Here is a 72,089-nt window from a genome sequence, read left to right on the forward strand (position 1 = left end):
GAATTTGTCGTGGAATGTTTTGGTAATCAATTTATATGTTCCGTGGCTTCCCCAGCCCCAGCACCATCCGGCACCATCTCCAGCCTCAACATTATTTCGAACTGAGCCCCGACTCCTGCTGCCATTAGTTTTGTGGTCCAACCACGGCGCCAGCGACTGGCAGCTGTCTATAGCCAAGTTAGCTGGCGAAATTCACCTGTAAAAGTTCTCAGCTCGTCTAGCTAACTGATATTCCGCTCTGTTATTTTCCGTTACAGTTGCCTGCAGGCCCCCTCAGCAGCTGCTGGAGCAGCAGTAGCAGCAGCAATTGCTCCAGATCCATCTTCCGCTGTTGATGCGGCTTCTGCTTCGGCTTCAGCTTTTTGTACGTGAAAATGAAGCGTTTTCCATTTGATTATAAGAAAACATGTTTGGCATATTGATGAATGCCTCCAGAGAATTGTTGTCTCCTGTTGGCGCACGGCCGGTGTTGGTACAGCACATCCACAACTTGTGGCAAGGATTGGAATTAGGTGGTGACGGCCACCGCGCTCGATTTTAATGATGTGACTGACGGGCGAAAGCGCTTACCAAAAATGTACTCTGCCTTCCCTTTTGTTTTGATATTTTTTCATATTTCCTTGACAGCCAACCAGCAGCACCCCCAGCACCCCAGCACCCACATCCACAGCTACCGCACACCCGATTGTCTGTTTATTTATGCGTGCGCCCGAGTTTGTTTGCTTTGTGAATACGTGATGCGCCCACGGGTAATGGCAGGCAGCATTGAAGATGATGTCGTGGCTGAGGACGATGGGGAGGGCGAGGCTGTGCTTTACACATTTGCTTATGCTAGCAAAATATTTGTAGTTGCCAGCCTTCGAAATAATAATAATAATAATAATAATTTCTCACTTCATTTGTTGCGCAAATCGAAAATGAGCTTCGTCTGTGGATCCGAAACTGGAGCAGGAGATGCCTGTGCGCCGCCTTGGCTTCTCGTCTGATGGCCGTTGATGGGTTTTCTCTGGGCTCTTCCAACTGTTTGAAGCGTTGAATTTCAATGAGCTGGCAACGCTGCGTATGCGCAATTTGTGCAGCCAACGATAATCAGCACGGATGCAGAATCTGAGTCAGAGTCAGTGGACTGCGGCAAGCGTGCAGCCCGAGAATTTACATACCCTAGCCGAGGGTATTTTATCATATCACCAAGACAGCTCTAGATATGTATATCTCTTATGAGCCAACTATATGTATATACGATTATGGCTATGCCAGAAGTAGACAAGCTTCTCAATAATTAGAATTTCAGTTAACTTTTTACAGCTATATTAATTCGTATTTTATAAAATATAGATATCTAGTATGAATATACTTACTTCATCTCATGCCAAATGTGTTAAGCTTTCAGCATGAGTGTTCCGTCGATATGCGAAAGAGTCACAAAAATCATTGTATTGAAGATTAAATTTAGTTATCAATATATAAAATATATGATATTTAAAAATTTTTATTTTTTTATTTTTATTTCTGAACAAAGTTGAACGCAGATATTCGAGAAAATTTTTATGCTACAAATCGTTAAAATTCAATTACAGCAAATTACAGAACGCAATAGTCGAGGTAAGGGCAAGAGCAGCAGCAGCAGGAGGAGGAGGCGACGGCACCAGCAGCAACGGCAGCAGCAGGAGGCGGCGCTGGCAGCAGCAGCAGGAGACGGCAGTAGAAGCAGCCACAATTTAAATTATCGAAAAGGTGTGTACGCTGTCTATGTGTGCGTGTGTGTGTGTGTGTGTGCGAGTATCTATTTAAGCGCTGCGCAGGAAGCCATAAAAATTGTTGCTAGCAGGAAGCAGAAGCGGCGCCAACTTTTGCACAAGATACGAACACGAGCCAGGCGAGAGTTTTTGCCAGCCATCACACTCTCCCTTTCCCTCTCTCTCTTTCTCTCTGTTTCGCTCTTGCCATCTCTTTCGGCTGCTGCTGTAACGCTGCATGCGCTAAAATCGTTTAAAGTCGGCGATGTATTAGCATTTCACTTGAGAAAAGTTTATCGAAAGGCAATCATAAGGCAATTTATAAACGGACATGCAAAACTTTTGTGGATCAAGTTAACTCAACAGGGAACAGCCGCAGCAGTCAGGAAAGCAGTTAACAAATTGGAAAGCCACTTAAACTCATCACTGATAGCGGCGCCGACCAGGTCGAAAGTGCAAGTTGAGATAAAGTTTTTAAGCCGATGCCAGCGACAAAAAATTTACCAAATTGAATTGAGCTCTGCAGCCGCCGGAGCCGGGCCATAAAAACAACAGAGCGCGTTCGATAAGCTAATCTGCAAATGAATGCAGCTGCCTGCGCCTGTGGCCAACAGCAGTGGCATTTACTTATTTCTGCTTCTGCTTCTTTCTCTTCTCCTGCAAATTGAACATCTTCTGCTTGGTCGTTTTCTTCTGCTATAATCATATTAAATTAGCTGCCAAGTTGTGAGCCAATTTCAATTTGTGTACGTGGGCAACATTTTTATTTTATATTTTTCCTATATTGATACTTTTCTGCTCTGGCAGCCTGAGAGTGAGAGAGACAAAGAGAGAGAGAGAGAGAGAGAGTATATTTGTGCTCGCATGTGTACTTCGCTAAAGGTGTCAGTGGAATACGCCAGATTCTGGGCTTTGCTTTAACTAATACCCAGGCACTTGAGGCTCTCTATTATTTCCAATTTATATTGTCGCTGGGCCAAAGAGAGAATTTTGCCGTTGAGGCGTTTGGTGTGCAGCGGCTTAGCTCACTTTTTATTCTGTTACCTCCTGCTAGAGGCTCAGCTCCTTCTGCGTGTCGTTGACATGTCGAGTGTGCCAGCGTGTGTATGTGTATGTGTGTGTGTGCCCTGCATGCCGTAGCATACTTTTCAGCGTTGCCATTCATTAATCAAGTTCAGGGCACTTTAAAGTGGAGATGGCTCTGACTCTGGCTCTGGCGCGACAATGTCAGCACCTCACACAGACACACCGATGCACACACACACATGCACACATGCCCACACATTTATAAGCATAATACATAACGCATGTTATAATGATGCAATAACAAAGCCGCAGCAGTTGGCAGCTGCCTCATAGTTAAGCAAATCCTGAGGGAGGCCTTGTTGCCACGTCTATGGCAGCCACGCCCCCTGCCCAGCACTCATTGGTTGGGCCATAAACGTTGATAAAGTCATAAAAAAACATAAAGGAACCAAACATACCCAAGAAAGAATATAATAATAACCCCCGCAGCAGCAGCCGCAGCAGCAGCAGCATCTTGACTGCCCGAACAAACAAAGGCTTAGCCAGGGGCCAGGGGACGGACCGAGCCATTCGGCATATGTTGCCTAACAGTAGCAGCAGATTCTATAGCTGTGGCAACTGTATCAGTGGCAGTAACAATAACACATTGCGGTTCTTATCAAGACTGGGCCAAAAAAAAATACTAACCAAGCCCCTCCCTGGTTTATCCCAGGGGCCTCGCTCATTGCCGTCCGGTCTGCGAGTTAAATTGAGTGAACGCATGCAACTTGGGGCCATATAAGATAATAAATATGTGGATAAAAATACAAGCACACGCACGCACACACATATTGTAAATATATAAATGTATAGCCATATATAAGTATTTGGCTAAGTAGCATACATAAAACGCACGTCCCAGGGGCGCAGTTGACACGCCAAGTTCTGGACGGAAGGTGAATGCAACATTGCACTATGGGGAATTTTGCCGTTTTTCGGGTATTTAGTCATTTTTGCGAAGTATGAAAATTTATAATTTTTTTATGTTAACATCTTAATAAAACTCCAAACTTTAAGGTACTGTACCCAAAATGTTGAATAACAGTCCACTGTTAAGCCTAACAGCTGTTAAAGTCAGCTGTTATCTTCGAAAAGCATTTGCCTTCAGCTTACAATTTGTGTTAGCCGATTTTCAAATCATCGTTATTCAATGACCAGACATTATTTTTGAGAAATTTAAAAAGGATATGAATTTTTAGGGCTTCTACTATGCGTTGGCTTAAAAACCAATTGATGTTTGAACTTATTTTAATCATTTATTGTATAATTAGCAAATGTTGTCAAATTTCATTTCTTGTAAATAAAATTAAACTTTGCAAAGACATATAAAACAGCCACCAGGGCGCACCAGTGTAATTCCAATTGCATGTTATAGAGTAATCAATTGGGATCTTAGTGCCTTTGTCTCAATGTGCACTTTTGCGCACAACCGGCGCAAATCAATTTTTAGCAGGTGACTATGAGCTGACCTGTGTGATATTTGGCTCAATGAAAAAGGCAACTCTAACCAAGAAATAGTAATTGTGATTTTGAAACTAAATAAGACTAATATTGATTCAACTTATAAATGATATTAAAAAAGCAAAAGCCGCTTTTTTTGCCAAAATATAAATTACAAATGGAAGAAATGCAGCAGGAACAAAAACTAGCTGACAACTATGAATGACTGCCTATGACAGCAAATGTTTATAAAAATAATTGTTCATTTGAGGCAGATTATGGAAAGTACTGTTCATCCTGTAGGCTTTTTTGGTAAAGGAAGCGTCTGATTTGCCCAACCAGGTCTATAAATCAGACTAATTTCATCATGCATGAGAGCATGAGAGCAGAATCCATAATTTCGCTGATGGTTTTTAACAATGGATACATCTGATCAGATTATTTCTTCGGCAAATCTTTAGAAAAGAGTTTGAAAGCATAAAGGTCGCTGTCTAATGAAGTTGTACGTATTGTATTATGTAAAGTTGAAGGCACAATTAAATCAGTTGAAGAACCCGAATTTTTTTAGCGGATCAATATTTCTGGCTGATTTGGAACTCGAAACTGAAGAAAACTAATTTCGATTTTATGAAAGTTCGATTGTTTTCAATTAAAATTATTATTTTAAAGTATGAACAAGCAAAATTCTTAAAAAAAAAAAAAATTTTTAATACAAAATTTTAATAAATTTTTTTTGGGTGGGCGGTGACACGCCCATTTTTCTAAAATATATTTCTGATGGTATACATATTAATAATACAAAAACCGGATCAAAAAATCTGGCTTAGTTTTTAAGTTATTAATTAATACCCGATAATTTGGATTTTTCCCCATAGTGCATTGCCACGTTGCCAAAATGAGCAGCAAAGTACTTGTGTGCGTATGTGTGTGTGTGTGTAACGTCTCATTACGGCGCCAGTCAATCAATCAATTGGACAGATCGCCAGCCAAAATGCAAAGGAACAACTTAATTTATGAGCAAATGTTTTCAAAGGGAATGATAAAGCAGCGCTTTAACAGCTCAATGGCCACACGTGTGTATGTGTGTGTGTGTTTGTAAACTTTCAAAGTCCCAATGACATCTAAACTCTGCACGTCTGTCCGCTATCATGCATGCAATCATCCTTCGACCAGACCTTTTGCTGCGATTTTCCAATCAACTTCCAAAGCTTCACAGCAGGCGACCAAAAAGCTAATCATCAGAAGAAGAATACCGAATAGCGCCAGTGTGGTTTTTCCATGAATAAATGGCCAATAGGTGTAGCAGACGCAATATAATTAGACTGCTACAGCAGACTGCGTGTGGACAATAATGAGAACATATAATACATACATATTTTTTTTTTTTTATTTTCCTTTTATTTGCAATTCATCTTACACCAAACAATAGATAAATTTATTAACAATAACTAAAAAAACGTTCAATCCATACATTTACTATTTAAATTAATAACTAAATCTACTCTCCATTTAGCAAGTCCGGAGTGAAATCCTTTTAAACGCCGTCGATTATAATTTTGATTCTCTTCTGGGAGTCGTCGCGCTGGTCATGTAGCCGATTTATATATCTGTCATAGATTTTCTCAATGACAAAAGGAAGTTTGAGATGAGTTTATGGATGTCAAAGTTTGACCTATGTAACCTCAAGTATTTAAATATTTAATTTGCTAGCTATATGAGAATGTAAAATCACCCCCAGCTAAAACATTTGCAGAACGAACAAAATCTAGGCCTAATAAAATATCAGAGCATTCCAGATGTCGACTAATTTGTTTCTGCCAATATCCACGAGAGTATGAATAAAAGAATCGAGCAGAGCTTGGAAATTATTCCATATGAATAACTTGATGAAGCCGATAGAAAATCTTTAATCAATGGGCTTATCCGAACTGAGAGCAATTCGCTAATGAAATTGAATTGCAAAATGACATTGTTCATTGGATTCAAGTGCTGTAAATCCTGATTAATTCAATGTCATTTCCAATTCCAATGATTTTTTGATAGAAGTGTCCCAGATACTTTTTAAACAGCTGGCCGCTGTTTATTATTTAAATGGCTTTTATAATTCGCATTGGATTTCGAATTCATTCCTTAGTAAAAAATCAAATAAAGCGATAAATCTTTAATATATAACAGCTTTTTATTTTGCGAATCCAATTTTTTTTAAATGGTTTTGTGTAAACTGTGTTAGTCAGCGTGTATCTCCATATCCATATGCATGTCCATCCAGGTAGCTGGCATACTCTTCATATCGGTTGTAACCGCTCATAAACTCGTCTTTATGAACAGTTGTGCGGCTTTAACATACTTATAATAGGTTAAGTACTACCGGTAACAGCTGGGCAGACTCTGTAATTGAGTTGATCAACCACCGAATCCAATTAATATTCACAATTTTCAAGTACGTAAATTTCCATGGTAGTTTTTGCGGCAAATTTAGTACATAATATATTATATTGTCTTTCACTCATGTCGCTAACTACCTCGTGACAAAGCTAGGCAATACCCGGTCCATAAGAAGACTTAGAAGACGTAAATATCATAACCTTCTCACTCTCGGTATCGGTATCTAACCTCAAATGTATGTTTGAACCAGCAACCAATATCACGTGGTTTCGTATCTAAGCCGAATCTGATCTTCACAAAAAAACCCAACTAGGACAGCAGAAAATAAACGACAAGTGAAAGAAAAATTACTGGACGATCAATTCATAAATACATATAAGCAGATACAGCTAAAGATTACTTGGACACCCCAACCTCCCATTAGAGGACTGCTCTTCACTTTTTATATTATAAAATGTAATATGGATGCTTTGCTAAAAAAAATTGCTAGTTTTATGTCTTTAGCGAAAATCTTCGAAACCAACAAATCGATTGTTGCGAATTATACATACAATAGTTTAAGCATTACCAGTAACAGCTCGGCAGACTTTGCAATAGAGTCGATCAAGAGCCGAATCCAATTAGTATTAAGGGAAATTGTCACACAGGCGTACGAATCTGTGAGCCGTTGGTGCTGTCTTTAGAGAAAACAAGCAAGTAGAGTTCTGATTTGATTAATGAACAGATTTGTAATTGTAGTTTGTCTGCAGCAAGCCTTCGAAACCCTCAACTAAATTTTGGATTTGATTAAAGCACAGAGAGGCATACATACAAGCAGATAATACTTAGATTGCTTGAACACCTCAGCTTTCCGCCTATAGTGATGCTTTTTTATTATTATTAACAGCGCTTCAAACTCCGGCCCTTCCCTTACCTGGCCGCTTTCGACGTTCCATCAGCCATACAGCCCTAGGTCGTATTATTAAGCGAGTGGAAAATAATTAATCCTTGCCAAAACAACTTGAAGAAAAGTAGAACCAATAATAGGATTGGTAAAAAAATAATTTTGAACTTGCATAAAACTTTATCAACTACCGTAGCTAAATAGTATGTCTCCTCGGCCGTATTATTAAACGTGTGGAAAATAATTAAATCGACGCCGAAAAACAACATGACGAAAAGTAGGACTAATATTTCTATGAGTAAAATTACGAGCCATGTGACAGCTAAAAGTCACACTTATTAGCGCCCCATGATAGCGCAGCGCAAAAAACTAAGGAGCCATTAGAAGAATACTCTACACACCACAGGTACAATTTCAGAAGAAGTTATTATCGTTATTATAATTATGAATAAAAAAATAGTAGAAGCTGCACCCAGAATAAGGTGGATAAACTTGGCCTAGGCAACCATTTCTCAACCATATCCATGGATATACAACAAGCAGAAAGAGGAACAAGCAGATCCCATACAATACGTCGAATTCACCCTGTGAACACGTTCATATGTCAGCAATTTCACAAAAAAAAAAAAAAAAAAAGAAAATTTCCCCTCCCAATGAACCCACACTATTAGATGGAGCGGCCTCGACACTTTGGTCGGGTATTTATATACTTGCTTATAAAAAAACAATCTGTCACAGTCGCAAGACTGTAAGAGACAGAGCTGGACTGTAAAGTCGAGCTATCATAATAACAAGATATAATTATTATATAAAGGCCGGCTTTTGAAAATCCATAGTGAACTGCGGTGTTTTGTGCGACGACTCTAGAAAAATGTAATATGTAATATGTCTGCACTTTATGAATAAAAAAAATTGCTGGTTTTATGTCTTTAGCGAAAATCTTCGAAACCATCAAATCGATTGTTACGAATTATACATACAATAGTTTAAGCATTACCAGTAACAGCTCGGCAGACTTTGTAATAGAGTCGATCAACAGCCGAATCCAATTAGTATTAAGGGAAATTGTCACACAGGCGTACGAATCTGTGAGCCGTTGGTGCTGTCTAAAGACAGAGAAAACAAGCAAGTAGAGTTCTGATTTGATTAATGAACAGATTTGTAATTGTAGTTTGTCTGCAGCAAGCCTTCGAAACCCTCAACTAAATTTTGGATTTGATTAAAGCACAGAGAGGCATACATACAAGCAGATAATACTTAGATTGCTTGAACACCTCAGCTTTCCGCCTATAGTGATGCTTTTTTATTATTATTAACAGCGCTTCAAACTCCGGCCCTTCCCTTACCTGGCCGCTTTCGACGTTCCATCAGCCATACAGCCCTAGGTCGTATTATTAAGCGAGTGGAAAATAATTAATCCTTGCCAAAACAACTTGAAGAAAAGTAGAACCAATAATAGGATTGGTAAAAAAATAATTTTGAACTTGCATAAAACTTTATCAACTACCGTAGCTAAATAGTATGTCTCGTCGGCCGTATTATTAAACGTGTGGAAAATAATTAAATCGACGCCGAAAAACAACATGATGAAAAGTAGGACTAATATTTCTATAAGTAAAATTACGAGTCATGTGACTGGCAAAGAGTCACACTTATTAGCGCCCCATGATAGCGCAGCGCAAAAAACTAAGGAGCCATTGGAAGAATACTCCACACACCACAGTTGCCTGTTTCATCAAACAGTCTGGGTACCGTGTACGAGGTACAATTTCAGAAGAAGTTATTATCGTTATTATAATTATGAATAAAAAAAAAAAGTAGTAGAAGCTGCACCCAGAATAAGGTGGTTAAACTTGGCCAAGGCAAAACTTAGCACAGATTTTAAATGTTCAACCATTTCTCAACCATATCCATGGATATACAACAAGCAGAAAGAGGAACAAGCAGATCCCATACAATAAGTCGAATTCACCCTGTGAACACGTTCATATGCCAGCAATTTCACGAAAAAAAAAAAAAAAAAAATTTCCTCTCCCAATGAACCCACACTATTAGATGGGGCGGCCTCGACACTTTGGTCGGGTATTATATATACTTGTTTATAAAAAAAAAAAAAAAAAAAACCAATCCGCCACAGTCGCAAGACTGTATGAGACGGAGCTGGACTGTAAAGTCGAGCTATAATAATAACAAGATTTATATAATTAGCCGCCCGAATAAGCAACATTTTAGCTGCCATGTCATCGTGTCTGAGCTATAACCAGTTGAGAATTTTAAGGCCGGCCCTTGAAAATCACGAGTGAGCTGCGCGTTGCCTACTTTTGTGCGACGACTCCAGAAAAATACAGACATGATTAAATAGCAGTGTTTTTCCTATTGTTGATATTATTGGTAAAAAATACTATAATAATATTAATATTTATATTAAAAATAATAATAATAATAATAATAAAAAATTAATTTTTGGTCTAAGGTAGGTAAAAATGCCTTAAAATGCTGACGGTTCAGTCAGGTCATCACTCTGGCTGGTGTGTCGGACTGCATGATTGCTTACCGACTGAACTACTAGTGATTTATAATCTGTTTTTACTAAAAACGCCTTCCATATTATATAGAGTTTTCAAATATTAATTTTAAAATTTAAATAATGAAGTTCAATATATATAAAAATAAATAATCTTAATAATAAAAATAATAATTTAAATAAAATTGTTTTTAAACGAAAAATTCCGTTTTTTTTTTGCAAAAAAAAAAAAAAACAAAATTGTTTAATTAAAAAAAAATGCATAAATAAATAGATAAATAATGTTTTTGGAAAAAAAAGTTACGTTTGGTGTCGGGAAAAATGTTATAAATTTTTGCCAATAAAGCAAAATCTTCTTTCCCAAATTTAAAATTATAATAAAACAATAAATTGTTGATCTTCTTATTACGAATATATTTTTATATTTTATTTTTGTTGTTGTTATTATTTATAATAATTAAATATATGTGTATATGCATATATGACAGAAAATAACAGAAAAAATGAAACAATAAAGCAAAGCAAAATCGTATGTATGAATATTGCATTTAAATAAAATAGAATAAATGAAATTTAAATCCATTAATAAATCACTGAATACATAAATAAAAAATAAATACAAATAAAAATGTAAATAATATTAAGAAAGAACAGTCACTTAGAAAAAACAAATATGTATTTATAGTTTTGTAAACACTAGCCTATAATAAACCAGATTATCAAGAGAAAAATAAAATAAATAAATATCAGAAAAAAATAAATAAATAAAAGAAAATACATAAAAACACAATTGAATAAAATAACAATAAAATAAATAAATATATATAAATTTGAGTAACAGGGTATAAACTATAAAAACTATAAACTCAGTGCAGTGACCTATATAAACGAAAATTCAACATATAAAACGTTAAATTAGGCTGCAGTGTAGAGAAAAAAATTATAATAATAAAACAGAACAAAAATTATAAAATCGAGGTTTCCTTCGACGGATATAAACAAACGAAATGAAAAACCCCAATTACATATATGTAAAAGTCAATAAAATACTGGAGGAAATTTGTTTTGAAAAAAAAAAAAAAGAATTAAATTAACAAACAGAATAGTTTTTCAATAAGAATAGAAAGAAATAATAAAGCAATTTGTGAATTGTCCGCCCCTTTGATTTTTGTTAATGAAGAGCCTCAACTCAAAAGTAGGCAACCAAGAAGACAGGTCTTTTGTCGATGGAACGGAAAAAAATCATGTAAGCGCTTGATACCCATGTGCTCCCCCTCCCCATATTTGAAAAATTCAAATATTCAATTTAAAATTTAGTTAATTAATTAATAAAGGTAAAATAAAAATAATAGTAATAATAATAATAATAATTTAAATAAAACTGTTTTTAAAAAAAGTAATCCGTTTTTCTATTTGAAAAAAAAAAAAAAAAAAAAAAAATAGTTTAATTAAAAACAAACATGCATAAAAAGATAAATTCTTAAAAAAAAAAAATAAATAAATAAGTTTGATGTCGGGAAAAATGTTATAAACTTTTGCCAATAAAGCAAAACCTTCTTTTCCAAATTTAAGATATAATATAATAAATTGTTGATCTTATTACGAATATACTTTTATATGGCTAAATATATATATTTTTTAAATCGAGACATAACATATTATAATTAAATATATGTGGATATGCATATATAACAGAAAATAACAGAAAAAAATGACACAATAAAGCAAAACAAAATCGTATATATAAATATTATATTTATATAAAATAGAATAAATGAAAGTAGTTCTTCTTCTTTATTCAATGATTTATTAATGGATTTATAATAAACCATTGAATAAAGAAATACATAAAAAATAAAAATAAAATTAAATTAAAATAAATACTAATTCAAATGTAAATAACTACTGTAAGCAACGGAACGCAACTATCATTAAAGACCAGACAATTAGAAAAAATCAAATATGTATTTATAATTTTGTAAACACTAGTCTACATTGCAAAAGCAAAACTTGCTGACCAAATAAAGAGTTATGATAATTGTACATTATTAAATGAGCTACTGTTATTAATTCGTGCCAATAAAAAAGATTGTCAAGAGAAAAATAAAATAAATAAATATATATATATAAAACAAAGTCGGTTTTGTTACAACACTTATAACTCGAGATCTGCTGGACCAATTTTCATGGTTTTTGATTTCTTGTGTTTGTCTCCGCTCCGAATAGCAGAATATATCTTAAAAATACTGAAAAATTGACGAATACTTGAAAAATGCGCTATTTTCGCTGAAAGTTCTTTAATTTCGGAGGTGTCAAATATTTTTTTTGTTAACAAAATCAATAAGTAATGGATAAAATAAATGAATGAATAAACTTTTGTGTAATTTTTTTTTAAAAAGATTGATTATTTTTACGCGTGCGTTCAGAAATGTATATTTATTATACTAAATCATTCAATAACTGCTCATTTGTTTATTTATTTTGTGCAAAATATCTCGAAAGTTCAGGTAGGTACTGTTATATTTGTTTGTTTTAGACATTAATTTGTGTAAATTACGTATTAAATTAAAGATTTCTTCTACAGGTTAACAAAAGTGTAAATGTCTTTTCTTAGGTTGTCTATGATTTTTCTTGATATGCTATTATCTATGTCTCGATTGTTTTATGTGGTTTTGTGCGAGTGCATATTCAGTATTACTATTAATAGTTTGCATTGGTCCAATGGACGTTGTTTGCCAGCATTGTGGCGCATTGAAGTTTGCTGGTGAAACGCCCGGTTTGTGCTGCCTTAGTGGTAAAGTGACATTGCCATTAGTGGTCCCGTTATCAGAGCCATTGCGTTCCCTGCCTTATGGCGAGACACTAGAATCGCGACAATTCTAGCGAACATTCAAAAATAAAATGCCTGTTTCCAAGTTACTTCATTTGGGCCGGAAATTATTGAAGAACACGTTAAAAATTCTATTTTCTATTCTATTTCTATTGTAAAAAAAAATTTGGAATGTAGTTTGTTAGATTTCTGTAAAAAGTGTTTGTAAATCTAACTATAATTATGGCTTTGAATGTACAGATTCAAGGCCAGATTTGCCGTCGCATTGGATCATTGCAACCTATTGAAGATGCACAGCACAAATTTTTGCAAATATACTTCATGGGCAATATGGAAGAACAACTTCACCGGCGTCAGGGGATCAACACAGCTACGAGAAGAGCAATTCTCCAAGATTTGCAGCAAAGGCTTCATGAACATCATGCATTGGTCAGGCTGTTCAAGACTGCTTTACAGCGCATGCCAAGTGATGACTATAAAGTTGTAATCAGAGCAGATAAAAGACCAGCTGGAACACATGAACGCACATTAAATGCTCCAACAATCGATGAAGTGGCAATCCTGATTGTTGGTGAAAGCTTGGAAGCACGTGATGTTGTGCTTACACGATGCATTACTGGGCAACTACAGTGAATATATGAAACGCACCGTTCATATGACGCGTTATAATACCCGCTGATGTTTTGGCAAGGAGACGATGGATATCACTTTAATATCAAAATGATTAATCCAATGAATGGTAAGATCAATATCATTGTTTTCATTTTAACTTGATATATATTTTATTTTGTTTGCTTTTGGTGCACAAAAAAAGTTATCACTCTTAATATTATTATTAATATTGTTTTGTATTATTGTATTACGTTCATCAAAGCCTTTGTGACCTGTGAATATATGTTGTGTTGTTAATTGTACTTTTAACCATCTGTCTCTCTAATACCCTATTGTTAACTAATGTCATCTTCTGTAGAATAAAAAATGTTGAGGTCCGTATTGGCCCGTACAAATTTTTTTTTTTTTTTTATTTTTTTTTATTTTGTAGTGTGGCATAATGAAAAATGCGCTTCAAATAAGTATTCCGCACTTGTCGACTACATTTTTTCTAATGTTATACAGAAATCGGACTGTAGTAAGCAGAACTATCATTCAATTATGGATAAACTTAAAATTTTTCACAAAAAATTGTCTGAAAAGTAGAAGAAAAGTAACAGAGATAAGAATCGATTGGAGAACAACAATGCAGCCTGGCTCAAGGACGAAATTATAGAATGTGTACCACTTCCGATAGGAAGAAGCTTTGGAAGTAAATAAAAAATTTGCGAATTTTCGGCTCAAGCATACACGAAAAAACTCGCGTATAAATACAATGGAGGATTTAATGAGTTCATTATTAGTTGCTTCAGACCTACTGATAAAAAGTTTGTGCAAAAGCAAAGGAAATAAAAATCTAGTTCGAAGCCTGCTATTGAATTATTCTTCGGATTCAAAAAATTCCGATTCGGATGACTGATATTATTTTTTTATTTATTTATAAGGGACACTTTATTTTTAATCAATTTACTGCATACAAAAGTGTTGTGTTTAACATTTTATTAATAATAACAGTAGTTAAAAGCTAAAAATGCAGAAAATAAAAATGTTAAAAACATGTGAAGAAAAAAAAAAAGCATAACAAAAATTTTTAAGGTGCAAAAAATTATTAAATATTGTGCATTGAAGGAAAATTACCATTTTTGCAAAATTGTTTTTATTATTTGAGTAATTAATTTCGTTACGCTAGATGAGCTAAATCGCCCACTGCGCGCAGCTCACTTTGCAATCCCCCAATCATCCCTCCAAAAACACTCGCAAAACGTTCTCTGGTGGAACGTTGAGAAAACTAAAACACAACCATAACACAAGCACAAACACCTTTACCGCACAAATCAATCCACAAACCTCATCACAAGAAAAATATGAACCAAAATTCGGCGCTTTTGTGGTCTCAATCCCTCCAAAAACATCCACTGCATCCTCAACCCAATCTCATCCCAACGCACCACCGGAAGATCGGAAATCGCAAACATTTTTTGCAAAAACTGGTCAGACGCAGCCAACGACAACAACTTCCCTACAGCCTGTTCTTCAGATAAACGCTCTACATTATCATTAAAACCCACACCCTCAATTAACAAAGAAGCATTAGCCATAGAAAATGATATTTCAATATTAGAATTCAATACAGCAATCAAATCACTAACAGGCAAAACACCTGGCCAAGACAGAATCAACTATGCTATGATAAAGAACATAGACAATAAAACAAAGACCCGCATAATTAATCTTCAAAATTTAATCCTTAAAAATTATATCCCCACAATCGTACAAGACTAGCATAATTATCCCAATACTTAAACCAACCTCACCAAAATCCGAATTAAACTCTACCTAAAGTTCTTGATAAAATTGTTTCAAAAGGACTGTGGTGGTTTGTCAACAACAGCAAACTTATACACAACAGACAAGTCGGCTTCTGAAAAGGCAAATCTACTATAGATAGTCTACTTTTTTTAGACCATCTTATATGTAGAACGCCCTCAAAAAGAAAACACGCATCAATCGTTTCCCTTGACTTCGCAAAAGCATTTGACAGAATAGGACTACACATGATACTCGACCAGCTCAAAACATGGAACCAATATATTCAGCTACGTAAAAAACTTTATGACAAACAGAAAAATCATAACAAAAATAGGAAATAACTATACAATAACACGCCCTTTATATAATGGTATCCCACAAGGCTCCCCCTCTCGATTATTCTCTTCCCCATCGCTTTCAACAAACTCAACTCAATCATATCCCATTACAAAAACATCCAAGAACGCGCATATGCTGACGACTTTAAAAATATGCAAACCCGTATTTACTGATGGCTCCCAAATAAACAAAATCACACCATACGCCATAACCAACGAACACAACATAATAAAATCAGGCTTAATACCATTTTACTCATCGCGATCACAGAAACCCTCAATATTTTGTATACCCTGAACCCATTGAAAATGGGAAATCAGGGTATAATGGTTTTGTGAAAAAGTATGTAACGGGCAGTAGGAGGCGTGGCAGACCCACAAAGTATATATATTCTTGATCAGCGCGACGAGCTGAGTCGATATAGCCCTGTCCGTCTGTCCGTCCGTATGAGTGCGTCGATCTCAGAAGTTATAAGAGCTAGAGAGCTGAAATTTAGCATGCATACTCGTGTGTGCCATACGCAGTACGAGTTTGATTTATTTTTTCGATAAATCATCCGATAACTTTTTTATCGAGAATAATTGAAAAAATGATTTTGTTTTTTTAGCCTAATTTGAACACTTTTAGACCTGGAGTCATTAAATTTGCGTTGTATATAAAGTTAATCGATACAAAGATTTTGTAATTTACAGATTTTTGATACCACGCCCCCTTCTCCCCCAATTTTCAAGTACTAGAGACTTGTGCACACATTTAACCATATGATTACGCTCTAAAAGTTTCATTAAGATCGTATGTCCACACTGCAGCGCAGCCCAAGCGCAGTCGCTGCTTACTGCGCAGTTAGCAGAGCGTGCATGTGGATGCATGTGTATGTATGTGTGCATAAAAATGCAGAATGATTAGAATATCAGCTTAGAGGGTTCAGGGTATCTCCTAGTCGAGCAGTCTCGACTGGAGCCTTCTTACTTGTTTAATACAAGCCCGGCAAATATGCCATATACACCGACTTCCTCTCAACCATAGACGCAATAGAAAACATCATCCGAACATCCTCGCCAAATACCAACCAAAATTTAAAATCATCCCTACAAACATCCTATAATAAAGTATTCAAAAATCTTGACCCCATTCAGCATCTAACATATCCAATACCAATACCTAACCCAAACAAAAATTGTCAATAAAATATAATCACAACAAGAGAGTCGAAGGCCCTAGCAGCCAGCACCAAAATCATTATTTAATTAATTTCATTTAATAATTTAAAAAAAAATTTAATTTAATAATTTATGTTAGCTATATAAGTTTACATTGTAAGTACATAAATAAATATAATACATAAATAAATATAATACATAAATAAATATAATAATTTGGGTCGTGTATATACAGTAGAGAGCTGCATGGCCGCACTCATAACCTAGCAAAATTTAGTCCACTTGAATTGAGACTGAGTGAGTGAGTGAGGGAATAAAACATGTTGATACTATGTCAGTTCGTATGGACTCAGTGCCTCATATCTCACTGCCTTGAGTAAAAAGGATGAGAATAAATAAGACCTAAATAGGAATACAAAATTGAGCCGAAGCATACAGGCGTCGAGGCACTTGAGTATTTGCATGCATATATCTTCGTGTCAACACTTCGTATTTGCTCGGCTCCGCTTGAGGCTTGAGCTTGATCTAATGACAAAATCAGTGCGCTGCGAACGATCAAGCAGAAAGTACGCATTTTATCACATATGTCTAGGTTTAAATATTCGAGCCAAAATAGTGGAAATACTAACCGAATTCGGATGCGATTTAGAATTGAATAATCCCGTAATTGTAACCGATCGTGGGTCAAATATGGTGAAAGCCTTTTGCGGCTTTGAAAAAATTAATTGCGCTAACCATCTACTTAACAATGCTGTAGGGAAAGCTATTGATGCTGTCCCCGCGGTAGGAAATATTGTCAGTATTTGTACGAAGCTTGTAAAATATTTTATGAAATCGGGTATGAAATTTTCATTAGGATTATCATTAAAAAGCTTTTGCCCTGCTCGCTGGAATACAGTCTATTACCTATTAAAATCAATAAAAGTTAACTGGATTGAAATAACAACCATATTAAGGGATAAAAATCAAATAGGCCGAATTGAAGGAATTAATATGAGGTAGTTTCCTAGAAGCTTTTGAAACTGTGTCAAAAAAAAAAAAATTGAAGCTTCTCAACGGCAAACCATACATTTAATTGTTCCAAATTTAAATAAATTAAACAAAATTTGTGAAATCGACTACACTGATATTGAAACTATTCAAGATCTTAAGCTAAAACTCTAATCGCAAATTTCAATTACCGTCCTTTCCAATTTATATAAATTTCACAACATAGCCTTGTTTCTCATCACCCTCACAAACAAATTAAAGCAGTTCATAGACACTGAAAAGGATACTATAATAAATGAATGCAAAAATATTATGAAACATTTTCTTACAGAAACTATTACTACTACTGACATGACAGAATGCTATTCAGGAGAAGATGAATTTGCTGAATATATTGAGCATCAGCAAGTTGATAGCACTACAGACATTATAGGATAAGAAATAGCCGGATACTCTAATCTAAATATTACATACAATTCAAACCTTGATGTCTTAGCTTGGTGGGATATGCACCAACATATTTTCCCATTAAGTGAAATGAAACACAAACAACTTATCAAGCATCTAAATTTATTAAATATTTATTTATTCGATGATATTTGTTGAATTTTTCTTCAAAAAACTCGTTCACAATGATCGCTTTGTGCGCTGGTGCATTATCGTGATGCAAAATCCAACTGTTGTTCCGCCACAAATCTGTTCTTTTGCGACGAATATTCATCCTCAAACGCCTCATAATGCCAAGATACCATTCTTTATTGACGGTTTGGCCCTCCGGTAAGAATTCCGAATTAACAACACCACGAATATCGAAGAAAACGATCAGCATCTATTTCCGGGAACTTAATTGTATACGTGAAGTAAATGGCCAACAGTATCCAACGCATAAAGATGCATGTCCTGCACTAGGCTTGCTAGAAGACGACAATCATTGGGACAACTACAAACTACAAATCGATTTCTGCACAATCAACTCGCAAGATGCTTTACCAGCTTTACCAGGCATGCCACCGCACCACTTACAATTGAAGCTCGGATCTCCAGTGATTTTGCTCCGTAACTTGAACTTGAATATACCACGCCTGAGCAATAGAACACGATTGGAACTTAAAAAATTAATGAAGAGTGTGATTGAGACCACCGATTTGAATGGCAAGTTTCAAGATGAAAGTGTATTAATGCCACGAATTCCTATGATCCCTACAGATGTGCCAATTGAATTCGAACGCATTCAATTCTCAATCAGATTGGCATACGCGATGACAATCAACAAGTCACAAGGCCAAATGTTGTCAGTATGTGGCTTAGATTTGGAAACACCATGCTTTTCCCACGGATAACTACGTATATGTGGCATGTTCTCGCATTGGGAAACCATCCAGTTTGTTTGTGTTGGCTAAAGATGGCCTAACAAAGAATATTGCGCATTCCATTGCCCTGACAGATTAATCTGTATTTTCTTTTAATTGTCACTAATATAGTAATAAATAAAGCATACTTCGGTTGAGTACAACGCTTTCGACTATAACTGCATCTCCACACACTAGTAAATTAGTTATTCTGTATTTAAGTATAAAGAAATAATGGATATGGCAAAACAACGTTTGCAGGTCAGCTAGTTATATTATAAAATGTATGCACTGTTTATATAAAAAAAATCGTTGGTTCTAAGTATTTAGCGAAAATCTTCGATATCAACAAATATTTTTAATTTTGTAAAAAAAACACATATTATAAATTGTGATTTGTATAATTTTTTTTTTATTAACAACAATGTCTTCAGCAAGCCTTCGAAACCCCCAACTAAATTTTGGATTTGGATGAAGTACAGATAGGAAGACATACAAGCAGATAATACTTAGATTACTTGGACACCTCAGCCTCCCGCCTGTGCTGACGCTTTTCTATTATTAACAGCGCTTCAAACTCCGGCCCTTCCCTTAGCTGGCCGCTTTCGACGTTCCATCAGCCATACAGCCCTAGGTCGTATTATTAAGCTAGTGGAAAATAATTAATCCTTGCCAAAACAACTTGAAGAAAAGTAGAACCAATAATAGGATTGTTAAAAAAAAAATAATTTTGAACTTGCATAAAACTTTATCAACTACCGTAGCTAAATAGTATGTCTCCTCGGCCGTATTATTAAACGTGTGGAAAATAATTAAATCGACGCCGAAAAACAACATGACGAAAAGTAGGACTAATATTTCTATGAGTAAAATTACGAGCCATGTGACTGGCAAAGAGTCACACTTATTAGCGCCCCATGATAGCGCAGCGCAAAAAACTAAGGAGCCATTAGAAGAATACTCTACACACCACAGGTACAATTTCAGAAGAAGTTATTATCGGTATTATAATTATGAATAAAAAAAAAAGTAGTAGAAGCTGCACCCAGAATAAGGTGGATAAACTTGGCCTAGGCAACCATTTCTCAACCATATCCATGGATATACAACAAGCAGAAAGAGGAACAAGCAGATCCCATACAATAAGTCGAATTCACCCTGTGAACACGTTCATATGCCAGCAATTTCAAAAAAAAAAAAAAAAAATTTCCCCTCCCAATGAACCCACACTATTAGATGGAGCGGCCTCGACACTTTGGTCGGGTATTTATATACTTGCTTATAAAAAAACAATGACAGAGCTGGTCGAGCTATCATAATAATAAGATATAATTATTATGTAAAGGCCGGCTTTTGAAAATCCATAGTGAACTGCGGTGTTTTGTGCGACGACTCTAGAAAAATGTAATATGTAATATGTCTGCACTTTATGAATAAAAAAAATTGCTGGTTTTATGTCTTTAGCGAAAATCTTCGAAACCAACAAATCGATTGTTACGAATTATACATACAATAGTTTAAGCATTACCAGTAACAGCTCGGCAGACTTTGTAATAGAGTCGATCAACAGCCGAATCCAATTAGTATTAAGGGAAATTGTCACACAGGCGTACGAATCTGTGAGCCGTTGGTGCTGTCTTTAGAGAAAACAAGCAAATAGAGTTCCGATTTGATTAATGAACAGATATTGTAATTGTAGTTTGTCTTCAGCAAGCCTTCGAAACCCCCAACTAAATTTTGGATTTGGATGAAGTACAGATAGGAAGACATACAAGCAGATAATACTTAGATTGCTTGAACACCTCAGCTTTCCGCCTATAGTGATGCTTTTTTATTATTATTAACAGCGCTTCAAACTCCGGCCCTTCCATTACCTGGCCGCTTTCGACGTTCCATCAGCCATACAGCCCTAGGTCGTATTATTAAGCGAGTGGAAAATAATTAATCCTTGCCAAAACAACTTGAAGAAAAGTAGAACCAATAATAGGATTGGTAAAAAAAAATAATTTTGAACTTGCATAAAACTTTATCAACTACCGTAGCTAAATAGTATGTCTCGTCGGCCGTATTATTAAACGTGTGGAAAATAATTAAATCGACGCCGAAAAACAACATGATGAAAAGTAGGACTAATATTTCTATAAGTAAAATTACGAGTCATGTGACTGGCAAAGAGTCACACTTATTAGCGCCCCATGATAGCGCAGCGCAAAAAACTAAGGAGCCATTGGAAGAATACTCCACACACCACAGTTGCCTGTTTCATCAAACAGTCTGGGTACCGTGTACGAATTTCAGAAGAAGTTATTATCGTTATTATAATTATGAATAAAAAAAAGTAGTAGAAGCTGCACCCAGAATAAGGTGGTTAAACTTGGCCAAGGCAAAACTTAGCACAGATTTTAAATGTTCAACCATTTCTCAACCATATCCATGGATATACAACAAGCAGAAAGAGGAGCAAGCAGATCCCATACAATAAGTCGAATTCACCCTGTGAACACGTTCATATGCCAGCAATTTCACAAAAAAAAAAAAAAAAAAATTTCCTCTCCCAATGAACCCACACTATTAGATGGGGCGGCCTCGACACTTTGGTCGGGTATTATATATACTTGTTTATAAAAAAAAAAAAAAATACCAATCCGCCACAGTCGCAAGACTGTATGAGACGGAGCTGGACTGTAAAGTCGAGCTATAATAATAATACCAATCCGCCACAGTCGCAAGACTGTATGAGACGGAGCTGGACTGTAAAGTCGAGCTATAATAATAACAAGATTTATATAATTAGCCGCCCGAATAAGCAACATTTTAGCTGCCATGTCATCGTGTCTGAGCTATAACCTGTTGAGAATTTTAAGGCCGGCCCTTGAAAATCACGAGTGAACTGCGCGTTGCCTACTTTTGTGCGACGACTCCAGAAAAATACAGACATGATTAAATAGCAGTGTTTTTCCTATTGTTGATATTGTTGGTAAAAATATTAATAATAATAATAACAATAATAATAATAATAATAATAATAATTTTTTTTTTTTTTTTGTTGTTGTTGTTGTGCTGAGGTAAGAAAAAATGCTTTATGCACCGTCAGTCAGGCTTTATGCACCGTTTGACTGACGTGTCGGACTGCATGACTGCTTACCAACTAAAAAATCCTCCTCTTCTGGGGCTCGAATCCACCTTGGAACCAGGAGTTATCCCGCATTAATCTTCAAGGTGGAGCTCTGTCATGTGCGTCATACTTCTCCGCCGCAGAGCTTTTTCGGCAAAGTCATAGACTTTTTTGCTGGCATCTATGCTGCTGCACATTCGCTGTACTGTAATGCCTTTACTTTGACTTCACCGACAGTTTCTGCTGGATCAGTTCTTTCTTCCACCCACCTTTTGCAGTTGAAGAATGTGTGTTCTGCATCGTCCATTGCATTTTCGCAGTAAATACAGCTGGATTCGGCAATTTTCCCCATCTTATTTAGGTACTTTTGAAGGTATCCATGACCGGAGAGCAGTTTTGTCAAATAAAAAGACTTTCACCATGCTCCCCATTGATCCACTGCTCTAGATCAAGGACTATTTTTGCGGCCCATCTTTCATGCCTTTCGCGTGACCATCACAAGCCTATGGTTTGCTGGCGTATGCTCTTTGTCGCCTTGGAAATAAACTCAATGTGCGAGTGACATACACGAGCCTATCAAAAAAATTTCAAGTGTCTAGCTCTAATATTTTCTAAGATCGACGCTCGCATACGGACAGATGGACGGGCGGGCAGGGCTAAATCGACTCAGCTCGTCGCCATGATCAAAAATATACATATATACTTTATGGGGCCTGCCATGCCTCTTTCGACATACATTTAACATTATCATTATACCCAGATTTCCCATTTTCGATGGGTTAAGGGTATAAATAATTATAATACTATATATCGATCAATATATTTTTATTGTTTTTAAAATCGACTTGGCCAACATGTATCCACACGTGCTCGCCACTGTAGACGGGATCTGTTATTGACCCGGATCTATAAGATTGTATAGGGTCTGTTGGAATAATTATGTATGATTCGGCACTTCGAGAACAAGCATTATTTATTAAATAATATTTGTGAATTCGATTTTTTCCAAATGCAAGAAATTAAAAAAAAAATACAATAAATTTAGTTGATTTCAATTGTAATGAGCTTATTATGATTATTATTATGTTTCGTGATACCAAGCAAACTGGCTGCAGCTGCAGCAGTACCAGCAGCTGGCTGGTGTTGGGGCGAGGGCTGGAGGGGAGCCGCGTTACAGCTCAGCGCCGCTGCATGGCAGCGACATCAGTCAATGGACTCCATTCAGCTGCGGTCTTTGCGGCGCAGTGGCTTTGTCAGTCAAGGTCAAGTGGGCGTGCCCCGTAGTCCCCCGTGGACAACCATCGTCAAAACATCAACAGATCAAGAGCGATAATTAAGGCCCCGGGGAGGGGTGGGAAAACAGGTGAATTACTGCAGCAATTCATTGGGCTAAAAGCACTAAGCCTGAAGGCTGAGGGTGCAATTGGTCAGCTAAAAGCTGTACACGAATCACCGAACGGCGTGCATAACAAATACCTACACACAAACACACACACACGCCTTGTCTTGGCACTTTGGGATTCCCTCGATCGATTAGATCGAGAAAGTCAATTGTCAAAGTTAATTAAAATTAATTTTTGTATTCTTTATTTATATAATTTCGCTTTGATTTCCAGAGAATCGCATGTTAATCCAAGACCAGAGAAAATATTGCCTTATACTAGTTAGTTAGCGACCAGCTGCAACACGTTTCAAGCCCCATTCGCGATAGCAAGGTAAATCAAACCGGAGCCCACTTGAAGTAGCTGTAACCCCTGCCCGATCCCATCGCCCCTTTGCGCACCTCTGGCAACTCTTAACCTCGTTTGCGCTAGACCCCAAAATAGTAATGAAAAAAGTGTTAACGATGTGTTTGCCGCTCATATGCAAAACTTACCAAAAGCGACCAAAAATAATTGGAAACTTCAATAGCAACAGACATTGACGTGCTGACAATTAATATAAAAAGACAACAATTTGCACAGTATATACATAAATATTTGATATATGTATGTACATTTATATGTATATAGGTCTACAGATGAACAGATATTTGTATAGACTCTGTGAAGCGGGTTTCTGCGTAAGCATCTTAAAACTCGTGCCAATAGACTGAGCAAATTTGAGCACGGGTATGTGACTGATATGAAAAGAAAGTAGATAAAACTGCTGCCAAGGGAAAAGATTGCCAATTGCGGATACGAAAAATCAAGGTTTACATAAGAAATGCTAAAAAAATATATACATTTATTTTGAATTATTTAAATTATTCATATAGTTTAAATACATAGATACTATAAATTTACTTAAATTTTTACTATATTTTATATAAGCAATGCTATATTTATATATTAAATTATTAAAAAAAAAAAAAAAAAAAAAAAATAATAATAATAATAAATAGAATAAATAAAGTAAATACCATATACTGTATATATAGTAATTAAATATATATATATATATATTGTATTAAATTAAATTTAAATTTTTTGTATCATTGCTTATATAAAATAAAGATATATAAGCAATGCTTTATATTATATATATTATATTAATTAACGCTATATATATACATATATATATTAAATTTAGAAAGCAATTAAATATATCTAAATAATTTTCATTAAAATAAAAAATAAAAAAAATTAAATAATATATATAAAATATAATATATATATATAAAATATATATGCATGTGTATATATAAAATAAATGTATATATCTATATATTTTTTTTATATTTACACATATTTATATTTGTTTTAATGTCTACTCTTTGTTAATATTGAAGTAAAAGTTTATTTATAAACATTTTGCGGGGTAATTGCCAGCTGAGCATCCCATTGTCTGTGGGAATAATCTTTTCGCAATAGACCCAGGGAAATTTAAGTCTATATGAAGTTTATGGCTCTTTTTATATAGACTTTATATACGTAGGTATTTAATATTTATGCATATTTATTTAATTTTGTTTCTTTTTGTGTTTCGGAGAGACAATTGCAGAAGCTACCGCTGCTGCTGCCGCCGTTGTTGCCGCTGTTGCTGTTGCTGCTGGTATTGCTATTGCTGCAGTCGCAGCTCTCTCACTCGCTTTATCGCTCTCGCTGCCGTCGTTGTCGCTGGCAAGCTTGGATCTGAGTGATCGGCGCTTTGCTTGCCGCGGCATGCCGCATACCGCATGCCGCCCCCGTAGCGCCGCTGCGTTGCTGTCGCTGTCGTTGCGACGTCGCGTCGCTGGCAGCGCTTACCGTGTGCCGCCTAGCCGACGGCACTCACTAAATTCAATACAAAATTCAGTCGCTGATTTCAGCTCAACACCGCTGGTCTACGTTTACAGTACAGCTCGTTAACAAAGCCCCTAAAAAAGAAAAGAAATAAATAAATGTACAACAAAACCAACAATAGATAATAATACACTGTCACGTCTGTCATGTTGTAGTTGTTTGTTGCATGCAAAAAAAAAAAAAAAAAAAACAATTTTTTTTTTTAAATATAAAACTGAACTGAAATCAAAACAAAGACAAAAACGCATCCTGGCTGTGATCATTGATCAAGGAATTGAAATACTACTTATCCAAGAGATAGTTAACTAAAAGTGAGTTTACCATGTATGTGTGTGTGTTTGTGTGTGTGTCTGTGCATTTTACTATTACTAATTTCATTAGAGACATATAAATTAAATCAAATTCGCGTCTGTCGTGAAATTTGTTTGCGCTCGTTTATACAACGCTTACACTCAATGTGTGTCTGTATGTGTGTGTGTGCGTGTGTGTTCGACAATACAAAATGTAGCATATTGTTATTGCCGTTATTCATAGTTGATGTGCTTGCGTGCCCGTGGCATGCAACAAAATTACTAACTACAAATTGTTCACATTCATAATATTTATGTTACGCGCAGTTTCTTTTCTTTACCTCTGTCCCGCTCTCTCTTTTTCGCTCTATCATTTTTTTTTACTATTTATTCATATTTGTTTTTTTTTTTTTTTTTTTTGCCCTGTCATTGCCTAGATTAATGATATATAAATATATATGTGAAGATCATAAGTTGGGCTTTTAGTTTTGTGTGTCATTAAGTTTGTGTTTATTTCCTTTTTGTTGTTTATTTTGAATAGCTTAAATTCGGTGCTCATTTGGAATTCATTTTTCTCTTCTTTTTTTTTTTTTTTTTTTTTTCTTTATTGGGTTGGGGATTTTTTTGTTTTCAGCTTTGATTGCCAAATTAGTGTTTAAATTTACAATGCCACATACAGCTCAAGCTCCCATTTCTCTGAGGCCTTTTTTTCTTAATTTATTTTTATTTATTTATTTATTTATTTATTTATTTTCTTTTTTGTGTTCTTTTTCTGCATTTTGTTATTGTTTACGTGGAGTCACCGCACCGTCGCTTGTCGGAACTGCCACAATTTTCGACTGTTTAAGCCCCATAAATAAAACATTGTCTATTCAAAACTCGCACACACAAGTCTCTCCCACCACCCCACCGCCCACTCTCCCTTTTCTCCCTTTGTGTGTGTGCAACTATATTTAGCTCTTTATTTTATCATTGAATTGCGCATAAAAAGTAAAATTGAAAGCCACGTTTTTTTTCTTTTTTTTTTGCCAACTAATTGTATTTAACTATTTTCAATTCAGACTTAAACTAAAGTACAGTTTAATTTCATATGATGTCGTAGGCTGCCCACAATCAATAACCTAACGGATAATTCAGAGCGTCGATGAGCGTGTCTCTCTCCCACTCCCTCTTTATATATGTGTGTGCATGTGTGTGCGTGGGGGTGTGTGAAAAGTTTTGTCAGCAGCCGGAAATGGGTAAAAATATGATTAGAGAGACAGCAGCCCGGCAAAAATTTCCAGCAAATTTCCCGCAAATTGAATTTGTTTCATTAACTGGCAAAGGGTTTTTTTTTTCACAGCGGCCTCGTCGCTTCGTGCTGGCAAATCAAAATAATTTAATTGTCATTTGTAATATTGTTAATTATAATAATGGTCATTATTTTGTTAATATTGAAAGCATCGCATGAGCTAAACAATTTGTTCGCACAAGACCATCAAAGTGCAGAAAACAATAAAACAGAGTCAGCGAGAAAGATGTGGCAAAAAGATAAACGACGAAGATCTATGGGAATAATTATGCTTAAAGTTCTAAGCCAACAACAGAATCATGATCTATAGCCCCATTTAGTCCAAGCTGAGATCAAGAAAGTTCCACACACACATATATATTGAAATATATATATATATATATACGCTTATTTATAAACTTCAATCTGGTGTGCTGATATTTTTTTTCAGATTTGCGATAAGCTGGTTAGCTTGCTCAGTCAAGCATAACAATATATATACGATTCTTGGCTCTAGCTCCAATCTCTGTGATTATGCATAAAGAATAAAGAAAAAATTCAAATAAACGAGAAATTTCGTCGAACTTGGCTAAATTAATATAGCTAGCTATTCATTCATGCCCATTAGCCAAGTGACACTTGTCTATCCGCTTGCTAGTTAATATGCTAGATCACGACACTTCCTGGTAGTGCGACACACAGTTAAGGTCATCACACACACACACACATCCCCACCCCATCCCATAAAGAGACCCAAAAGAGCAGCGCATCGATCGACGTGCGCTCGCTGCTAGCTGTAATAGCTTTGTACTCGTTTTTTATTTACTTTTGGTTTGGGGTTCAATGCACGTTTGCATAGAGTCGGCTCATTGGCATTGATGGCACCACTGGCTGGCTGGCTGGCTGGTTGGGTAAAAGTAACTGTAGAGCTAGCCACTACTGGGCATGTCTGTATTATGCATATACATCCCGGTAAAACATGCCAATTTCTCAATGACTTTGGAGCCTAAGACAGTCATTGGATAATTTAAATAAATACGGATTTTTACGAGTTTTGGAATGAAAAAGAAGCGAATATTTCAGAGCTGCCAACCGGTTTGCATTAATTACATTCGGTAAATTAATTGCATATTATTAATAATTGATTAATGGCTCGCAGCTAAAGCTTTGTCTAAATCGAATCGATTGTACAAAATTTATCATTCTTGTTTATTAAATTTTTGACATCAAGTAGACAACGATCGCATAAAGTTCAGCTTCGTTCAAAGCCCTTTTTTTTATCGTACTTTTCATTGTAATTATTGGCCCTCTATGCGATTTTCATGCTATTATTTGAGTCGAATTTCTGATGGCTCTACAAAATTCCTTGAATAAATGTAATGCACTTTTTCATAAAATCGATTATAAATCAAATATAGGGATATATATATGTATATATTTATTAATTTATTTATTTTTTTAATACAATTGACTGATAATTGGCATATTTATTTTCCATATACCTAACTTATGATAATAATACAAAAAATTAATAACATCATTAGAACAGTGTAATTAAATGGTTTGCTGAGATGCTAATTGTGAGCCAGCTTAGAAGTTGCTACAAAGTTGTAAATGTGCAAATTTGAATAGGGTACTCTGGAGCCGGAGAGAAATTACTCGGCCCAAAATTGAGTTTTAATTTAACGCCTTTAATTTTTATTGTAAATACGATTATATCTCTAGCAACTGTTACAGTTATTACTAGACTACTTAACGGAGCCGAGCCAATCACTTGAGATTTTATTATGCCATCAACGAATTTGATTTATATGCAAAATTAAAAAAAAAAAAAAAAAAAAAAAAAAAAAAAACACAAAATCGGCCAGTCTAAACTAAAAGAAAAAAAAAATGTATACATACATATATAAACAACTTAGCTGCAATTAAGCCAATTTAAACGACGACACTTTTAGGAGCGGGACAATGCTTGATAATGAACTTTGTCATCCATATACACACATGTTTTTTTTTTATACCCTGAATCCATTGACAATGGGAAATTAGGGTATAATGTTTTTGGTAAAATAAATGTAAATGGCATATGAAGGCGTGGCAGATACCATAAGGTATATATATTTTTAATGGGGGCGACGCGCTGAGTGGATATAGCCATGTCTGGATTTAAGTCCGTCCGTCTGTTTTCAAAGTCCAATCTCATTACTGCTTGAGCAAGAGATTTAACTATGTAGAGCCATGGGATAAATATAAAACTTCTGTAAATTACAGATTTTTTATACTACGTGCCTTTCGCCCAAAATTCAAAAATGGGGCTTATTCATCAAATAAGTTCCTAGAGTATTGCCCATGCTGCAACCTAAGCGCATTCAGCTCTTTTTGCAGGGTTCAGGGGATCTCCTAGTCGAGCAGTCTCGACTTTTACTTGCTATATATAAATGTATTCATATTCGGCGAAAATACTCACGCATAGGTAAATGAATGCGTGTGTGTGTGTGTGTGTGTGTGTGTGTGTGTGTGTGTGTCCACATGCTAGTCCAAATAGTACGGCCATAATTAACCCAAGCTCGACTTTAGTTGTCTTTGGGCGGCAGTGGCGTCAGCGTTGGCAACGTCGGAAGTTGAAGATTAAAAAAGCCAGCGATGCACTTTGTGGGTCGCTAAAGCTCTCTCCCTCTCTGCACGTGTGTGTATGTGTACGACTGTCAAGGTCAATTAAGTTTTGTTATATTTTGTTTTTGTTTTTTTTTTTTTATTAATTTCTGTCACTTTTAATGGATGCTAATACAAAGAGTCGTCGCCAAGTTTTCAGCAAATGTTTTAAATACATATGAACAATCTCATACTCATATACCACATATACCCCATGATACCTAGCAAAGCTTGGCTAATTTTTAAATTAATTAATTTAATTTTAAATTTTGTTTCTTTATTTGTTTATTGAATTTTCTACTAATATTATAAGTTATAAAATATCGTATGTAGGAGTTCTGCATATTAAAAATTGAGGCATTCAAACTCGCCCCGTTTTTATTTGCAATTGTTTTATTTAAAATGTATTTTAAAATTACAAAGTCAATTTGTAAGCTCTAAAAAAAATGTTTTTCTCATCAATCAAATAACACCGTTTATAATTGTTTTATTGTTTTATACAAAGTGACAGCAAAACTTATGACTTAATTTTTAATTTAAGCATTGAAAATAAAAATTGGTGACAAAACACTAACATACCAAATTTTTAACGGCTTCCACATGATCATTTGATGCAATTTAATTTTTGTTTTCAATTTTAATAATAAAATTTAAATTATAAACTGAAAAAAAAAAATAATAATTTGTATCTATAAATTGATGAGTAGTAATTATTTACAGCTGTTTGTTGTTTTAATACATATGTAAAACGAATGATGTGAATCCCATAGATGGATCAGAGATCTCATACTCATATACCCCATGATACCTAGCAAATCTTGGCTAATTTTTAAATTAATTAATTTAATTTTAAATTTTGTTTCTTTATTTGTTTATTGAATTCTTCTATTAATATTATAAGCCATAAAATATCGTATGTAAGTGTTATGAATTTTAAAAAATTAGGGCTTACAAACTCGTCCCCTTTTTAATTGCAATTTTTTTTTTAATGTCAAAGTCAATTTGTAAGATATATATATATATATAAATAATTTTTTTTATTTGATACAAATTGACAGCAAAATTTATAACTTAATTTTTAATTTAAACGTTGAAAATAAAAATTGGTGACAAAGCGCTGACAGACAAAATTTTAAACGGCTTCCAAATGATCATGTGATGCAATTGAATTTTTGTTTTTATACAAAAAATTAGGTCAAAAATTAAAAAAAAAAAAAATATATGTATAATATGTATATATAAACCAGGGACCGTAAATAAGAGTTATGAATTTGAAAAAAATGAGGCTCAAAAGAAGGCAGAAGAAATTACACATATGCTATTTTTTTTACGGTAAATTCAATAAAAGGATAAACTTTTATTAGCAATTTTTTGTAAAAAAAAAATTATTTTTAATTTAAACTGATGAGTAGTAATTATTTATTATTTAATATTTAATATTTTAAAAAAATTGTCTTATAGAAATTATTTTTTTGTTCTACAAAAATTATACTCGTTCTGTTCCTGATTATTACACTTCAAGACTAAATTCATAATATTGACGGGCTTAAAGCAATAAATTAATGAAAAACTTTCCATTTTCATTTTATTTGTACAAACAAAAACAAGTAAGAAAGTTGCAGTCGGGCAACTGCATAATACCCTCTCACTGTTTAAAAAACGTATAATGTATTCATCAATCAAATTTTACGAATTTCCCGCATAAACATATGTACATACATATATGTATGTATATTTGATGGAATTGGATGGATGTCTTTGGTCGGCAAATCTTGCTGCAATTGCACATTCCTTTGCGTATTGCTTCAATTAGTATTATGAATCTAAAAATAGAGTTTAGCATGGAAAAAGTTCTGTTTAAGCTAGGCTTGGTATATAATTGATGATAATTGCTGTCTCATGGATGGACTACGAAATAAAAGTGTATATAAATAAATATAAATATACAAGTATACAAATATACATTTCCCAAAGCCAGTTCTCAAATGTTAAACAACAAATATTTCAAGCTGAACTCAAGTAAGAAATATTAATATTTTTTTATTATGTCGGCTAAGTTGTGTAGACCCATTTTGAAGCGTTCCCAAATTAATCGCATCAGATTTAACTTTGTTACGTTCAAATAAATAAATAAATTAAGTTAATTGAGGTGCTCAGCCGATATAAATTGCGTCAGATTACAATTGAAACTGTTTGTGCAATTTGTAAATGTAAATAATAATATATGTATGTATATATATATATAGAGCGATAAACCAGATTATCGTTAAAAATATATATACATAAAAATATATATACATATACAAAAAAAAAAAAACATTTCTTACTTGAGCTCAGCTTAAAATAATTTTTGTTTAACATTTTAAAACTAGCTTTGGAAAGTTTATATTTTTTTATGAAGTTTAGAGGTCGCATTAAATTATTGAAGTTTTTACCTATCACGTGATTGCCCAATTTACTCCAAAATACCCGAACTAATTGAAAGTAAAAATTTCGATTGGGAATGTGAATAGAGTGGAGGAGGGGCACGAAAATCAGGTGGAGAACCCCACTTGTTTTCGCCAATGTCTTAAACTGCAAAATGAGATGGTAAAAACGCGCCCAGATAAGAATGCAGACAATCAAGTGACACAAATGTAATTAGGTTTCAATTACTTTGTTATTTGATGGGAATTTTTGGTGTTCACATCGTCCCAAACAAAAAAAGGAAAAGAGTACTTTTATCGACTGCTGGTGCAGGTGCACAGCAGTACAGACAGTAATTGACAATGATAATTGTTACTGATAAGGCAGAGTGCACAGCAGCCAGCAGCCAGTCGGCCGCCTGCCAAAGACAACAACAAGTGGAGGAAGACGAAGTGCGTGGTACAGCCACCAGCTGAACATGGAATTCAATGCTGATGCCGACGCCGACGCTGAAGCTGACGTCGACATTGACATAGACGTTAGCTTTGACGTTGATGCCAGCGTGCCGCTTGATTGACACTCGGCGTACTACCAGGAAGAGCGGAAAAACAAAAGCCGTACAACATGCAAGGGGGCAAAACCGTAAGATGAAAGCCGCGAGCCCAAAATCAAAATCAAAATAGAAATAGAAATAAATAAAAATACAAACGATATACAAACGAAATACTTTCGCTAACGATCTCTCACAGGCAAATAATCCAATCAGAATAAGTGGGAGATGCGCACAAAAATAGAATGACAACAAAATGTGACAGCGACAGAGGCGGCAAGTGAAGCTTGAATGCCGCCGCTGGGCACCATTAATACTTATGTAGTTAAATGGAAATTAGAGAACAGCCACAACTAGCGATCACAACAGACGACTTGGTGAATGATCGATTACGCTATGCCCTGATGCGATTGTGGATTCTGTGGAATGCATATGAGGACCAGCTGTGTGTATGAAAGTGCGAGTTGTATTCAGCGGCAGATCTTAAAGAGAAACAGCTAAAGGGAGCTGCCTATCAAATATCAGCAATATATACATATATGTACCTTTATAGCTTAGAACAATGTGGCGAATCCGGGCCTGATTTACATTTAAATATAGAAAGCAAGTTATAAGACCTATAAGAACTTAGCATTTTTGACTCGTTCACGATGTGAAACAAGTCTATAAATTTTAAGCAATATTTGCATTACGTGCCGTCCGACTGTCTGTCTGTCTTGGGGGTTGACATTTAGCATATTTACTCGTCTGTAAAGTGTCAAGATTTTTTTTTTGATAGGCCTCTCTGGGGGCGTAACAAGTCGGGAATTACTTTTTGTCATGCAAGCTTAAGCCCCATTATTTGAGGTGCTATTAAATCTGAAAATTCACTTTTAAATATACAGTAACAAACTAAATTATTGGCACAGCAAGCTTTTTAAACATTTTAATGACTTTTTAAGTTGTTTTAATTTATATTTTATGGAAAAAAAGTAACCAAATTAAATCAAAATCAAATTAACCGAATAGGAATAGAATGAAATAATAGAATAAATAAAAAAAAAAAAAAAAAAAAAAAAAAAAAAAAACAAAAAAAGTGTTTTGTTAAAATTCGGCATGGAAGTAAATAAAGCTTAATGATTTAATTTCATAGAGCAAAAATGCCAAAAAAAAAAAAAAATTAAAAAAAATCTATATAATATATTGTATATAAATACAAAACAAATAAATAGAATAGGGTACTTCATAAATGAAACAAAACATTTTCTTTTTAAATCCCAAAGATTGAATTAAATCATGTTTAATGATTTAATTTCATAGAACAAAATTGTTAAATTGTTTTATGATGTACCTAGCATTCTTCCTATAAGTGTCAAAACTCTTACAAGATTTAGGTCTGGAGATTGCTGGGGTTGTTATCATCTTGAAGGGTGAATGAGCTTGGTAGTTTTAGCTTTTTGGCACTTTAGCTTAGATTGTCTTTTAAAATATTTATATACACATTTTTTGTCCATTGTACCGTCTACAAATACCAACTCGCCTCAGACCATCACCCCATTGCCACCTGTTGGCGTAATATTGTTTTTGTCAAATGCACCAAAATATACGTGACCCTACTAAACCAAAAACTTTTTTTATTTGTTCATAAGTTTTGCAACAGATATACCCAGGTTGTTCCTTTTGAGCTACCGACACCTTTTTTTTTTAAATGTGAAATTTTTTTTTCTAAATTAAAATGAATCTCCCATTTTTAAATTTTCTACATTGGAAAGTAATTATTTTATAATTTGAATAATGGGATATAATACATGGCAATAGACGATTTTGCCAAATCGGCTAAAACAAAACCGGTAACAATTTTAATTTCTAAAGAAAAAATTATGAAATTAGAGTTCTTTGTTGAGTTATTTAATAAAACTCCTATTTAATTATTGAAATTAATTTGTTTGATAAAAAAAATACAAAATAATTAATATCCATATAATTTTATATAAAAATCAAGTCATACTTGTATTATAAAAATTAAAAATAAAGATTATGACTTCATTTTTGTTACAAAATGTTAAAGACTGTTGCCTTAATTTTTTTAGAGATTTTTTTTACTGATCGTGGTTAAAAGAACGATAAAATTCGAAATATGTCAATAATTTTGGTGAAATGAGACCAACATTTTTTAGTTATAGTATTGAGAAAAACAAAATTTTTTTAAATAATGAGAACGAAAAAAAAATAATCTAAATAATTATTTAAAACAAAATAATAATTATTAAAAAAAAAGAATATATTTACCAATTGTTTTGGATATTAAAATTTAGTTTACTCTATGTTTGGGATTAAAACCAAAATAATTTTTTCGGGTTATCAAATTTGAATAAAAAAATAAAAAAATCAAAATAACAAAATAAAAACGATTAAAAGTGATAATGAATAATGGACAAAATTATATCTTGCATTGTTTTAGTAGAACCTAATTATCGTGGCTAAGATCGCGAGGGGACTTTATACATAAATCTATGAGTTATAACTAATGTTCTTCCTGAAATAAAGATGTGTGTCTGGCTTTCTAGCATCGGCTATAAAGCAATTGTAGCTTAACATATAAATTAAAGTTAATTAGTTCTTAAATTACATACAGACGCCCAGCAACAACAAATTTAATTATCTTAAAGTGCACAATGAGCTTTTTTGAGACATGTTTATACGTGATTCGTTCGACTATTTCTGTGTCGATCGGTTTATATAGTTATCTGTGTTATTTCTTTCAATTTTATGGCCTTTGCTATAATCGCTTCTTTTTGCAGCTGGCAGCAAAACAGTTTCAATAGTTTTTTTTTTTTTTTTTTTTTTTTAGAACAAAAACAAGTAAGAATGTTACAGTCGGACGTGATCGTTAGCCACATACTTATTCATGATCTCAAAATAAAAGCAAATTTTTGCAGATTTCTCATACCCCATTGCACTAAGCCTTTTTTAAAAGGCAATCTTCCTGAAATTTGTCAATTTTAGATTAAGGACTTTGTTTTCCTTTTTTTATTTATTTATTTATTTTTTTTTAAATAATTATTTATTTATTTATTTATTTTTTTTTTCAAACATTTTAGTGCACTGCTCCTAACAGGCATATCGTGAAAATATTTACAATTTATGCTACTCACTTTCGCTTTCAGATCTATAGTGTCAACAGGCCAGCAAGCCAATATACTCTCTTCACTTGGTGAATGAGTATAAAGAAATAAACAATTTATATATAAATGTCACGATCAGTTGTCTTATGTACACTTAATTAGCTATAAAGGCACAATTGAGTTGCTTTGTACACAATAATACAATAATGCATATGTCTATATATATATATATAAATGTACATACATATGTATGCTTTCATATTGTCTTGATTACTTGCGCCAGACAATCTGTTTCAATGGAAAGCAGGAAAATAGCAGAAGCAACTGCGAAACTGTTTTTTTGTGTTATTGTTGACATAAGGTTGATAATTGATTCGATTTACGATATCGAATGACTTATTAATCAGTAAGCAGATTTTAATGAATTGCGATATGGTTGGTTTTAATTTACTGTTTATACAGAATAAGCTGTTGTCTATACTAAAAAAATAAAGCTCTTCTATAGCAGCTCGTATCAAAATTTTTTAAAAGACTCGAAATAACAGTATTTAGTAAATGACTATTTATATATATTATATTATATTTATTATATATTTTATTATTTTTATTATATAATTTTTATTCTACATTATCTGCCATCCTCACTTAAATATAGTTCTTCTATGTGCTTCTCATATTTTAAAGTAATTTTTAATAATGTTCAAGTTAATCTTAAATTATAAGTTCCTAACAAATTTCTCAAGTGAAGTGAACTTATTGCATTTCTCTCTTAAAAATATGCAATTCTCAAATATACTAATCAGTAAGCAGATTTTGATGGATTGAGATATGGTTGGTTTTAATTTACCGTTTATACAGAATAAGTTGTTGTCTATACTAAAATTAAAGCCCTTATATAGCAGCTCGTAACGAAAGTTATTAATAGATTCGAATTACCATAGGAAATGACAGTATTTTGTAAATGATTATTTATATATATTTTATTATTTGTATCATAAATTTTTTTATTTTACATTATGTGCCGTCCTCACTTAAATATAGCTCTTCTATGTGCTTCTCATATTTTAAAGTAATTTTTAATAACGTTCACGTTTATCTTAAATTGTAAGTTCACAATAAATTTCTCAAGTGAAGTGAACCTATTGCATTTCTCTCTTAAAAATTACCCTTCTATGCAATTTTCAAATATACCAAAATTTTATTTATTTATTTACATTTTGCATTTCGCCCATTTAGACTTGAAGATGTCACCCAAAGACGGCGGCGCCATTGACCCGCCGAAGCACACCAATAAATATACGATTAGCCATCCCGCAATGACTACGGCCACGCAGCTGGGCCAGGAGAAGACAGCGGATGGGAAGACAGAAACGCCCAAAGCTGAGCGCACCTGGCGCGAAAAACTGCGCCTGGTGGCCAACAATATCACCGTGGAGCCCATACTAGCCGCGTACATTATGCCCAGCGTGCTCTCGAATCTGGCCACACAGAATCTGAACTTGGAGAAGGCGTGCCGCGTGAACATGGCCTACGGGGATGAGATCTGTGATGCGCTCACTCGCCGTCAGACGGCCAACTATACGCTGTGAGTGCAACTACTGATCTCTCATCAATCTGATTTTAATTTGTTAATATTGGATAATTTTATATGATAACTTTCCCATTGCCAGCGAGGAGGAGACGGTGCAACAGATGGTCGCCCGCATGGCTGCATGGAAGACGGTGATTCAGTCGATCTTCCCCTGCCTGCTGATCCTGTTCTGGGGCTCGTGGAGCGATCGCCATCGCCGTCGCAAGCCCTGCATCCTCATACCGGTGGTGGGCGAATTTCTCGGCGTTGTCGGCCTCATGCTCTGTGTCTACTTCGAGAACGCACCCATGGAGGCAGCCGCACTCACCGAGGCCATCTTTCCATCGCTCAGCGGCGGCTGGTTCACCATGCTGATGGGCGTCTTCAGCTATATTGCGGACATAACCACCGAGGAGGAGCGCACTCTACGCATCGGCATCCTCAACGTCTGCTTCTCGGTGGGCGTACCCATTGGCATGGCCTTCAGTGGTGTGCTGCTCAAGTAAGTGCTCGACCTGGGCAGATTCATTCCACAGCACTGGCTAATTATTATCTCAATAATATTTAATATCCAGGCAAATCGGCTTCTATGGCGTGTTTTCCATTTCGGCGGCCTTCTATGTGCTGGCCTTTGTCTATGGCTTGTTCTTCCTGGAGGAGCCGGTGGCGCGGCCGGAAAAGTCCGCACAACAGAAGAGTCTGCTGGCGGACTTCTTTGACAAGGAGCACGTGGTGCAGACGTTCCGCGTGGCCTTCAAAAAGGGCGAAAACCAGCGGCGCCAGCGCGTCATCCTCCTAATGATCGTGGTGATGGTGATCATTGGCCCATTGCATGGCGAGATGGCGGTCACATATCTGTTCACCCGCTTTCGCTTCAACTGGTCCGAGGTGGAGTTCAGTTTCTTCTCGACTTATGCCATGTTTACGGGCCTCATCGGCGTCATCTTCTGCGTGGGCGTACTCTCGCACAAGCTGGAGATCGATGATGCTCTGGTTGGCGTGCTCTCTAGCACCTCCAAGATTTTGTCGTCGTTCGTCTACGCCTTCGCCACCCTGCCCTGGCACATGTATCTGGGCGGCCTGGTGGAGATCTTCAATGGAACGGCCTTCATAGCCATGCGCTCGATTGCCACCAAGCTGGTGTCCAAGGATGAGCTGGGCAAGGTCAATTCGCTGTTTGGCGTTGCCGAGGCCCTCATGCCCATGGTATTTGCGCCCATGTATACGACACTGTACGCCGCCACGCTTCGGGTGCTGCCGGGCGCCTTCTTTCTGCTCGGCGGCGGTCTGACCATGTTCTCCGTAGGCATCTTTCTGTGAGTATTCCCCTTTTTTCCAACTGCTGTTCATCTCTTATCTATCATCTCTCTATCTTTTCTCGCTCAGCTGGATGTATCGCTTCCAGGTGCGGCAACGTCGCAAAGGCAATGCCACGGACACGGAGCACGGCTCCGTGAAGGAAGCCAATGGCAATATCAATGCGATCGAGGCGCTGGCGCTGGCCAGCGAGGCCAAGGGCCAGTTGAATGGCATCATTTCCAATGTGATACACGAGTCCCTGGAGCATGCAGAGGCTAATCCCACGGCAGCAACGGCGGCAGCGCCGATCCCAGCAGCAACGCGGCAGAATGGCGTCGAGAATCACGCCTTTGTCCAGGATGCCCTGGATGCCAAGGCCAAGGATGCTTAGAGCGGCACTGCGGCATCGGTCCACCCAATTCTCCCGTCTGTTATATACATGCATATGTTTATATGTATAATATATATATATATATACATATATATATTTGTTGTATAATTATTCTGTACCTATATTTATTATGCTGGCCTGTAAATTGTGAAACTGTGAACACCCCATGGAGACTATCTACACGTGGCTTCAGATAGGTGAAGCAGGTCGCGTATTATCTGTACCTACGTATCGTACGATCTGTAAATGTTTTAGCTCTAAGTTCCAAAAAAAAAAAAAAAAAAACATTTTTTTTTATTATTATCAATTGAATTCTCTATGCTATGCTTTTTTTTTTTGTGCGAATTTTTTTTTGCTAGACTTAAGTATTGTAAATGTATTGAATAAATTTAATAACGTCCAATCGGAGGCTGACCTTTGATGGCGGAAGTGGCCGCAGGACATGTCCGAATACGGCCCGCCTATTTGACTATTGAACACTGTAATCAGTTTTTGTGGCTCCTGCACCACGACAATTACACACACAAATAACACCGCCCAAAACCACCAAGCCCACCTGCACGGACATTGCTGTTCAAAATGTCAGGGCTGGCTTGGTGGGTGGGTGGCTGGTTGGCTGGGTGTGTGACTGGATAACTGGATGACTGGATGACTGCATGGCCTATCGCACACTTCCTGCACGCAGAACAGCGAGCAACGGCCGCACAATTGGTTTGCTCATGTCGCTGATAATTGTCGTTTGTGTTGCATAAAACGGATGCGTGATGTTTGCATTGTCTGGGCATAGTCGCTATAGAGAGAGGTTTGTATCGAACAGGTAGTTGCAGAAGGTCTATATATCTATATTAACCTTAAAGCTTTTTCCGTGAAGATCGATAACTAGGTCTTTTACATGCTATCGATCAATGTTTGACTGCCACAGAATGTGTGGCATTTCATAGAGTGTTTGTTATCCAATTATTACACAATATAGATATATTATGGATTTGATAACTGAATATCTTGGAAGATCGATAACCAGATTTTTTATTTGTTATCGATCAACGTTTGACTGCCACAGAAAGTGTGGCGTTTCCTAGTGTATTGGCAAAGTATTGCATATGGATATAAATATATAATATAATTAAATATATTATGAGTTTTGTAAGTGAAATTTTTTTTTGGGGGTCATGATGCGGGACTTTGAAAACATTCACCTTCAAGATATTATTTATTATTTATATATTATCATTATTTATTAATAACATTGTCTTTTCTCCACAGTAATTTATATATTTATTTTTTGTAATTGATTTGGATTGTTAACGCTAAATAGTGCCTTTACCATATCTCAGTAAATCTTTAGAGATAATTTTGGATTAAATTATTTGTATTATAAAACGTGGTTTTAAATACTAAGCAGCTAAAATATAAATAAAAATATTTAAGAAAAAAAAAAAATAGGTTTAATATTAAGCAAGGAATTGATTGATATATTTCACCTAGATTCAGTTTCCAGAAGCATAGGTTAAGTTTATTGAATATTTTTTCACGTCGAAACAATTTAAAGTTTGAATTGAAGCTCTTACAGATGTGCAAAAAATAGTAAAAACAAAAATAAATACGTCAATAAATAAAAAAAATATTCCGATATAATATTTAAATTATTAATATAAAATCTCACTAGAGATGTATAAATATTTTTGATAATATATAACAATAAATATTCGTATTTTTTTTTTTTCAAACTCAAATATTAAAGTAATGATAATTTTTTGTTTATTAAATATACTACTTTTTTATGTTAAATATACTACTTGGATATATACCTCTTTGAAAATGTGATTTTTCAATATACAAACTATCACTTGAACTTTTTTAATTTCAATTAATATAAGATGTCTTCTTTGCATTTGAAGATTAAAAAAAAAAAAAAAAATACGAATCTTAATGTTAGACACTGTATATATACTAAGTTACGGTTTTGTTTGAATTGAGCTCAAATAGCGGTAGTTCCCAAACGATTAAAAAATATTCGGATAATGATATTTAAATAGTATTTAATTAAATTTGAACTAGAAAAACCTTAATTTAAATAAATACATCTTATTAAATTAAATATCTATTTTTTTTTTCATTAATTCAATAATTCTGTTGCATAATGTCAATAAAAAATATATAAAATATATATGTATATAGGAACTACAAATTGCTTTTATATATGCAGTAAGAGCATTACGTATTCGTTGCCTTGCTGTGATGTTGCTATCGCTATTGCCATTTGGCGACCGCATGCGACACACACTGCACTTGACAGTCTCGTAGGCTGCAGGATGAGGGCGACTGATAGGCGTGGCGGCCGCCCAATGTTGCCCCAACGGCGCTCGCTGCCTTTAATTACTTTTTCGATATTGACGACTACGGCCGTTGGATGCGTACGCCCACCTGGGCACGCCCACAAGCGGCTGGCGCCACCTCGATCAGATCGGCGCAACGGGCAAAGGCAACGACAGCAACGACGACAAAGGCAAAGGTAAAGGTAATTGCACGTGAGAAACTCACCAAACAGCATCCACAAACATGTTGCCCGCAGCAATGTTGACAGCAGCATGTTGCTAGGGCAGAGATGTTGCTGGGCGCTGAAATTTGATAGCTGCGTCGGTTGCTTTTCTGACCCATAAATAATTGGAGTAAACAATGCGCAAAGCGACAGGGAAAACGAATTGGAATTGGAATTGGAATCGGTGTTCGGGCAACCAGCATCGGAGTCGGAGATGGAGATGGAGCCGTAATCGTAGCCAGAGCCGTAGCCAGAGCTTCACTAACTGGGCCATAAATCTATGGCGAGCTGCATTTAATCTGGCTTAAACACGCATTTTCTTGACAATTTCACAGTAAAACTCTCCCAGTCCAAACATGGCCCGAACTCTTGTCGACAATGAATTGAGCCTGCAGCGAACTGACAGACCGACAACGAGCCGAGCATAATTAATATGCGATTTCGTCTGGCCAACGACGACTAGGCCAACTATAAATTCACAAATGATAACAGTAAATCAAATTCAAATGCAAACGCTGGGCAAACATGGCCCGCGCTTCTCGCTCCTGCCAGCTGGCCTTATAAATGAAGTGCCCGGCTCAGGGCGATTCAATGCGTGGCATCAAACGAGTTAATGAAGCGTAAGTTGGGGAGCCAAAGAAAACAAATATATAAAAAAATTTCAAAAAAAAAAAAAAAAAAAAATGAAAGAAAAAAGAAAATTGTAGCCGGCAGCCACAAAGCAAAACTTGAGCCTGGGGCTTGGGGCGTCTTGAGCTGCTCAATCTTCTAGGGAATGGCATGTCGAACGTGGCGGAAAAGTCAAGCGATTTGACCGTTAAATTCCGTTATGCTACAAAGGGTGGCTGCAGAGATGGATGGAGAGATGCTCGACAGAGTTGAGAGCTGAAAGCTGTGTGGCTCTGTGGGCTGTGAGCTGTGAGCTGCCCCTTGGCAGCAGGAAGCAACTCAACTGGCTGTCTAAGTAGTGGGCGGGGGCTCTACGCACACACACGCACACCCCCACACACATACACATACACACTCACACACACACATATGCTGGCACCGGCGGAAGCTTATTTTGTCTCTTGACCTCATTCCTGGCTTTCTGCTCTTCCACTTCCTCTTCCACTTCCGCTTTCGCCCGCTGCCAAATGGCAAATGCTAAGTAGTTTCGCTTTTAGTGCCAAATACTCTATTTGCCATTGTTGTTGTTGCTGTTGGTGGTGCTCTCTTACATATTTGCTTGACTTTGATATTTGCTGGAAGGCCACTTGGACCACTCATTTTGTTTGTATTTTGAAAATAAAAAAAGTGAAGCTAAGAAAGCAAATTTGCCATATTTATGTGTGAAGCTTTAGTCAAACTTTGCCACATGAAAATAGAGAATTTTATTTTAGCTATTATTTTGATGCTTGTTTGTTTTTGGGTTTTCCTTTTGTCTTTTGTACAATGATTTAAAATTTTTGTATAGCTCAGATTTAATCTTGGGTAAAATTTTATATATTAAAAATCATATTTTATATATTTAAAATCAGAAAAGCTAAAATCTAGTGATAAGAATTTTTTGGTATTTTCATTTATCAATTAACACAGTCCCAAGTTCTAATCGACAACTGGCTTGTCTTTCACTTTCGTCTTGCTACTCTCTGTGATTGTTGTTTATTTTCTGCTTGTACCCTATTATAATTAATTTTTGAAGGGTGTGATAAATTCCACCAAAATTAAAAAAAAAGGATTTATTTTAAATAGAAAACAGGTATGTAAATTAAAGAAAAATATAGACATGTGGAAAAAAAATCTAGTTGTGGTGAATGACAAAATAAAAATTTAACAATATTTTCGAGACCAAAAAAATTCAGATATATTTTTTTCTCGGCTTGGCGGAAAATAAAAAATTTTCTTTATAAAGGCTCCATTTAAATTCAATTCAATTCAATTCAATATATGCTTTATTTCCAAATTATTACATGTTGCTTAAAGCTAGCTTATTTTTCTTTATACAGAGTTTGGACGTATTTGATGTCTGTGCAGCTGAGATATCATATTTACATAGAATTTAATTTGAACATTGTTTGATATATTTAGATGGTAAAGGAAAATGGATGAAAACCCATAAAGGCTCCAGTTAGAGCGGAAACGAGAAGTAGCAGAATGCAGCTATTTGAGACTGGGAATCGGGATCCACGGAACAAAGGAACGTTGGAGCATAGAATATTCAATCGTGAGGGTCGATGCTCATATAAAATAAATATAAGTATTTAGTCTCTTAAATACAATACATATTTTATATAATAAGCTGCATAAATGTGTGGGAAAATTGAAACTCGTACAGCGGGAGCTTGTATTTCTAGCAGAAACCGTATATAAGAGTTATAAATAAAAAAAAAAAAAAAAAAAAAGAAGTGAGACACAAAAAAAAAACTCTCAAGAAGAGTTGGGAAAATAAATAAAACTACAGTATTTTTGTAAAAAAAAAGAGCTTTTATTTTAATTTAATTTATTTTATATTTCTGTTCGATTATTAAAATTAATACATTAGATAAAAATAACCACTAGTTATTACTCACCTATTTGTATTGATTATTTTTATTATTTATTTTTATAAAAATATATGTAAATTTTAATAATTCAACATATTTTGTCTAATGCTTCTTTTAATATTTGAAATTATTATTTTAATATTTTCTGCAAATTATAAACAATACGGTCCCTGATTTTTAGCTTTCGCGGCATACCAAAGACTTGAAGGGGTGTAAAACGCATATATAAGATTTTAATATATTCTTGAAAGCCTTAATATTAAAAAAAAAAAAAAGCTACACAAAAACCATTTGAAATAATTTGGTTTTCATTTAAAACCTCTCAATGACACACCTCTTTTGAAGAAAGTGAAATAGAGAGTAAATAGATATTAGATCTAGCTAATGCTGCATTCAAATGGTCAGATATATGTCGCTAGATCGGTACTTTATTGCGCTTGCCATGCCTACCTCATGCCTGCTTCAAAAACATTCCCATTAGAAAAAAAAAGAAAACACGAGAAATACGAAATTAAATTGAGCTGCAAAAGCTGAAAGCTTAAAAAAGAGGAATATTGATTTCTCCATTTGAAACTGCTTGGAAAAAGCGCACAGTCATAGCCGGATTTTAGCCAAGCTATTGTGCATGCCAAAGTATAGAATTCGAATTTGTACTAAAATCATATTTCAGTCTGAGTTTTCTAGCAAAAAGTAACCGAAATCATATTTCAGCTGAGCTTGCAAAATTGCAAACTTAAATTAACAAATTAGTCAATTAGTTTGCCCACAACTAAACAGGCGCCTAGGGAATCCGATGCGAATTTATATATAATATATTTATATGTATATATATGTGTGTGCGTGTGTGTGTGTCTATGTATTTATGTGCATATCCTAGTTTATTATGGCTCAGCAGTTCTGTGTGTGCCTGGTCTGCCTTTTGGGCTTATTTATTTGCCGTGTTTGCATTTTTAGTTTCAATTAATTTTGCGAAAAATCGTTCTCTCTCGCCTTGGCCAACAGCATTTTTTGGTCGAAATATTATTTTTTGGTTTAATGCAGCTTGCAACAGCCGCCTCCTGCTGCTGCTCCTGCTCCTGCTGCTGCTGCTGCTGTGAATGTTTGGTTGTGTTATGTATTTCTAATGAGCCCTGTGGCAGCCACAAAGCCCCTACACACACACACACACACACACACACACACACACACACACACATAAATACACATGTATATAGTGTGTGCGTGTGTGTAATTTATTTCATTTAAATGATTTATTTATTTTGTTCATTGCCTTTTGCAACTGCTCTCGCTGGCCGTGGCTGCCTTGGCCCCGGCTCACGCCCCCTTTGCATACACGATGCTGACGCTGGCGTTGGCGTTGGCATCCTTGGCCAGGACTCGTCTCCGTTTCGGGCGCATTGTTGTGGTTGTTGCTGCTGTTGTTGTTGTTAAATTGCTTCTGGCATTTGATTTGTACATCATTTTTAACGAAGCATAAAGTTTTATATGGCAACAGCAACAGCAACAGGATAGCAGTGGCAGCCACATCCTTGTTGTTGTAGCTCTTGACTTTGGCCTCTGCGGTTGAGCTATGCGTATGTGTGCATGTGTGCATGCGTGTGTGTGTGTGTGTATGGGCGTCTCTTAATGAACAAAAAAGTGGCATGCAGATATTTTCTCGTTTATTTCACTTGCCAGAACAAAAGGAGCGAGAGGGCGGGCGGGGCGCCCCCGAAAACTGTTGAGCTGCCATTCTGCTCCTGACAGGATATCAAATAGGCATTTTCATTTGCAGGAAATATGAAATCAACAAATTACAAAATTACTAAACGACACAGACCCCACAGCCAACTCCTTGGCTGCTTGACTCGTTGACTCCATGCAAACAGGCAAAAACAAAACATGCCAACTTTTCTATGAATAGAAAAGGTTATAATAGTTTTTCAGCTCGCTAATTTAAATGCCTTTGGCTGGCAGAATGCTCTCATATCTGCATGAAAAGAAACATTTTCAATTATAGTTGGGCATGCTTAAGAGCTGTTTATATCCTGAATCCACTGAGAGCGGGTATGCAGGGTATCCGGGCTTTGTTTGGGCATCATAAGCAGCAGGAAGCGAGATGCTGGGATAAGCTATGCATATATATGCTATGTGAATATATAATATATATGTGGTATTAAAGAAAAATAAAGGAATAGAGGATATACCAGTTATATCATTTACATAAATTCATAATTGAATATAAAAACAGCTTTTAGAGTCTATAGAAACACAAAATTATCATTTACTTAAATAAAATCAGAGCGGTAACATTTACAAAGGACACTTTCCTTTGATAAGAGATGTATAATGATGTTGTAAAAAATTTGTCAAAATACTTACGCCATGACCTACATTTAAATTTAATAAATAAATAAAATATTTAGAGGCATATTTTTATTTTTATTTCAGTTATATATAAATTAGAGACATAAACAAAAATTTTTTATAAAGGCTTCTAAGAGTTATATTAATAAAAATCTGTCAATTTTATTTCAAAGACCGTAACGTTTATAATATAATTTATAAGAAAAAATTAACAAATAAGAATTATTTTTTGAGTAAAGAAAAATTAATATTACTTTTTTAAATTAATTTTTATGATAAGAATTAAAAATAATTATTATAAACCAATTTTTATATAAAAATCAAATCAAAATAAGAGTTACTTTCAATTTTTATAATAAAAATTAAAAATAAGAGTTATGGCCTAACTTTTATTATAAAAATTGAAAATTCAAATTGAATTGAAATATCTCTTGAACTAAAGGAGCTAGATCATATAGAGGCCTATATATATGATCTACGAATTAATAGGTTTCATTTGATAAATAACTTATGTGTGTTTTCCCCTCTCTTTTTGTGGGCTCTTTTGGCTTTTTTTTTTTTTTTTTTTTTTTTTTTAATTTATAACTCTTATTTGCGGTCTCTGTTATTAATAAATTAAATAATTATGCCGGTCCACTGGTCACTTATGTATATAGTTATGGTGATTTCACATTTTTATATTTTATTGTCTTTTTTTGTTTATCAAACTTCTCATATTTTCTTTTAAATTTTTATAATTTTTTAATTTTATTGTAATTTACTCTACATATACGCATTATTCATCAAGCTAATGCATTTAGATTTTTATCAACCTTATTCACTTTCACAATAAATTTAATATTATATTTTAAGATGAAAATATATTCTTTCAAAGCATTCACCTCTCTCCCATCTATAATATGTATTTTTTCGCTAGAAAGGCTAAAAAGATTGCGATATATTATTTTTTTTGTAAAATGAATATACATTTTTATAGGAATTATTGACTTATTTCTGGTGGCCCATCGCTTAGCTCCAAGGTTGTTGTTGCATACTCGATTTATATGCCCATCTTTATTAATAGAGTTGATTACAGATTTTTCACAGTTCTTAAAATTAAAATGTAATGGTCTCTGGAACTTGATGCATATGCCACATGCGAGATCTTTAACTTTATTATGCAGCTCTTAAGTTGAAATGTGTTATTCTCTTTAAGCTGCTCAGCTCATAAATAAATGATGTGATTTGGGAAGACATGGCATTTGAATATTTCAGATTAATTTAACAGAGAATCTTCTCACATATATCAAAAACTCTGCCCGGTGAATGCAGAAGGCTATAGACAACAGAAGTACATATTTTTTCTGTCAATATTACACTATATATATTGAATCATATCATCATATCATATCATCATATCATATCCTATCGTATACCATATAATATCATACCGCAACATATAATATGATATCATATACTGTTCATATCATTTTATTTAATCAGTTTTTATTTAATCCATGAATTTCTTTGAGTGTAGATTTAGTCCAACTGCGTAATTAGTCTTCTGGCTTTTACCACTACCTTTGAGCTGCAGTCGGTCTCTGTGATGCTGCTGCTGCTGCATCTGTCTGATACCTATGCTAACAACTACAAACTCCGCGGGGTGCATTGCAACAAAAATCAAACGAAAATCGACAGGCAACCAAAACTGAAGCCACAAACCTGAGTCCCTGTGTTTGTGTTTGCCTGCCGAAAGTCAAAGTCAATGTCGACTACTGTTTACAGTCGAGTTGCAGCAGTTGCAGCAGTTGCAGCAGCAGCAGCAGCAGCACCAGCAGCAGCAGCAGTTGCAGTTACAGTCGCTGCGGCAATTAAGTCAAACAATTGCAGCAGGAAGTTGTCGCCCCATTGCCTTTGGCTCTCGGTTTCGCTGCTGCTCCCACTCCTACCTCGCAACTGCTCAATCCTGCTCCTCGTCGCTTGTCAAGTCAATTGGTTTGCCACCACAACATTAATACAGCTTGGTCTTGCCACCGCCTCACCCTTAGAGCCGCGCCCCAGCCCTCGCCTCACCATATTTGCCTTCACGCAGCGTTGCCCGCTTTGGTCTTAAGTAAATATTTGGCCTACGTGCCCATTACGTGATTTTCCGATAGTCTCGTCGATGATGTTGATGATGCTGATGCACTTGAGATGCAGCGTCAATGATGAGCATGATGATGCTGCCGCTACCTCACCCACTTGACATAGCCGGCAAGCGGAACGAGAGAGAGACGGAGAGACCGGTGCTGGATGGGCCATACATATGTGTAAATCTACTCGACTTTTCTCTCTCTCTCTCACTCTCACTCTCCCTCTCCCGCTCCCTAAGTGCATCCAAATGCAGCGCCTACAATTACATTCGACTTTCCCGCTCGCTTCTCACAGTAGTCGCCCGGAAATTTAAACTGTCATAAATTAGTATCGTCTTTATCAATTCACAAAATGTCTAGAACTCAGTTTTTTTTCTTTTTAGTTGAAGAAGAAGAAGTTGAATAACCCCTTTACTCTGGAGATGGATTTCTATTGTGTTCGTTTATGGAATTCCATTTCGTGTTCTTGTTATGAACTGAAACTTAACCGCAGTCTGTTGTGTGGTCTGTGATATAAATATATTTTTTTTTAATTCAATACAAATATAAGTAGCAGGCAGAAGGGAACATATATTTTTGCAACAAATTATTTTAAATATTATTATTATATTATTTCAAATATTACTATTATTATTATATTTATTTTTTTTATTTATTTTTTTATTTATTTATTTTTATTTATTTATTTATTTTTTTTTTTTTGTGGAGCGTAGAATGCTTGGAGTATTAGCTCTTCGAAGGGTGTTCAGCAGACCAGTCTCGACTAGAAAACTCATACTTTTTTAATTCTTTGCTCTTTGTTTATATCAACTCTAATTAATCTTTTTGTTCTAGAAGGCTCCACTGTGCATTTTATACTTAACTCTTAACTTAAATTAAAATGCAAAGATTATAAGAAAAGCTAATTGTGGCAATCCAAAAATTGATAATTTGTTAGTTTCATTTATAGATAAAAATTGGCCGTTGGAATTACAGCTAGTATTTAAATAATTTAAAACTAAAAAAATAAAATAAATAAATAAATATATATATATATACCACCTCATTTAGTTCCCAACCAACAAAACAATGTAAATATGTATATAAATGTAAATGCATAGGATAAGTTAGAGCCGAAGGCCATAGTAGCCAGTGCTGTTAAAATTAAGTTAGATCTTAATTTTTAATTATATTTAACTTTATAAAATAAATAAATAATATATAGTCAACGAAAACAAGCTTTTCAATAATAACCACTGACCGGAAGCTCTGGGAGGGCTATTTTATATGCCTATCCGACAGGCTTGTATGGTCAGTGTAATTATGGAAACTAAGAGAATAGAGATTGTTAAGGAAACTTAGAAATAATTATTATAGAATATGATAAGAAAATATAATAAATAGAATAGGGAAATCTATACATAATGTGGGAGCAAGATTTTAATTACTGTATTATTTTAATTCATTAATTTTATTCTTAATTAATTATTTATATATTTCTAAGCATTTATTGAAATAATCAAAAATATATATGCATATCTTATTTTTATATTATTTCAATTATTTTTATGTACATTTACTATTATCTTTTTTGTACATTTATTTAAATAATTGAAAATAAGTTGCCTTATTTGGATTTCATTTAATTTATTATTTAAATTATTAAAAATAAATTGACTTGTCTTATTTTTATTTCATTTTACTTATTATTTAAATTATTGAAAAATATGACAATTTTTAATATTTTTTGTGTGCGTTTATCTTATATATTTTTTTGTACACTTACTTTAATGATTCAAAATAAATTTATTTGTCTTATTTTTATTATTTTCTGTGTACATTAATTTTATATATTTGTTGTACATTTTTTAAGTGATTAGAAATAAATTGACATGGCTTATTTTAATAATTTCTTGTGCACATTTATTATTGTCTTTTTCTTTGTACATTTATTTAAATAATTTAACAAAAAAAAATTGACTAGCCTTATTTTGATTTCATTTTATTTATTATTTAAATAAGTAATAAATAAATTGATTTGCCTTATTTTAATTTTATATTAGTTATTTTTTGTGTATATGTATTTTTTTTTTTTTTTTTTTTTTTTTTTTTAATTTATTTAAATAAGTAAATTTCTTATTTTGATCTTATTTTATTTTTATTTCAATCAATAAATTGATTTGTTTTATTCTTATTATTTTTTGTGTACATTTATTTGATACATTTTTTTCTTGTACATTTAATTTATTGATTCTACAAAAAAAATGTATTGTTTTATTCTTATTATTTTTTGTGTACATTTATTTGATATATTTGGTGTACATTTCTTTCAATGATTGAAAATAATGTGACTTGCGTTATTTTTATTTTATTTTTTACATTTATTTAAACATTTAAAAATAAATTATTTATCTTATTTTAATTTTATTTATAGTCTTTTTAGTGTACATTTATTTAATTTTTGTTTTTGCATGTATTTAATCAAATTTGAATGCAATTTTTTCAACTCTAATCCATTTCATGTTTAGCCACACTTTAATTTTCTATGGCTTACTTAAGCGCAAAATTGTTTTGTTTGGCCCATGAGAATCGCATTGAGAGGCGTTCGTCGTATTACTTTTAATGGGGCTGGTGTATCCAGTGTACAGTTAGCTGCACACTTTTTTTTTTTTTTTTTTTGTAGATTTCAAATGGCTCAAAATGCCGACCACGCCCCCAAGAGAGAAATAGTGAATTTCACTTAAGTTTGCAGCTGGTGCCGCTGCGTTGGCTTTGACCGCGAATATCAACAAGCCCCAATCATCAGTCCGTCAAGTGGCAGAGCCACGCCCACCGCCACAATGCCCCACAGCTGGGGTGGCAGCAAATTGCAGCGGCCGCATCGACGTTGCCTGGCTGGCGTCATAATTAGACGTTTTGGCAACGACTCGCTCCCGTTGCAAGTGGCAACTGGCAAGTGGCAAGTGGCACGTTAGAGTGGAAGCCAAAGGCAAGCCATTTCGGCCAGCTGATAAAGTCGCGGCGAGTGAAACTGAAACTGAAAGCTTCAGCTATAGCCCAACCAGAAATGAACTGGATTCGGCAGAAATTCCATGGCGAACCCAGCTCAAGCCGTCAGTGGCACAGGTCAAATGGGCCTCATATTTGGGCCGGAGGATGCTGATGTGCCCTGACAGCTGTGGCTGGTCGCTTCACCGAGTTTACCGCTAACTGCTTTTTCCAGCTTACACACACAGACACACATGTGCACACACGCAGTTATGGCCATGGCCATGGCCAGGGCGTATAAATATTTATAAACAAAAAGCCAAGACAAAGCGAAACGCAGGCAGCTACAAATCCGTTATAAATAAAACATAACGAGTCGAATTGTTGGGAACCACTTGAAACGCAACTGAAACCGAGAAATAAGCACACAAAATGTCAAAAACAATAAATCAAAAGGCAGCCAAAAAAAAAAGAAGTGGGAGAGGGAGTGGAAGAGGGAGCGAGCGTGGGCGAGGGGTGGCAGCGGCTGGTGCGTTCTCCAGCCGCTCAGCGAAACGGAAGCATCTCAACGGCCGACGCAGCTTGGGCACGTTCCCAGCTTTTGGGTCTGCGCCCCAAAGGTAACAAGCGATAAATAAATGCGTACGAGGCGGTGCGTCAACTGTGGGCGGCGGGAGGGCAGGGCGGGGCAGGGCAGGTAGGGACTTCGTAATGCGGCCTTACAAATTGCAGATGACACTACAGAGACAAAGAGCAACAAAGAAAATAAAAAAGGGCAGCCAGTGTGCAAGTGTGTGTGTGTGTGTGTGTGTGTGTGTGTGTGGGTCAGGGAGCTGGCAGGCGAGTTCCAAGTGGAGCATGCCTTTTGGCTTGCTGGCGGCATTAACGAAGGTAATACAAAAATTGTTGCTGCTGCTGCTGCTGCTGCGCAGGCGTCGCGGCGTCGCGGCGTCTGCGTCTGACGCGGCATATTTGTCGGCGTTTTGCATTGTGAACGAAATTGAATTGAATTGAATTGAATTCGTGACAGCGGAAGTTTTGAAAGCGCTGCGCGAATTGAGGTTAAGGCAAAGACGAGCGCATAAATCGACTAACAATATATACATGCAACTACACACACACACACACACAGACAGACACACTCCTATGTAATTGCATTCACTTATGAGCCAAAGATTTCCTGTGTCACACTCACACTCAACTAATTCAAATTGCTTGGAGCTCAAATTTAGGCAAGTTGCCAACGAAAATCAAAGCAACAATAAATGTTGCTGGCAGCATGTGCCTGGGCAACAAATGTTGCTAAGCAGCAGCAGCAGCAGCAGCATCCACAAAACCTACATCCACATGGCGCACCGTGGTTGAACAGACGCAAGCAGCAAATCAATTTGCTAAATAATAATGATGTTTTAACAATGTACAGCAAAAATTGAATATTAAAGTATTTTATTACAAGATCACGGCTTTTATTATTTATTATTTTCTCTTTATTTGTGTATATGGACAAAGTACAGAAAAATGTATATGGGTATTACTCCAGAAGAGTCTACTTTTTGCAGAGCGCGTACTGTTTGGTTTGTGTTTGTTGTTATCTTGTGTCAAATCTAGTGCTAAGCATTTGCAAAAAAAAAAAAAAAAAAAAAACTGTTTTATTTTGAATAATGCTCTTTTTTATACCTCTTGATTGGCACTATAATTGGTGCGTTTTCAAGTTAATCACAAAGACCAAGGCTTACGCACACTAGAAAAAATAAACATTTACGTAGAAGTGCCCATATATTCATATATCAATAGTCGCACTTATTATATAAAGAATTAAATATTGTAATTATGCATGTGTTGGAAAACCAATTTTAAATAGGTTTGTATACATTTATGTACAAATATACAGAGATATTTATATTAATATAAATATTTTAAAAAAAATTAGTAGGAATTTGGAATTTGCATATAAATAAAAAATTATTTGGAATTGAGTATTAGTATATATATAAAATTATTAGTGTTTAGTTTTGAGAAACATTTGTTTATAATAATTTTGCAAATAAATATATAAACAAAAATATTAATTCAAGGATTATATGTTATAACATGGAGATTTTGTATGTTTTATATTAATATTTATCTAAATACTAATAGAGCTTGAATACATATTTGCGTAATAATTATACTATTTATATTCATTGTATTAAATAATTTAATTGTACTATTTATATTAATTTATTTAAATATTTTCATATGATAATGACGCATATTTTTGTTGAAACCAGCCTTGTCTTAAAATGGTAGTATTCACTTATAAATAGAAACCCTTATAAATAGAAACATTTTTAATAAATAAAAATATTTTCATTAACAAAAATATCCCTATGTTTATCTTAATTAATTATAAACTTCCATACAACAAGCATTAAATCTTCTCAATTAACAGAAATTCCAATAAGAACTTGCCAAACCACTGTGCAGCGCATGAAAGCAACGCCAACATTAAACTAAGCCGGAGAGAGAGAGTGTGTGAGCGAGAGGGTGACGAAGAGAGCGCGCGTGTTGCGGCCCACAACGAACAGAGTATAGCGAGCAGCAACATCAACAGCAGCAACAGCAACAGCAGCAACGGCAGCAGCAACGGCAACAGCAACAGCAACAGCAGCCGGCAAGCGACCGGCCCGAGATGCTGCGAACGTTCAGTAACGGACAAACGTTTGCCAGGTGAACAACGAAGCCGACGCAAGGCGAACGAAGAGCGAACGAATTCGAGTCGTGTTTATTGTCTGTGTATTTGTTGTCGTGTTTTTGTTGCTGTTGTTGTTTTGGCAGTGGCAGTGGCAGTGCTCGTGCTTTGGCGCTCAGCCCACGCGCGTATGTGTGTCGTATAAATTTTGTTGGTATTTTTTTTTTGTTTTGGTTTCGCTATTGGTGTAGCAACATTTTGCGGCCAGCAGCAGCAGCCGCAGCAGCCTCCGCAACATGCAGTGGTGAAATTGGCCGAGACCAAATAACGAAACGAAGCGAAGCTGAAGCAGCAGCAGCAGCAGCAGCAGCAGAAACTCAACACGAGCAACAAATCATTTGGCTTGCTGTCGTCTGTTTGTCGCCTCGCCTGCAGGATACGCGACGAGGACGTGAACAAAACAGAACAACGCTGGCCGTTGACCGAGTTGCATCGCAATCGCATCGGTCTCTTCCCTCAGCAGAGGAGCGCTACTAAAGCCATAGCTGAACAAGTGCCAGAAAGAGATACAGATAGTGAGAGAGAAAGAGAGAGAGAGAGAGAGAGAGAGAGGGAGTGTGTTTGTGTAGTAGTGAGTGGGAATCAAGCAGCAGACAGTGGCAAGAGAAACCGAAATTGAAATCGGAAATCGTAAATCGGAGCGGCAGCTGTTGCATGCGGCCGCCGTGCCAGACTCAGTGACGCCGCCGCTCAGCGTCCGCGTGCCGCGTGCTGCGTGTCTTTGCGTGTTTTTGTTGTTTTTTTGTTTTGTGCTTACACCGTTCGCCCATTGATCCTCGCGAGTGACAGAGACACATACACTGCAAGAAGATTACAGCCACAAAGAGTGTGAAACAGCCAAAGAAGAGTGAACGAGTGAGCAAGAGAGCTAAAGAGAAAGATATATAAAGTGAGCAAAGGTGAGAGGGAGAATTGGAATCTGCATTTCGCTTAGCTAAAGACCCTAAGATGATGTTGCTGCTGCAATTGGCCGCGCTGCTCGCCTGCCTGGCCCATGCCGCCGCCGGCGTCAGCATCAACGCCAACGATCCATGCTACTTCGAGGGCAAGCCGCGCAAGTGCCTGCCGAGCTTTGTGAACGCCGCCTACGGCAATCCGGTGCAGGCGTCCAGCGTCTGTGGAGCCCAGCAGCCGGAGCGCTTCTGTGAGCTGCAGCGCGATGGCAGCGCAGGCGAGTGCCGCGTATGCGACAAGTCGGAGCATCGCTACGGTCCCGCCGCCCTGACAGACCTCAACAATCCGAGCAACGTGACCTGCTGGCGTTCGGGCAGCGTCAATGTGCCCCACGATCCGGACACTGCGCCGCCGGACAATGTCACCCTGACCCTGTCGCTGGGCAAGAAATACGAGCTCACCTACATTTCGCTTTCGTTCTGCCCCAAATCACCGCGCCCCGATTCCTTGGCCATCTACAAGAGCTCCGACTTTGGCCAGACCTGGCAGCCCTTCCAGTTCTACAGCTCGCAGTGCCAGAAGTTTTACGGCCGGGCGGATCGTGCCAAGATCAGCAAGTTCAATGAGCAGGAGGCGCGCTGCATGAACTCGCAACACGATGCAGCCAGCGGTGGCGCCGCACAGCGTTTCGCCTTCAACACCCTGGAGGGCCGTCCGTCGGCCAACGATTTGGACTCGTCGCTGGTGCTACAGGATTGGGTAACGGCTACGGATATCCGTGTGGTCTTCCATCGCCTGGAGCTGCCGCCGCAGTTGCTGCTAAGCCGCGAACGGGCCAAGGGCAATGCGAATAGCTTCAGTGACGAGATGACCGCCAGCCAGGAGGAGGAGCTGGATGGCCATGAGCTGGATGAGCAGGATGAGTACGATTACAATCTGCATGACAACGACAGTGCCGGCTACGATCAGGAGGAGTACGAAGAGCCCAAAAAGCATCTCGAGCTCGACGACGAACTGCATCTGGACTATGCCAACGATGGCGAGAGCAAGCGCCAGTCCAAGCACAAGAGCAGCCTCTACGAGAAGCACTTCCAGGGCAAATTGACTGTCAGCACTCCGATGCCATTGCCCCCAGCACCGGCCAAGACCACGCCTCCAGCTAAATCATCAACATCCACACAGTCGGGCACATCGGATGCCGCTGCCGCCGCCGCAGGAGTCGCTGGTGCCGCTGCCGTTGCCATGCAACAGATGCTGTCTGTGTCGCAGCATTACGCCGTCTCCGATTTCGCAGTGGGCGGTCGCTGCAAGTGCAATGGCCACGCCTCTGAATGCATTGCCACCAGCACTGGGTCGAGCAGCGCCCTGCATGCCGACGCTGACGATGGCCAGGACGACGACAATATTCCCACGTCCCTGCACAGCCACTTCGGACGCACTCCGTCCGGCCTGCAGCTGAGCGCCAAGCTGGCCATGACCTGCGCCTGCAAGCACAACACCGCCGGACCCGAGTGCGAGCGCTGCAAACCCTTCTACTTCGATCGGCCCTGGGGACGGGCTACCGACAACGATGCCAACGAATGCAAAAGTGAGTCAAGCTATCTATCTAAATGACATACATACCCATACATACATATATACGTACATATATCTATATAGTGATAAATATAAAAGATTCCCCAACAGTTCCATAAAAAAAAAATGCTTTTGCAACGTTATACTACTTGCCATAAAAGCAAATATATCCTCACTCTGCCATATGCTACGTGACATATATACACACATCCATATGCGAGTATATATGTATATTACGTATTCCCCAATGCTGCATAAAAAATATGCTGCTGCTAATATCAATAAAAGCATATCCCAAGGTGTATATACAATTCGACCATATAATCTATATATACTTGAATCTATATACTATACAACTCAGACTTAAGCATTATACACATTTCTCATATGTAGAGTTATTGTAGTATATTATATTATACATATATCATAATGATATAATATCTATGTCAAATATAAGCCTAGCTCTTTTTCGTTTTTCATTGAAAACCTAGGCTTTATTTGAATATTATGAATCAATGCATTTTAATCTGATAAAATAACAATAAAATGTTTTGAAAGCAAGGGACTCAATATATGAAAAAAAAAAAAAAATACAAATCAATTTAATTTTCATTAATTAAATATTAACTTTAGTTAGAAGTAGGAGGCTTTATGGAGCAGCGGCAGTGCGTATGAGTTTTACGGCTTAGTTTTGCTTCAGACTCACAGTCTTAAAGACTAAATCTTGATGTTTATATTTTTTCAAAGCAAGTTCGTATAGTGATAAGAATTTTGTACTTTTTATTTATTTATTTATTTTTTTGAATGTGTAGAAACAATTATTTTAAATAGCTCTCTTCTATATAGCTCATTTCAATAAAAATAATAAAAATCTTATCACCATAGGAGTTTGCTTATATAGTATTTCTGGTTTTTATCGCAGATCACATTGTCGCGTATTATTTAAAACTAAATTTGCCTTAGTAAAGAAAAAATAAAACAAGGATGAGGCTTCTGAAAATAAAAAAAGGAAAATGGGGCATTGATATAAAAAGTGGAGCTGGATGTATACAAAATTGAAAAAAAAAAAAAAAAAAAAAACAAGTTAGAGTGCGCCAGTCTAGACTGCTCAAACACGAGAATTCTTCGAAGAACTAATACTCCAACCATTCTTCAGCTTCAGCAAACTCACTCTATAATCGATGATATTCAGTTAAAAATTTTTATATATGCTGATAGAACTCAGAGCTAAAACCTAATTACATTTTAAATATTTATATAAATATTTTTGTAGCTTGCATAATTGAAATTTATTTTTAGCAAACTCAAACCTCAACCCAACTAGGCTAGGCAAATATCAAAACTCAAAGAGCAATTTTTTATTATGGCTGTTCCAATCAGTCGAGCAACTCATTTGGCAGCTGCATTTGATGAAATATTTCATTTGTTATAGTTACAAATATTATGAATATGAAATGGGCATAAGCTGCTAAGTGGGTCAATATGATTCTACGATATTTGTGTATTTATTTGGTCGAATGATGCGTAAAATGCGTAAAAATATGTAAAATATTTCTCCATTTGAACACATATCAAAATTCAATTAAATGCAATTAGTTGCTATTTATGCATTTTTTTTACAAATATTTTCTGGATGGCAGCACTCAAAAACAAATTAAGAGAAATATAAATATTGATAACAAATATTGAACAAAATTCGTGATATAGGAAAAATGTAATTAAAATTGCTAAAAATATTTAATAAAAAATCAATTGGGTTTGTTTAAACAATGTCAAAGGTATAAGTTCAAGAATCTATATATATATTTTTGCTCTAAGTAGATTGAGCTAAACACACACGCACACACGTTAAAGTTGAAAATTCTTTATAGCTGGCATTCACTGTCGCCTCGGTGGGACATTCGTGTGCTCTGTTGTTGGCCCCGTCGAGTGGCGTTTTCAATTGCGTCCATTGTGCGGCCGGGTCCACTCCTGAAGCGCAATGAACTCAATTCAATGCATTGCCATGGAGCGCATTCGATTGCCCAATGGCCATAGCCTCCGATTGCCAATGCCAGTCGCCAGGGCTCGACGACGTCATCGGCATTCTTCTCTTTGCATTTTTGGTGCTTAATTCAACACTTGGACGGCGCATTTGAATGCCTCGACGTGCCACTCCAGCTCCTCCAACTTCACTAACTTCTCCAGCTCCTCCAACTCCTCCAGCATTCAGTTCGTTTACCAATCGAATCGATTCCAATCGAATCGTAGCAATGTGCAACGATCTCCCTCAGCTACGTTGGCATATTTGTTGTCAAAGTCAGCGGGTCATTTATGCCATCGTCGGTGTTGTCGTCGTTCTCGTCGTCATCATCATCATCATCATCATCATCATTATTATCATCATTATCATTATCATTATCTTGATTTTGAGCAGCCGGCGAGCTGTGTCCACATTGGTTCAAACCAATTATTTGTGTTCTCCTGCTTTTGGCTCAGCATTGTCCGCACCTTGCGCAGAGTGGAAGACGATGTGAGAGAGGGAGAGCCAGAGGAAGACTGACAGCCAGCAACACCCCCAATGCACACCCTATACACCTTATCCGTGGCTATTTGACTGTCTGCCGCTCGCCTCCACAGAGAGTCATAAATTACTAACGATTAACTTTTTGTGGGCCGACGACGACGACGACGACGACGTCCTCTCCATCCAGAATTAATCAAGGAAACAAATGCTCAGCGTGCGACGTCAAGTTAGGGCGACGCTCGCTGACATTACATTGCGGGTCAACCCCATAACGGCAAACGCAGTCAAAGGTCAGCGTCGTAGTCTCTGCTTATTTATGGTCCTATGTACCGAAATCTCCTGGGCAATTGACATTGGCCGTGAGCCACACAGATTTGACCAACTCAATATATTTAGTGCAAAATATAATAAATCTATAGACATATATCAATTTAAATATATAGTATGTCTACCAGGCAAAGGCAGCTGTGGAAGGCTACATGAGGCCATAGTCCACATTCCAGATTTAGACTAACTTCCGCTGTTTTATGTCTAAAATTCCTCTCAAGCCTTCAGTCGACACCATGAAGAGCGAAAGTATTGAATCAGAACAGTTTAGATGGGTTCCAAGGATTCGTTAAACGTTATCGATCCCCTTCCATAAAATCGATTAACATCTGTATCAAAAATCAGCAATTTTTTGTTTTTTGTTTTTTTTTTCCGATTTTTATGAAATTGATATAATTTTATTAAGATTTTATACGAGTTTAAAAAAGTACTGTTTATAAACATTGGTAGGTATTGTCCAGTCGTGCATGCCCAACTATTGCGCACTTAATCATTTCTTAAACTGACTTTACCTAGAGTTTTTGCCTTACCCAGACCAACAGAACTTTCCTCGACCCAAACTTTTTACCATGCATAAAACAAATCTTGATAATTGCTAAAAGTCTTCTTCGTGAAGATTAAGAGACAATTAAAAATTATCTCTGATTAGAAATCATTAATTAGCAAAGCAATTAATATAATCGAATGTGTGTGTGCCAAGCTAGAATTTTGTATATTTGCAGCTTTTATGGGCAGGATTCGGTGACTGGGCAAAACAATTATCCATGCAAATTTATTGCAGTTGATGTTTTTCGTTAACGTTCCATTTAACTGGCGCTCGGTAGCCGTTTGATTAGCATAGAAATCTAGCGGCTCTCACTGCTAAAAGGAGAACATAAAATTAATTTAACGCACAAGTCGCTGCGATTTGATTGCGAGATTAAAGGCTTTAATATGAATTTACTTTCTTTTTTTTCTCATAACCATTGCGCCTAGAGGGCAGCTTAGCTTGCCTAGGAAAGTCGCACTCGCACTCGTATTCGCATTCCCATCCGCATTCTCATTCCTTTCCCATTCGCTTCCCGACAAGAAACAAAAAATGAAAAAAAAAAAAAAAATACGGAAACAAACAAACTCGAAGCGCCGGCAAAGGCAAGTGATAAAAATATTTATGTCGAGCAAAGTTAACAGCGACGTCTGCCCTGTTTTGGTCCGGGCCATCCATTATTTGAAGTACCAGGACCCAGACCCTGTCATCCTGCTCCTCCTCCTCCTCTTTAACTGACCAGCTGCCCATGAAAGCTTCGGCAAGATTTACGCGAAACAGAGCTGAGCAAATATTGAAAGAGGAATCGCTCTACGATTGCTACCTGCAATCGTGCGGCTTATCTCGAGGCCTACCCCAAAATTAAATATATTTATATATAAAAAAAAACCCAACCTGAGCCAGAGCCAGAGCCAAACCCAAAGTCCCGGACTGCGAGTGCCATGCGATGCGACCCGTTTCCGACTCATTGAGTCGCACATTAATATTTAGATTTGCTTTATTCGCCAGCAATTTGTTTCGATTTCGTTATGGAAGCGCACAGTGGCCCAAAATTGCTCAAAATATATGGCATATACATTTATTTTTTATTATAATTCGTTTACTTGCTTATAAAAATTTATAGATATATAATTTAAGAGATGTATATATAAAATAATAAGAGCTCATATTATTTTTGGCAATATTATTTTTATTTAATAATAGAAAAATAAATTCTAATAAATGTTATACTGAATAATATTTAAAATCTTTTATTACATATTAGTTTATAGAGCTTTATTCTTTTTAATTTGAAATATATCTGATATTGTTGAGTCACAAGGGAGCTAAATATATGCAAGTATAATAATTTTTGTTCTCTTGGAAAGTAAGGGAGCTAAATTCAGATGTGCTCGACTAGCATATACCTACATATACCAATAATACTTAAAATGTATTTAAAATATATTTGAAATATTTAAAATTGGATTTTCTAAAGGATATCTAATATAAAGATGAAGGGATATCTAAGAAAAAAGAATTTTTTAAATTTGCGAAAATATCAACTATGTGGAAGATTTTACTAAAGCCAAATATTTGTATACCCTGAACCCATTGAAAATGAGAAATCAGGGTATAATGGTTTTCTTTGATATATTTTTTTAGGTACCTACATATGTATATACAAAATAAGTTTGAGCTTAGCTCTTAAAAAATACTCGAGGTATTTTTTAAAATGGTAGTTTGATATTATATTTAGATATGTATATAATATATTTCTTTATATATTTATATGCATTTCATTAATGAGAAATAAGTTATTCATAATTCAAAGTTGAAAGTTGATCAAATTCAAATTAGCTTTTTGCCCATATGAACTGAATGCCGAATAGGGCTCTACTTCAATATAATTTGAGTCAAGCTGCTCAAAAATAATTAACATACACCTTATAGTACTAAATAAATTTAATATATTTTAATATATATTTTTAGAGTAATGTGAAAATTTGCAAATTAATAGCACTTTGAAATTTATTTTTCGTAATGCGCCCAGGCTATACAAATAAAAGAATTAATTTGGAATATATGTATATAGACAAATTGATATCAGCATTTGGTAGTTTACAAATATAATTAAAAGCAAATAGTTTCTTAAAATATGTTTGATATCACTTTTTGTATAGCTTATTTGCTGCTGCTGCTGCTGTATTTACCTGTCTATTTGGGCAGGGCTGAATCAAATTGTGGTCCACTGCTACAATCGGGTTGTTTGGGCTGCTGAGCCGTTGGCTGTTGGGCTGATGGGCGTGGGCATGTTGCGCGATACTACTTTTGGTCTCTGGGGCCGAATGAAGCGCATCTAATGCGCGCCATCTGTTAAATTTTCACTTTTTCAGACTTTTTGGCAGCGGCTGCTGCAATCGAAGTGGGAAATGCCAAATGGGAAATGGAAACAGTGAGCGCAGGCCAAACATAGGCCAAGGGGCATTGTTTGTCGCCCCCATAGAGAATTTTATTTCTTTATTACATTTATTTGTGTGTAAGTACATAAGTGTGTGTGTGTGTTTGTGTGTGTGTTCACCGTTTACGGGGGTGGATGAGGCGAGGCGAGGCTAGAGGGGTGCGGCTTGAACTAATTCGCGGCATTTACATTGCAATCTCATGCCATGCTCTCATCCCGGTTAATCCCGACAGCTGTGCGCATTTTGCATGCCCACAAATGGACAATGGACAACGGGATAGCTGTACGGCGGAACAATGGAATGGGCCAAGCGTTTATAGCTGAAAACGTTTTTAGTTTGGCCAATTTCTGTTTATTTTTCTTTTTATGATTTCCTTTGGCTCTCCTGACTTGCAACAAATCGCGCGATTGCTCAGAGCCATCGGAGCTATCGGAGCCAGCAGAGCGAGCAGCTGGCAGTTAAGTTGTTGCACATATGCAACAAGAATCATTGCGGCTCTTATGTCTGGGGCAGGATTCGTGAGCAGGAGGCGGCAGGAGGCGGCCACCGAGTTGGGTGGAGTTGCGCGAATGAATCGCTTGGAATATAAAAACAAAATGCAACGCTTTATTTTGCAACCGCAACAATGTGGCTCTATTGTGGGCGGGGCTGGGGGTGGCACTGTAAAAAAATGCTGGCAGCTTTGCTGTGGTTACATTTTGTTGCTGTTTGTTGGCGTCGCGCCTGAAAGTATGCTGAAAAAGCGTTATATAAAAAATAGCATAGCGCAAAAAACTAGACAGAGGCACAGAGCGATAAGCGACAGAGAGATAGAGAAAGGCAAAGAGAGGGAGAGGAGAGAGGGAGGGCGAGTGTGAGAGTTAGTGGGTAGTTGATGATATCCTTGCATTGAGTTTGGGCATGCATAATGAGTGTCCTTTGTGCGCGACTCGACTTAATTCAACTACAATCGACTCCAACCCCAAGTGCAGACTGTACTTTATTTGTGTTGTGCTAGGGAATGTGTGTCCCTCTCTCTCTCTCTCTCTCTTTCTCTCTTGCACTCTCTCTCTCTGTGTGTATGTGTAAGGGACAATATTATGAGCGTGATTTGTTGTTTTTGTCTAAAGCATGAAAGGAATTTCAGCTCAAAGGCTACAAAAAAATGCCACAGCTAAACTACAAAAGGAATTTTAATTAGTCCAACGCAGTTGAATATATTCAATTATGCACAGCTCTACAAATATTTGAATGGAATTCTATTTTCAACAAATTTTAGAATGTTGATAGCATATGAAAATAATGTATTTACAATTATATACTTTGTGGCAGTTGATATAGAAAAATTTGGTGAGCAGTGCAATTATTTGGCCTGAAATATACTCAATAAATAGCTGGAGTGTGTGGCCAATTGCAATTGCTAGCCAAATTTCTCTATCCATCTGGAACCCCTGCAGAGTTAGACACATGAAATATTCTTTTATAGCAAGCGAACCTCAAATTTTGTTTGGAATAAATAATAAAATATTATAACACATATTTAATATATTTATGAAATAGATGTATAGGGAGCTAGAGAAAGAGGCAGAGAGATAGGGAGTCTGAATCAGCCGTTTTGTCCAATTCTGCTGAAATATATTATATAGATATTTATTTACTTTTTTACAGTAGAATGCCGATAATTCGAATTTGTAAGGGCAACAGTTTTTTTTTTTTTTTTTTTTCGATTTACACAAAAATTTAAATTATCGAGAATTATTAGAACGAATTTATTTCGATTTTTAATTCAGCGGAGTACAAATTATCGAGACTCGACTGTATTTCGTTTCATTGTGGAATATAAATTTGATTTTGGCCTTCCGCATGTTATGTGTGATTTGTTGGTGATTTTGTCTTAGTATGTCAGAGCTGATGCCTTCTACTAGCTAAATTGCTCTATGTTTATTAAACCTAATAGACAAATTCATATACTAGCTATCTTCTAGTCCAGCATAGCCCAAGCTTGTCCACAAATACAACTTATATTCTATTGCTTTGAATATTTCTTCAACTCTATCAAAGCTCTACATTATTTATATTATTTCAATGCAAGCACAGAGAAGTTTAAAAAAAAAATTAAAATAATGTCAATTTTTTCCTAGTCAAATTTGTCCTGACAAGAAATCAGTTGCTCTACCTGAATCTATAAAAACCTTTCTAGCATAAGGACTCTTTTAAATTAAATAAAATGAGGAATCTAATCATGTTTGAAGTACTTCCTAGTTGAACATATCCTCCTCCTCCTCCTTGTCACTCCCCCTTGCTTCATTTTGTGCACTGTGGCCAACAAATGCTGTTGGTTTACATTGCTAAGCGTGCTTGAGACTCACATTTGTTCACTTGACTTTTATATATATATATATGTATATCGTTTATGTGTGCGCTCTTTCAATATATTTATAGTATATCCATTTGAGTGGATTTCTGATCTGCCGGCTGCTTCGGGCTGGGCAATGTGGTTCCCACGTTGCCTTTAGCCAACGTCACTGGATGCAGCGCCGTGGCATCAAAACCACGCAATTTGCAACACTTTTAACACTTGCACGGCTCAATGAAGTGCAACGGCAACCGAACACCCAGCACCCAGCCCCCAAATCCGCAGCTTCCTGCCGTTGCCGCAAGCCCACCTCTTTGTACATGCCACAGCAAAGCCCAAGTCAAAGCAAAGCGTAAAAACCCCAAAGCGTAGAAAAAATAAAAATAAAACGAGAACGAAAAGGAATTAAACGAAAATGTAAAAAAAAAAAAAAAAATAGAAACGGAAACGGAATCTGAAAAAGCTTTGGAAGCTAGAGCTGCGACTGCTGCTGCTGCAGCTGCAGCTACTGTTGCATATTGTTGTTGCATTCAAGCTAACGTGGCCGCATGATTTTGCGGTCTATGCTCCAACACCTACCAGCAGCGCCTAGCCGCCCAACCGCACGCCCCGCTCTATTATACCTGCTGCTACTGCTCTTACTGCTCTCTCTCTCTCTCTCACTCTATATGCTCTCTGCGTAATCGAATCTCTGCTTTGGCCCTTTTTGCTGGTTGGCTTTATTTGCCTGGCTTTTCATTCATTCGCAGTCAGTGCAACGCTTTCGCGCGCCCATTGCCACTGACTACGTGCCGCAGTTTTTAACTGCCTTTTAGCTACGGCAATCTAACGTCGGGTCAGGCTGGGTCTGGCCTGGCTTACTGACCCTGCTGACCACACGTAATTCAAATGGCTTCAAATTGCAGAGCGCTCAGTGCAACCGGCGCCCTCTACAGCGCAGCGCAGCTCAGCACAGCACAGGCCCGCCCCGCCTACTGCCTAATGGCAACGCCTTAATCCTCGAGCATAAAGTGTTTTTGTTAAAAGAGGCCATCAATTTGTCGCCCATTAAAAATGGGCATAGCAAATTATAAACTAACCAAAATTCCAATTGGAAGTAATTAACGCCTTGTACACATGTGTGTGTGTGTGTGTGTGTGTGTGTGTGTGTGTGTGTGTGCGTCTGTGTTGGGGTCGAGCAGTTCAGACAGGGGACAAATCGCTGCAACTTATTTACAAACAACAACCAGCTAAGGTCAGACTTCAATGTGACGAAGAATGAATGCTCTAAAATAAATAAAAATATAATCTATATCAAATATAGATATTTGATATATATATAAATAAAATATATGTATCTCAATATATAAAATCTCTTTAAATTTCAAATTTATTGATATATATATTTAATATTTTTTATTTTTTTTTTCAAAAATATTATTAAGATAAATCAAAGTTCTATGTAATTATTTCCTTGCCATTTTTATTGAATATGATTTACAATATAAATAATATTTTTGAGAAAAAAAAAATAAAAAAATAAATAAATAAATATATCAATAAATTTGGAATTTAAAGATATTTTGTATATTTCAATATTTTATTTATTTATTTATTTATTTTTTTATATATATATATTAAATATTTTTGTATATATTAAATAACTAAATATTCAGCTTGCTTCTTCTTTATATGAGGATGCTGGCAGGAATAATCTTTTTATATGTGGGAGTTATAAAAAAAAAATATATTGATAATAGATAAATTTTCAATTTTAACTAACAACAAATTTGGATTTCGTAAAATAAATTTCAACAGATGTAAAATTTTTGCCTGGAAAAAATATTACGAATTAATGAGCGAAACAAAATGAATGAATTTTTTAAGAATGAACAAACTTTTGCCAGAAGCTAGCACTTTATATTATTATTATAATTATAATTATATTTTTATTTTTATAAATATTGAGATTTTCGAACGCAGCTCGACTGCATATGCACAAATATTTAGATATACAAATATACCTAAATTAGAGCTCAAATCAAAGCAACAAATATCTTGCCAAAGGCTTAACTAGATAGAGATATGTGTTACATATGACTTAATAGATCTGATATACCCTTGAGCAAGTGCATGCCGAAAGACTAGCAAATGCTGACAGCGCGGCCCCAAATGAATTTGTTGTTGGAACCCTGCTGCTTAGAACTGAGCGCTGAAGTGTGTGGCGATTGGAGTGTGGGGGCATGGGGTGGAAGGAGCGCTATACAGTAGCAAACAAACATATAAACACACACACTCTCTGGCAGATAGACAGGCGCACATACCAGAGAGATGAAAAGACATAAAATGTTAAGCACATTTCGGCTGCTATTTTACAGTCTGTGGCAGCGAGCGCCGTCTCGCACACCTCAGCCAACAGCGCTCATCTATTTTTCTTCATTAACTAACACACACACTTGCACACATATCACACACTCACACACACAAATGTGCACGACAAATGCTTTAATAGTTTTTCCGTGCCTTAAATTTATATGAATTTAAAAACATTTTGTGGCCAAATGCAACGAAGTGTTAGCTGCTGATAGCTCAAAGCGTTAAAGTGCTAGCGCTAGATGGGGCTGGGGGTGGTGCTGTTGGGTGACGGAGGGCCGGTGGGTGCTGCTGCCGGAGTTAGTTATAGGGGCAGTTCTATATGCTAAACAACGACAGAGAGCCACGGAGCCACGGAGCCATGGAGCCTTGGCCTGCTGCGTCTCGCCCTCGCTCGATTACTATGAAAATTACTTTTAAATGAAGTTTTTTCCGGCCAGAGCAGACATAATGGGGCATATTGGTTTGTAACTAGATAAATTGTGGAGTTAGTGGAGTTACATTTGGCTCAAACTTTAATTCGTTGCTTTATGGAGAGGTGCTAAATATTTAACTGAATTTTCCCATGAATTTTCAGCTTATTTTGGCAGCACTTTATTTTTTAGGGGTTTTAAAGTTAAATTAAATTATTATATAATCTTAATTATAATTATTATATAGTCTTATTTATAATTATAACTTATAATAATTATTATAAGTCTTAAAAAATATATTTTCTCTATTTCTCTTATATCAATGCCGGCTGTAAAAAATGGTTTTATATTTTCTCTATTTCTCCTATATAAATGCCTACATCAATGAATTTGTAGCTCCTTAAGCAGTATGTTTTTAAGTGTTAGTCATTTTTTTTAGAGGCTTTAGAGTTTCTTGTTGAAGTAAAGCCCAAAATTCGTATACAGTAAAAAGTTAAAAAAAAAAAAAATAGTTTTCTTTTTTTCGCAATTTTTCTTATACACAGTGTAAAATTGTTTTATATTTTCACAAAAAAAAAAAAATAATAATAATAATAATAAAATAAAATAAATAAATAAATAAGTAATAAATAAATAAAATAAAAATAAATATTTAAAACTACTTCTCCTGATAGATACTTCTTCTTTAGATATTTCAAAGCCTTTTGATAGAAGATTATCAGCTGATATAAAAATCTCACGCATAGCTATATATCTTTTGCCAATATCTTGAACTTTACTTGCTTTCTGTATAAAGTCTCTATTACCTAGCTGAACTCCTAGATTTTTTAGAGCTTACCATTTCTTCATTATATTTTTCCCTACTGCTCCTATATAGATAATTTCTTGAGGTATCTTGGTCATGGTCAGGTTACCATTCCTACTTGTGGTATGCTACAAATGGCATAGAGTAAAAACTGAGAGATTTGCAGCAATTTTTAAGCTGCTCTGTTTATGGCCTTAATCGCATACATATGTATGCAGTTGTTGTAGTTGTTGTTGTGGCAGTGTCTTGTTGTTGAAATTGTTGCTTTTGGGCTTACAGTTACTGGTACAAAAGTAACACAGTAACACTGTCAATGGGAAGCACGGTCTATCTCTATCACAAATGAGCGTCGAGCACATGAGAGTGATACGAGGGGTGGGGGTCGAGTCCAAAGGGTAGCAGCAGCTTAAGGGCTGCTTGTCTGGACCACATTACTGAAAAATTGATAAATCTCGCATTTGGTTTTGGCCAACTGCCTGTGTGTTGGTCAACTGCATTTGGCCACAGCTACAGCTCCAGCTCCAGCTCCAGCTCCAGCCAGACGCCAGGCCAAATGTGTGCCCCACGCATACCGAAGCGACGGCGTCGAAAAGCAACAACAACAACAACAACAGCCAGAGCAAGAGCAGCAGCAACAGCAGAGAGTGCAGCAATTACAACAAGAGATCAACGACGAGAGGCACCCAAAAGGAAGGAAGAAAGCGAATGCCATGGAGCATGGAGCAAAGGGAGGCGTGGGTAGTGAGAGGGAGAAATGGGGGGAATGGAACAGAAACTGGTGCACGATATGACTTCAACATAAGTCAACACTAATTGCAATTTGCTGCTAAGCACACACTCACACACACACAGATATGCACACACACACGCGCACACACACTGATGCACAATTGTGGTGTGTGGAAGAGGGCAAAACGTAAGTAAGTAAAAGGCTGGCGCACAATAAAACAAAAGCAACACAAAAACAAATGCAATCTGTGTGCGCCGCATATGGATGTATGTGTGTGTATGCATAGTTAGTTGTTCTTGTTAACGTTGTTGTTGTTGTTGTTGGTTCTTAGTTGTTGCTGCGGCGGCATCGGCGTCCGCGCTTGCATAGATTTGAGATGCCATGAATGAAACGAGTGAATGCAAAAAACAGTGTGTATGTGTGAGTGTGTGTGTGAGTGTGTATGCGTAAATGTGTTTGCGCGTGTGTTTGTGTGCATAAGTAAGACACATTTGCAATTTAATTTGCATAGCTCAATGCAAACAGTGCAGAAAATGACTGCAAAGTGCAAATACCCTAACAAATCTGTCATCAAATTAAAATGGATCCCTTCCGAAATACATATTATTGAAAGTGTGGGATATACGTAGTTGTATTACCTAAGGCTAGAATCTCTCTATGAGAGAGTTTAATTTGCAGTGGATCAATCCATAAGTCAGCTATGAAGCAGTCCTCCATCAGTGAGCCATGAATCAATCAATCAATCAGAACAGCCGCTCAGCACTTAACCAGTCCATGAGCCATTCAATTATCTGTTAGGCAAGCATTCAATCAATCAAAATCCAATATCCTCCCATTGTTCAATCAATCTATCTATCAGTCAGCATTGGGTCAACTAATCAGCTAGCCAATCAATCAGATCAGCAACTAATCAGATCATCAGTCAATCAGTAACTCAGTCGGTCAATCAACTCATCTGTCATTCAGTAAACCAGCCTGTCAATCATTCATCCAACAGTCATTTATGAGTTAATCATCAATCAATTAATTTACCCAGTATGCTAACAATTTATCATTATAACAGTCCATCAATGTTCTGATCAGTCAGTTGATCATTCACTCAATACAGATTTTTCTCAGAGAGCATTCAAGAGTCGATCACTTGCCACATTACCTGTACTTGCAACGGGCCGAGCGCTCCTTTGGGCCATTCTGGCAAAGACACAAAACAAAAGCAGTGAAAATAAGAAACCAACAAAATAAATGCAAGAAATAAATAAAAACAGGGAAAAGCATGTAAAACAAAACGTTGAGAACGATGCGAAACAAAACAAACAAAATGTTTGGCCAGCAACAGGGAGAGAGAGATAGAGAGGAGGAGAGGGAGGAAGAGACAGAGGGAAATATATTAAAGCGAAATACTTGGAAGATAAACAAAAACCAAGAAAATAAAATTTAAGTTGAGTGTAGACTCGATAGGAAATAAGTAAATAAATAAAATTTAAATATGTAAAATGACAACGACGATTAAATACACTATTTATCGACGCAGGTATAAGTAGTAGAACGGGTATAAGTATGTGTATAAGTTGGAGTTTAAGAGTGAAGATAAGTGAAAGTATGAGTATGATAGTATGAGTATGAGTATGAGTATGAGTATGGGTATGAGTATGAGTATGAGTATGAGTATGAGTATGAGTATGAGTATGAGTATGAGTATGAGTATGAGTATGAGTATGAGTATGAATAGGGACATAATAATTATAAGGGTAAATATAAAATAAATATAAATATAAGTATAAATTTAAATATGAGTATGAGTATGCGTATGATGATTAGGAGTATTAGTATAATAATATATTAGTATATAGTATAAAGTATAATATAAGTACAAGAATGAGAAGAACTAAATTACATATCACATACTATACATTCATTATATAGCTGTAAGTATATGTATAGTTTGTACTCAAACCTAATTTTAACTTACAATGTAAAATTGTATAGCTAACGTAAATTATAGAGTGCTGGCTGCTGGGGCCTTCGACTCTCTTGTTATGATTATATTTGGCTTACAATTTTTGTTTGGGCTAATATACTCTACCAATTGCCCGAGTAGCTCTGAGATATTTGATACTATTTATGCAGAAGCAAAACAAACAACAAAATGGGGCGTGTCATCTGCCAGATTACGGAACATGAGTGTATGCAAATTCGTATATGTAAATTGATGTGTGTTAAATCTAATTTGGCCACCAAAGCGAGACTAATAAATTATACGAATAAAGCCAAGTTTTGTTTTCGTTGTCGCTGTTGTTGTTGTTGTTGTTGCTTTAACCAAAAGCATAAAATTACAATTTGAATTTAATAAGAAAACATTTGGCAACTAATTGGAGCAGCCTCCAAAAAAACAACCCAGCCTAAAAAAAAAAAAAAAAAAAAAACATTGTCCAAAAAAGGCGAAATTGCTTTGAAGTCTGCTGTCTGTGCCCATAAACTGCGAACTAGTCCAGGGGCATGCTATATAGAGGGTGGACCACAGGAGGTGGGGGAGCATGGGATGGCGGAGAAGGAGGCGGAGGAGCTGCAGAAGGGGAGAGAAGTGCTCGGCGTCTTTCTTGTGCCGCAGCTGTTGTCGGACAAATTATAAAACCAAAAGAGCCATAAAACATGACTAAAGTAGATGACTGTGGCGGCGACTTCCCCCACACACACCAACACACACACACACACACACAGACACACACACATACACATACAGCATAAACGGAATCGGAGACCAAAGCAACGCGTGAATGTCCAGCCACAAATTCGCGTGTGAGAGGGGCGGGAATGCGGCGAGACGAGGCGAGGCGAGGCGCCCACCTTCAGACAGATTTCTCATGTTGTTGTTGTTGTTGTTGCTGTTGCTGTTGCCTTTGCTGTTAAGCGGCTTGCGGTCAACAACGTAGACAAGATCGAAACTGCCAAAAAGAAAAC

The 72,089-nt window shown here is 36.1% G+C and overlaps 2 protein-coding genes and 1 long non-coding RNA gene across 3 annotated transcripts in view; 2 read left to right on the top strand and 1 right to left on the bottom strand.

The window, feature by feature from the left end:
• Nucleotides 1–18,305: 18,305 nt before the first annotated feature.
• LOC122757884 lies at nucleotides 18,306–21,891 on the bottom strand. Its single transcript, XR_006358064.1, has 2 exons — nucleotides 20,976–21,891; nucleotides 18,306–19,696 (listed from the first exon to the last, which is right to left on the bottom strand). It is a non-coding gene; the product is annotated as an uncharacterized LOC122757884 (long non-coding RNA).
• Nucleotides 21,892–25,485: 3,594 nt separating this feature from the next.
• LOC6584463 (solute carrier family 46 member 3) lies at nucleotides 25,486–39,459 on the top strand. Its single transcript, XM_002010082.4, has 5 exons — nucleotides 25,486–25,790; nucleotides 36,985–37,333; nucleotides 37,419–37,820; nucleotides 37,894–38,634; nucleotides 38,705–39,459. The coding sequence occupies exons 2-5, from the start codon at nucleotides 36,993–36,995 to the stop codon at nucleotides 39,006–39,008; spliced, it is 1,788 nt and encodes a 595-aa protein (XP_002010118.1). The 5' UTR covers nucleotides 25,486–25,790; nucleotides 36,985–36,992; the 3' UTR covers nucleotides 39,009–39,459.
• Nucleotides 39,460–54,180: 14,721 nt separating this feature from the next.
• Nucleotides 54,181–72,089, top strand: part of LOC6584465 (netrin-B) — a 78,850-nt gene continuing 60,941 nt past the window's right edge. The window contains exon 1 of the mRNA XM_015161546.3: nucleotides 54,181–56,709. Coding sequence (XP_015017032.1) covers nucleotides 55,176–56,709 — 1,534 coding nt within the window. The 5' untranslated portion in view covers nucleotides 54,181–55,175. The remainder of the gene's footprint in view (nucleotides 56,710–72,089) is intronic.

Source organism: Drosophila mojavensis, unplaced genomic scaffold (assembly GCF_018153725.1).
Source record: "Drosophila mojavensis isolate 15081-1352.22 unplaced genomic scaffold, ASM1815372v1 contig_136, whole genome shotgun sequence".
Taxonomy (NCBI): Eukaryota; Metazoa; Arthropoda; class Insecta; order Diptera; family Drosophilidae; genus Drosophila; species Drosophila mojavensis.

Coding starts and splice junctions, on each gene's coding strand:
- LOC6584463 (XM_002010082.4), top strand. CDS start 36,993: ATGTCACCCAAAGACGGCGGCGCCATTGACCCGCCGAAGCACACCAAT. Junction 37,334..37,418: donor CAGACGGCCAACTATACGCT/GTGAGTGCAACT, acceptor TCCCATTGCCAG/CGAGGAGGAGACGGTGCAAC. Junction 38,635..38,704: donor TTCTCCGTAGGCATCTTTCT/GTGAGTATTCCC, acceptor TTTCTCGCTCAG/CTGGATGTATCGCTTCCAGG.